This window comes from Osmerus mordax, chromosome 5 (genome assembly GCF_038355195.1).
Source record: "Osmerus mordax isolate fOsmMor3 chromosome 5, fOsmMor3.pri, whole genome shotgun sequence".
Lineage (NCBI taxonomy): Eukaryota > Metazoa > Chordata > Actinopteri > Osmeriformes > Osmeridae > Osmerus > Osmerus mordax.
The window spans coordinates 15,036,527-15,106,232 of NC_090054.1; the positions used below are offsets into that span (position 1 = coordinate 15,036,527).

Sequence of the window (69,706 nt, forward strand, 5' to 3'; positions counted from 1 at the left end):
TGCTAAAGACTCCCCTGGCTCCTTTTCTGCGATACAGCAGTTAAGTATTCAGCCAATCTGTCTTCATATTACTGCCTGCATGCGGCCTGTATTGATCTGGCTGCCTGCCACTCCACCCAGACACAAATCATTGGCTGCCCAGGAAACCCTGCCCTCTTGCTTTGATTGACAGGGCTGGATTGCATTTGTCCGCCCTCGGTTGTCTCTCTCTTTCTCTCCCTCTTTCCTTCTCTCCCTCTCTCTTTTTCTCTCTCGCTGAGTATCTCTCTTTCTCTCTGTGTGTATCTCTCTGCGTATCTCTGTGTATCTCCTCTCGTCGTGGAGTTTTGGTGGCTCATAACAGACATTTCATGATGAGGACAGTGAATTCATTCTGCCAGTCATGGGATTCCCTTATGTGAAGTGTCCTAGTTTTCCAACTGGTGCAGTAAGTGCTGTTCAGAGGAGTGGGGGAACAGACAGACCTGGTCTGGAGCTGTGGACCACATGTTGTGACTAACTCTGTTCATGGGTGTCAGATGGTCCATGCCATGTTGATGTCTGCTATCTGATATGTTAGGTTGCAGTGTCTATTTTAGATATGTAAATATTGTAGGTATGTAGTCCGAATGGCATCGTGGGGAAATAAATACAGGGAGCTTGCTGTTAGCAGTGGCATGATTCCTGTTCCTCATGTGCACAGCCATGGTGGTGTTGATGTCCTCAAAGCTCAGGTCTTTCCTATTCTAGCTAATCCTGCTTCGCTTGACTAAACAACCTTCCTCTGGGACGGAGAACTCCAGCAATCCTGTCACGTTGTGGCGCTCTCGCCAGACTGACGTCTTCTCTGATGGAACATGACAATGGAGGAATTTACTCATTTGTTATCCTCCAGGATGGGATGCAAAACACCGGGGAACGTAATGAAAATCAGTGCCCTATCTACCCACCCTCGGTGCTCTAAATGGACCGGCTTTAGACTTGACCACAAAGAGACAGCAGCCTGATCGCTCTGTTATCCTTGGCTTTAGCTCTGTAGATAAAGGCTGGTGTTTTCTCAGATAATCTAACGCTAGTAGTGGTATGTCCAAACTAACTGGTGAGGTGAGACGAACACCAGGGATGGTGGCAGCTGATTTCTTCCATAACCACCCTTTTATTTATGTATCGTTCGCCTCCGAATGAAAATGTATCCGCAATTATTGTTTGGAAAACGGTCCTCGGGAGGGAATGTCACCAAAAAGGAACAAGCAATCACTTCACGAGTCTATTGAGCTCCACCACGCCAAGCCTTGCTCCACTTGTGTCATTTAGCAGCAATCAGAGCTTTTATTTCCTTCACAGTGTTTAAGTCAACACTTATCAGCTGAGGTCATTTCCTGTAGTGTCAGTGCCAAAATATGCCCATATTTTTTTCTTCTTCTATATTATAAGAATGTGTGTGTGTGTGAATAATTAATGCAGGGGGCCATTGCCGTTTATTTACTCGGCTGAATTGACATGTTTATTGTTGCTGAAACAATGTGCTAGCTAATTCCCCCTCAATCAGCGCTTGTGTATATCCTTAACATGCCTAGGTAGTCCACACGCATTTCCCCATAATTTCCAATTTGATTGCCGACGTTTCCTCGATCAGCCATTTTACAGTCCTGAATTTATCTCCTTGCCTCTGGGGCCTTTGAAAAGGTTGACTCATTTCAATTAGAATAATAAGCAGAAACGATAACAGCAAAAATACTTCCTCCAAATCTCGCTCATCTTAATGAATGGGTTTGGGGATTTTCAGAGTGGCTAAGCTGGCTGAATTTTAAAGCCGGTCTCATTGTCTCCACCTGCCTATCACCTATTATCCCCACACCCTTTCCTCCTCCCACCCCAAACACGCACGTCCCAAGTCATGTGTTCTCTCGTTCACTCTCTCTGTCGTTGTCTTGCCTTTTGTTTCTTTTTTCCTTCCCTCTGTTCCTGTGTCGGTCTTTTTTTGTCTGTCCTTCAAGTCTCCTCTATTTACGTCTGCTTCAAACACTACCCTGCTACTGGACTCACTCACCTGGATCTGCCCTCATCAAGGGGATATGGGGGGTGGAGGAAACACACACACACACACACCCTCTCCCTCTCAACTGTATTATTGACTTGACTCTGTTCTCTCTCCAATGTGTGTGTGTGCTCGGCGTGTCAGTGTACGTTAGATTTAACTCCAGTCATGGCTTCCCACTGGAGCTGGAGGAAGGGACCAGCATCGCCAAGCTGAAGGAAACCGTGGGCCGTCTGCAGGGCGTCCAGGGGGAGCACCTCAGGGTCATCTTCGCCGGCCGAGAGCTACGCAGCGACTCCACCCTCCAGGTTAGGGCCGCCTCTTCCGATCATGCTTAACATTCAAAGGAAGCCAGTGTACGGGCTGAAGATCTACTGTGTAACCCTCTACTCCACCCTGTTGAACCCCAATCTGGCCTGCCCCCTCCTGCCCCTGACAGGGTAAACAGAGCCAGGGGATCCTGTGAACTTTCGCCCGCGGCGCTTCATTAAACCTGACCTTCTTAATCATGCATCCAAACAAGTCAGGCTCACGAGGACCGACCAGGGAGCCCAGACTCACACGGCCTCTCGGTTCGGCGCTTCACCTCTTTATTTCTGCCCGCACCCTGGGCTTTACCCTCCTGCCGTAGTGCAAAAGCTGGGGCGAGAGCTAGGATGGGCTATTTAGCGGCGATGCTAACGTGCGCTAGCGCTGGTAGTCTGATTCAACTCTGCCCTCTACAGTGTGGATATGCCACTACGTGTTTGTGGAAATGAGGGACTGCATGATATTGGCTTTGCCTGCCCCCAGGGGCTTGTTGGATGGGAAATATGGTGGCCCTGAAGTGGCTTATGGGGGAGGAGGGAGGATAAAAGGTTACCGGGTGGTTGACATGGAGACATGAATTTTCTGAGATTCATGTGAAGACATGAAGGTGACCGTCATGCGCGTGTTTGCTTGTTTGTGTGTGAATGTGTGTGTTTGCTTGTTTGTGTGTGAATGTGTGTGTTTGCACATGGACATTGAGGCAATTCTCATTTCTGCTCAATGTGCACTATGCTATCAGGTTATTTTGTCTCATTTGCATGACACTCAGTGTGTGTGTGTGAAAACGATTCACGGAGCTGCCCTGAACGCTTGGCTCTGATCTCGCAAGAAGAGTAATAAAGTGTTCACAGTCTGGCGCTGCAATCAACAATGTGTAATCTACCTGCAGAATGGCTCCACTCTGGGTAATGATGCCAGATCATTTAACTGCTGCTGATTAACTCCCGCTTTTAAAACACTAACGATGACTAATGCGCGACACAAGGCACGCTCCATGCCCTCCCGCAGAGGTCAACGGAACACGCACTCCATGGCGGTCTCCTCTTGTCTTCTCTGTCCTTCAAACCTCCTCTTTTATGTCAGCCATGTTTTCTATTTGTGTCTATGTTATACACTGCCCTCCTGTGCCCTGAACTCTCTCGCTCCCCAGTCTCTGCTCCCCTCCCTCCCCCTCTCACACACACACACACACACACACACACAGACACACCGTTTTCCTGTGTGTGTGTTTTGAGAAACTCTCCAGCTCGATGGGGTTCGTTAGCACACCCTGCCAAAGGGTCACTACCCCAGGTTGGACAGTGAGAGGAGGAGGTGGTGGTGGTGTGGGCGCGTGTGCGCGTGCTCGGTGCTGTTAGCTGCCTGCAGGTCCCTGAAAGTAGCGGGTGTTTATCTGCCTCTGCCTCAGGAGTGAGCTGCTGACATTTGTAGTGAGCAGACGAGCGGCTGCTGTAATGCACGCTATTAGTTTTCTTTTTCCCCCGGGAGTGCTGCTTCTCCCTCTCTCCCTTCCTTCTACGCCTCCCCAAACTACCCCTCGCTCTTTTCTTTCTATTGAGTGTACCCCATCCCCCCCCCCCCTCCACCCCTTCAACTCAGTTTTAGTTTCCCTCTATTTTTATCCCCTCCTCTTCCCTTCTCTTTGTCACACTCCTGCTCCTTTCCATCTCCGTTGTTCTCCCTCTGCATATTCCTCTTTCTTGTTGATGCCGTTTCCTCTGTCGTGTCAGCGTCGCTGTTGTCAGAGAGACTAAAACACCACTGTTCTTCCCCTCAGTGCTGTGAGCTTCTGAACCGCTACCACATCTAACTCTCCTTGGTCCCCCGTTCATTACTGCTTCACAGCTTCCCTACGTGTGACTCACCTCACACGCTCAACACAGTCAAGATTCTGTCGCGCATTCCACTCGCCCTTGGTTTCGACTTGTAGCTAAACCCCGAGACAGGCTACGCTGATTCTATTTACTTGCCGTTCTCTTTGAGGATAATTGCGGTAAAACAATTGGCACTGACACGGTTTCTTTTAGCCGAGCGGCGCTCCGCTCCCTCGCTTTAGCAGAGTGAGCTGCGCGGGGAGTTGGGAGTCCCTGCCCGCATTATTCACACAATCTTCACAGGATTTCAGGCGCTTTGCACGGCTTTCGCCCGCCATATGTCTGGTGTGTGAGGGACTCAGCCACAGACGAGGCCTGTCTCTATCAGTTAGAGGGCCATGACTGGCTCAGTGTTATCTTGGTGGAATTGTACGATTTCTCAATTGACTGACTATTCTGGGCTTATATCCAGGGGAACAAGGTAAGGTAAGAAGAGGTGGTTATAATTCTGTTAGAAGCCTTTAAATAATCCACTGGTACATCTCTGCAACCTTCAAATGATCCACATTTACCTTCCACTATTAGAAGTAGTCAGTTGCTTTCAGGAAAGTCGCTCTCTGGACAGTGCACTTGGCGATCAAATAAACCATTCACTTGTTGATGATATTATTTCGGCATAGTTTGCCTACCCTGAAGGTAAACTGGGCTGCCTAGTTTGGTCCTTTCCCAGTCATTACAGTCCATGCACACATCTGGCCCATCTGAAGGTACAGGGTAATTGATTGCATCCCAGACACACCATTGAGATTCAGGCACAGGCGGTCTTTTAAAGATCCCAGACATTACTAATTCAAGGGGCCCCTGTCCAGAAAATACCAGCGCCTTGTTGATCAGAGCGCCTCCAAAGAGCAGATCAGAGGAGGGAAAGGTCACATGCTTGCAACATAAATACAGCCATGCACCTGGCACCTCTAATTGGGCCAAATCAGTCACTGGCCAGGAAGCAGCCAATAAGAGATCATCTCCCAGCACCTTTGGGTAGCAGTGATGAGATCCCATTGCTTCTCAGTGCTTCTGCTGTTGATTGTTGTCACTCGATTGTATCGTGTTCAGAGCCCAGTTGGTATCTTGTTGTTTGTAATTAATCTCATCAGACGAGGTGGACTTGGGCTGGAGGGGTGTTTGTGTGTGTGTGTGTGTGTGTGTGTGCGCACGTGTGTGTTGTGTACACAGGTGTCTGTGTAGCTTGAAGTCAATTGATAAGAGTTCCGTCAACCTTTTGGTTCTGTTGCTTTGCAGTGATAAGAGCAGAATTGTGACTAGCAAGGAACATGAAAGTTCCGATGATGCTGTTATCTACACACAGTTTACTGCTTCGAATCAGCAGTCTGCATCACACACACACAGAAAGTGGAGGCAGTGTCTGGTGCGGTTGACAGCTGGTGGAATGGCTTAAAGGGGTCTCTTTATTACTGAACTATGGCGTCTGTCTACTGAGGCATCCTGGATCTCCTCTGCAGTTATCACTCACCTCTCTGCCTTCCTCTCGTCTTCATTCAGACTCAGTAATCAGCTGGTTATGGAGGTTTTTTCTAGCTACCTTTTCTCACTACCTTTTCTCACTCTCTCTCATTCTCACTCTCTTTCATACTCTCTTTGTCTGTGTTTTGGATGGATGGTAATTACTGTTTGCAGGAGTATTTTATGGTTGATGGTGTAGGCAACAAGTTACTGATATTATCTGCTATATTACGGCATTTAGTTGTAGCGGGGTTTACTCGTTTAAGATTAGCAATACTTAATTTATAATAAAGTATGTAGTTCTTGGGGGCACCACCTCTTATTGTTAAAGGGATAGAGGAAACCTTATTGAATAATATTGAAATAATAGCCTTTGTAATAATCAGTCTAATCTTAAGTAGTGAATTCTATGAAAGTAGAGCAGATCAGATAACGTGAGTGATACGCGAGTATTATACACAATGATTTATTTAGGAGAATGTAATTATAATGAACAAATACCAGATAAGTTATGGGTTAGTCAGAGTAGTACAGTGGCTGTATGCAAATGAGGGCGAGCAACACAATGGCTGTGTAGAGCGCGTGTGAAGGGGGGAGGGAGAGAGAGAGGGGTAGAGAGGGACAGGTAGGCCTTTGGGGTAACAATGGACGAGCAAGGGTAACTGACTTAGCAAGGGTTAAGTTAACTAATTTGTAAAATACAATCAAACCTCAACAATTTAATCACAACATGCCAATATGTCACAAGTAAGAAATATTGCAAATCGTAGTTACTTTTGTCGGTTTGAAGAAGGAGTCAAAGGTTCGTTATGTCCAACGAATAGAAAGCGGAATCTCTCGTCCAAAGTTCCGGGCGCTCAGTGAATGTGCCGATTGAGAGGAATAGGTTAGAGAGTGACCGGTTCACCTCAGTTTAATCCTACGAACAAGCGAGGGTGATTGTACGTTTGGGGGTTTTATACTCCAAAGAACAAGGGGGGGGTCCCCGTGAAGGTGACCTCTTTCATTGGTCAGTTTCCCCCCACCTGGGCGTCGTCCTGAGATCTGCCTAGGTGTGAAGTAGCTGTACCTTTTGAGTTCCGTTATTTCAACTGTCCATGGAATGCTTAAACTTCAGAATATAACAATACAACATTCATAAATGGTTTTGTTAGTATGGTACAATCATTTTGATATCAAGATTGGCTGACTTAACTATCCTTGAAGGGAAGTTATAATCAAACCTCAATTAAACAACGTTCTAAGTAAATGAGAAAAACACACATTATAACACATCAACTACTGTCATTGAAATAGTGTCCATGAGCCATGTAGTCCTTGAGAATATGTTTGTAAATCCACATAAGAAAGTTCTTCCTTATAAATCCTTTGTCTGATACTGTAGGCCGTGTGGCCTCTGTTTCTGACCCCATGCTGGGCCAGAAGCTTTGAAGCTTCTCCTCTGGGAGAAGGACAAAGGGGGAAGACCCTCTCCTTGTCGGGGGTAGGAGAAGGTGTGATGGTACCGTGTTTTGTCTGTGGACTGTGCTACATAGTGTTGCACATTTGAATTGCTTATGGATTCTTTATGATTTAAAGATTCTATTCATAGTCTTGGTCATTTCTTGGTAGTTGCTGTTTGAATTGGGTTTCTTTATCATGCCCTTTGATTGGACAGTGATGCTGTCACTCGAGAGTTTCCAAGGGGTAGGGGGTGGGAGCTGCCAGCCTATTGGATATGAGCTAAGTGATGGGAACTGCTCAAAGGGATGTTCAGTAGTTATGTGGACATGTCAATGTTGTTGTTTGTATTCATCGTAGTTCTTCTCATCTTGTTCATCTCCTCCCTGTCATGTGTGTCATTGATGTTCTTTATACATTCTTGTCTCACTGGCTCTGCTTAAGTGGAATGCTGTTGTTTTGAAGTCAACATTTATTTATTTTTTTGCCATCCATCCATCTGCTTCTTTTCTTTCCCCCTATGCAGACATTGACAGAAGGGATCTCGCAGTTCTTAAAAAATGTAATGACAAAGCCCCAGTGTTTAAACTGCAAACAAACTTCAGGGAGATAATTCTTCAAATATCCAAGTTAAAAAGCCTTTCAGGACTTTAAGCCAGGCTGATCATTAGGCCCCTGTTTGTGTACTTGGATTTTTAAGGATTAGATTTAGAATGTCTAGTGAATTTGCACATGGATTACTAAGTAGCGTCAAAATGTGGGAAACTTTCTTTGTCTGTGTTTTGGATGGATGGTAATTACTGTTTGGACATTGTTCACCAGCATCGGCATTATGACTAATGATGCTAATGATGTGCCAACCTGATAGCTAGCTAGCCATAAATATAGGCTTTAAAGATAAACAATCATTATAATAAAATATCCAAAGACTACAAGTCGCTAGGATAATAAATTTCTTTTCACGCCAACTTTCTCCTCTCTCTCTCTCTCTCTCTCTCTCTCTCTCTCTCTCTCTCTCTCTCTCTCTCTCTCTCTCTCTCTCTCTCTCTCTCTCTCTCTCTCTCTCTCTCTCTCTTTGTGTGTGTCTCTCTCTCTTTGTGTGTGTCTCTCCCTCCCCACCCCCAGGGATGCGACCTCCCTGAACAGAGCACGGTTCACGTGGTCCTCCCCCCCCCCGGGCTCGGCCCGGCGCTCTGAGCTTGTCCTGCAGCACCGCCTGGGCCGGGGGGTGGACAGCTTGACCCGTCTGGACCTCAGCGCCTCCCGCCTGCCAACCACCTCCACCGGCCTGGCTGTCATACTGGAGACAGATGAGCACAGGGCCAGAGAGCTGGCTGAAGAACATGCAGGTGTGTGTGTTTGGTACCTATATAAGAGAGTCTTCATGTGTGAGGCGGTATATGTCAGCAGCACACATAAAAGGCACTGTTATTTGACAATTTTATCGGCCGCATTTGAGCTCGGTATGGAGCTCGGACACAGCTCTTTGTGGGCCTGACATTTGTGCTGTGTATTTGAATAGTGTCACAACTCCCTGACTGCAGCTTTAAGGCGGGTAAATGGGATCCATCCAGCTTGGTTCCACACAACAGTGGAAGTATTGGATATGGCTGCTGTCACACAGTACAAAGGCAAAGCTTTTAAGAGACTGTCTCCGCCTGCCCTCCTCCACTCTCACCTTGTCTCTCTCCTCCTCCTGCTCTCTCACCTTGCCCGCCAGAAGGTCTCCTTGTCCTGCCCACTCCTTTCAGCCCACCTTTTGCTTCTCCTCTTTTAACCTCTCTCTCTCTCTCTCTCTCTCTCTCTCTCTCTCTCTCTCTCTCTCTCTCTCTCTCTCTCTCTCTCTCTCTCTCTCTCTCTCTCTCTCTCTCTCTCTCTCTCTCTCTCTCTCTCTCTCTCTCTCTCTCTCTCTCTCTCTCTCTCTCTCAGTCTCTCTCTCCCCCCTCAGCATCTGTAAAAGCATTAGCATAATGGAAGTCCTCTCATAGAAGTCATAAATTTGACATGGACAGGCTTATAAAACCCACTCTGCCCCATTTATTGGGAATCGTGTCAAGGTAGTGTGGCCCTCTCCGGCGCCCCATGCTTTTAGCACTAATGAGAATACTGCTCCACCGGTCCTTTGTGTGTCTGCAAAGAGGGGGTAGAGGGGTAGAGAAATATAAACAGCGAGTATGTGTATGAGGGTATGGGCAAGGGTTTGAGTTGGGTTTCTCTGTCTGTGTGGGCGCTTGTTGGGTTTGTTTACGTCCGCTTGCCTCTCTGTGCGTGACGGCTCGCAATGATGGGATGGTAACGGCCGAAGGGTGGGCGGCGTCCTTTCTCCTTTACTAAATCCTCTGACATGAAGATGTCGCCGGGCTCCTGTGCTCTAATTGGACGAGGTGTCTGTGTTCTGGACCCGTGCCAGATTAGAGGAGGCTGGAGACGGCCCTCGTCCTTGTCTTGTCCTCACACACACACGCCGTTGTTATTGGACCACGAGCTGCTTCTTTAGGCTCCGCTCAAGGACGGGACACAAAGGATGCACTCACCTACAGCAGGTATTATCCTTCAGGGTACCGTGCATCCCCAATTACTGTCTGGGCTTTGCAAGCCATTACGTCCCAAAGAAGTACATGACAGGCATACGGTATCTGTCGGTCCGTTCTTTTCTTCTGGTGCCTACAGAGCGCTCAAGCTGTACTCGGTATGTAAGTGCACCACATGCCTGCATGGAGCTCCAGCCAAGGGGATGGGTGGTAGCTCAGTTTGTCTGAGGACGCCCATGTGAGGACATTTACATTTAGTAGACGCTCTTATCCAGAGCGACTTACAGTAAGTACAGGGACATTCCCCCCGAGGCAAGTAGGGTGAAGTGCCTTGCCCAAGGACACAACGTCAGTTGGCATGACCGGGAATCGAACTGGCAACCTTCAGATTACTAGCCCGACTGCCTCACCGCTCAACCACCTGACTCCCGCTCAGTGGTAGAGATTTGAACAGGAGATTAAGAGGTTGCAGGTTGGAATCCACTAACCTTAAGCCCCCGCCCCCCGCACCACCCCCACTGTGCATCTCAAAGCAACTGCTAACTGAATACACTGTTCGTGACGTTGTTATTGTGAAATCCCTCCGACATGGCATGTGTGTGTTTTGTGGCCCTCAGGACCCCGGCCTCACAGCAGTTTCTACGTGTACTGTAAGAGCGTGTGCGGGGCTATCCAGCCTGCGAAGCTCCGTGTGCGCTGCAGCGTCTGCAAGCAGGGAACGCTCACCCTTAGTCGGGTAAGTCGCCCACCTCCCTGCCCTCCCTAACCTACCGGGCGCTGTGAGCGCTTGGCAAAAGTAGACGTGTACCTCCTCACGCAGGTCAAATTCTCCTTTTTCGAAGGACGTCTCAAAGGTTTAAGAATGTTGACATGGAGGTTTTGATAGTCTCAGCAGCATACATCGAGCCAAGATGAACGAAGCATTATGTTAGTAGTGTTAGCTAGTGTCTTTAAATTAAGGTACATGGCTCGTCTGTTTCCAAACAACACACGGCTTAATTTCCAGTGGCGGAATTAGCCTAAAAGCCTCTCATCGCCAAGCGTCCCGCAGTGAGTCAGCAGTCTGGACTCTCTCTCTCTCTCCTCTCTCTCCTGTTTCTCTCTCTCTCTCCTGTTTCTCTCTCTCTCTCATGTTTTTCTCCTCTCCTCTCTCTCCCGTCTCTCTCCCCTCTCTCTCCTCATCCTGTCTCTCTCTCTTCTGTCTCTAGACTTGGGCAGGAATCCCACAGCTCTTGAGTTTTGCAATTGTTTACCAAGCCTGACTGACTGACTTGAATGGTGCGTCACTGAGCCCACCTGCCAGCTGACCCCCCCCCCCCCCCCCCCCCCCCCCCCTCTCCCTCCTTCTCCTGCCCACAACTCCGCTCAGGGACTGTTTACTCAACTACCTTCATGCCAACATTGTCCCTTCTGTCGGTTTCATGCCAGGGATGGTGATTACCCACCTGCAGGCCTGGACGGGATTTGGGACCCGGTCCTCTACTCAAATCGGCTTACCTTCTACAGTACGTCCGTCTGCAGTGAAGGAGGCAGACGTGGGGACCATGTGCCCTCCTGAGGCAGCCAGTCCCAGGCCACTTTCCTCAGACCTCTGCTGTGTACCTGGTCGGTCTGAGCTGCCACTCAGGCTGCTATCTCCCTCAGCACAGGGGCTTTACTGACGCCCCCCAACCCCCATCACAGGCGCTGATAGAGCTGATGGGGGCGTGGGGCTGGAGAGGGAGGCTGTATTTCAACCCCCTCCTCAGACACGCTGTCAGCAGGGACAGGAAATGAGGCTCAGAGTGAGTTCCTGTCCCCCAGGCTAGCATTAGAGGAAGTGTTAATGATCATGCTGGTCTCTCTCTGTGTGTGTGTGTGTGTGTGTTTTGTGCGCGTGTGTGAAACTGTGTGTGTGAAACTGTGTGCCGTGAGAATGCGTTCTCCCTCTCATGACCCCTGGGTTTTTCTGCATTTTATGATTTGAAAAGCCCATCTAAGGTGCGCACATACCAACAAGCTCATTTCACTCGAGCACGATACTGCAAGTGCAGATACAAGCAAATTAGCATTAATGAATATCAACAAGGATTCCCTCTGAATTCAGCGAGTGCCTTGTAGCCTCTGGAGGCTCCATTTATCACCATGGATACACACACTTTCATCCGAAGTCCTCAGTGAGGGACTAATTGGACAAACTCTTTCACTCCCCACGTTCTGTTCCATATGGTGTTTGTGTGTGTGGTATGGACTAATACTTATTCATTCAGCATCAGTCAGAGGGATTTCAGTAGACTGGAGCACAGGTCCTGTCCTCAACTGACCAATCAAGGCAGCTTAGGGAGTGGGCATCACATGCCCACTCCCTAAGCTGCCTTGATTGGTCAGTTGAGGACAGGACCTGTGCTCCAGTCTACTGAAATCCCTCTGACTGATGCTGAGTAAGAATATTCACTGTTATTCACTGTAAGAATAGCACAGCTGGCATGGAGACAACCTGGTTTGTTAAACAATAATCTAATTAAAGCTTTGTGGGATGGAGGCGTTGACTCGGCGCCAGGAAACGAGGAGAGAGGGAGGAGGAGAGACAGAGGTGAACAATTGAAGGCGATGCGTTTTTGAATAATTCATAACTGCTTATTCTCATTAATCATTTATAGAGAGGTGTGCGTGTGCGTGTGCGTGTGTGTGTGTGTGCGAAGCTCAGACGTCAGGAGCCTGCGTGACCTTTCCTGGATGTTTCTGAGCAGGTGTGTGTGTGTGTGCGTGTGTGTGTGTGTCCATGCGTGTAATCTCCCAGCCTCCCCACGACGACATGCAGAACCCCCCACCCCCTTCCTCCTTTTCTGACCCCCCACCCCCCCACCCCCCACAGGGGAGTAATGATTTCCTTAACCTTTTCAGAGGCTTATTAAGGCCACTGTCAGAATGTTGAAATACTTATGCTAATGAAGAAAGGGGAAACAGAAGAGGTGTGTGTGTGCGGGGTGTGATGGGCTGGGGGAGAGATCTCCCAAAACATTTAGGAATAATCTTGCATCTTTATCTGCACGTTGTGGCTGTATTAGAACACAGTGTTGAATCTTCACTGTTTGGGGAGAACCGTTGTTTGAACGAGAGAGAGTGTAGTGTGTGTGTGTGAGAGCGTGGAAGGTGTGAGGTCATTGAGATATTTAAGGTCTCGCTCTCCCCCCTTCCCTCTCCCCCATCTCTCCCAGGGTCCTTCCTGTTGGGATGATGTCCTGTTGCCTGAACGTATCCATGGAGTCTGTCAGTCAGAGGGTTGCCATGGCAGAATAGCGGTAAGACCTCTCTACCTGGTCTAATCTCTCCCAGATGATCTGATGTAGTTGTTCTCTCCTCACTGTCACCTGATTAGCGAGTCATATTTGAACCGCATGTTGGAATGTCGTTTTTTAAAAGCAGCCAGGTCTTCCACAGCTCATAATATCGGGAGAAACGCTTCTAGCTTCGAGAAGAATAGCTCTCCCGACATCTCCCCCCCCCCCCCCCCCCCCACGCACACGCACACCCCAACACAACCCAACACAACCCAACACACTCCCCCTGTGCTGTTACTAGGAGTTCTATCTGAAGTGTGCCACCCACCCCACCTCAGACGACGACACGTCGGTGGCCCTGGACCTCATCATGCCAAACGTCCGGGCCGTTCCCTGCATTGCCTGCACGGACATCATGTGAGTTCAGCCCAGGCGCATTTACACACATGCGCGCACAAACACACACACACACAAACTCCCAAAGCGCTGCTCCATCAACTCAATTCACGGTTCAATTTGAAAGAAAACGTACGAATTCAAACAAAGAATTCAAGCGACACCCATCGCGCCCGCCCCAAACACACACACACAAACCCCCCCCCCCCACTTCACTGAGCATATTAGCAATCAGTCTCTCCAGAGGGAGGGAGTCGCAGTGTTCCTGAAGGTCAGCCACCGTACTGTACCCACCACTCACCCTCACAGGGCGAGGGGAGGGGCCCGGCGTCCCCTTCCAGCCAGACAATACCCCGCAATCAGCCTGGCCCTCCCAGTATCAAGGACACGGTGGCGAGTGTGATTGAAGTGGGCCGCGCAATTACCCTCCCGTGTGGAGCTGGTGTTTGTCTCGCTCACGTCTCTAGTTCCTCAGAGCACTCAGCGGGACTCCTTGGTTTGTTTAGAAGGGCAGTAGCGAGGACACGCACAGCCCAGGTTTACCTTGACAACTTGTGTGTGTGTGTGTGTGACAGGGTGAGAGGGAAGGTGGGACAAGTTTCTCGAACTACAGTATAAGGGCCAGTAGTGGCTCTCTTGACTAATGAGTTTTGACACCAAAGGATCATGAGACCTGAGAGTGGATATGTTACCAGGGAGAACTCTAAAAGATGATCAGAATTGGCTAGAGAGAAAATGTAGAGAGACCCCCTCCCCCACCCCCCCACCCAGAAAAAAAAGAAGAAACAAACAAAAGGTCTGCATGGATGTAGTCTACCATTACACACACACACACGTGTACACGGGCACACACACTCACACAAGTGCCCACCCACTAGTGGTGCTCAACCAAGATCAGACTTGTGACAGCGTAGTCCTGGGGGAGCCAGTCCCTCAATCGTCAAGATCGTTCTCCTGTCTCCAACTCGGTGTCTGTGTGTGTGTGTTCTCTCTGTAGGAGCCCAGTGCTGGTGTCTCAGTGTCCAGACCGTCATGTCATTTGTCTCGACTGCTTTCACATGTACTGTGTGACACGCCTCAACGAGAGACAGTTCATCCACCACCCACTCATTGGCTACTCTCTTCCATGTGCAGGTACGTGTGTGTGTGTGTGTGTGTGTGTGGCTTCTGTCAGTGATGGATTGTAGCTGCAGCTCGGGAAAGATGCTATCAGAGTTCTCTCCTTCCAGACACATCCGGCCGCCCCCTCTCTCTGCCGCCCCGTCCTGCTCCCTGGCCCAACACATCCTTTAGTGCCACGGGGTAATGGGGCTCTGGAGGGGGGGGGCGTTGACCCTCCACCACTGACAGCACCCTCTAATCTTTTCTTTCTCTTCCTCTTCTCTCTGTCTTTTTTTTTCTTTTTCTCGCACGCTTTCTTTTTCTCTCTTCCTCTCACTCGCACTCTTGGTCTCTCGCCCGTCCCCTTCTCTCCCTCTCGTGTCTGTTTCTCGTCGGCTGTCTTCCTCCTTCCTTCTCGCGAGGCTCTCCCTCCGTTTCTCGGCTCTGAGTCCGCTCTCTCCTCCTATTTGTTCTCCTTCCCCCTCCTCTCTGATAACGACCCCTCTTCTGCTCTCCACCCTTAATCGTCTCTTCTCTCTGCTCTCTCCGCCTCTCCACGAAAACAGTGTTCAGCTTCGCTACTTTTAAAAAGCCAAACCCACCTAATAACAGGTGGTATTTTAGTAGCTTCTGTGCCTAGCTGGTGTTTTAGGGCTCTGCATTTTATTGTGCATTTAACTGTCAGCTTTGTGTGTTTGTGTGTAAATAACTGGTGTGTGTGAAGATGTGGAGCGCACACATGATCTGTGTACCCTGTGCCAGCCTGGACTGAGGAGCTGTGTGTTGAGGCAATCCATCACTGTTTGTGTGTCTGCAGAGAGGAGATTGTGCAAAAAGGTCACACTTCAGCCTCAAATGCCATTTCCACTTTTAAATAACTTTTTCACCGCCGTGCCAGAGCTTGCTTGTTCAAACGTCAAACATGAAAGGAAAGAACACAAGTTGCAAGTGATGATTGCACTGCAACGTAAAAAAAGATAAAGATTGCCCCAAAACGATAAGCGTTCTTTTTCTCCCAGCATGCCATAACTTCCCTTTGAAATTCTGGCCTTTTACACACAGGTAGACTACAGGCGTGGCAGACAAGGAGGCTAATAAGGAACACCTGCAGGGTTTGATATTCACTGTACAGTGTAATACTTCTTCCTGATCCATACACTCTCCTCCATCCATGTTCTGCTGCCTTCCCCTCCATCTCTCCTTTCCTCTATCTCTTCTTTCAGCTGTCAACATGTTAGATGGTTCAGCAGCCAGTTGCAGACTAGCTATGCTCTGTTTATTTTCCCTCCCTCCTCCCTCCCTATTCTCTCCCTGCAGGCTTTGGTAACATTTCGGTCGCGTACATAGACCTAGACACAGTCATGCCTTAGAGAAAACAGCTCTGATAGGATACCTCTCCAGGAAGGCCAAAGGTCAAGACTCCATCTTGTCCTCCCTCTGAGGACATCGCACCAGGGTCATCCAGTCAAGCAAACACCATCACGCCGACAGAGAAGGGTAGAGCTAGCACGGCTCGCTAACACACCAACCAGCCATGTGTGTGCAGCCGAGCATAAGTTAGCGTTAGCACATGCAGCTACAGGGATAAACGTGAGACTTGTCATTAAGGTGGCTGGGATTCCATTTCCTCCTGTGACTCTTCGGGGTTCAGATGGGGATAAGGGCTGCATGCTAAACACGCTAAGCCGGCCCCTCGGCTTGGGGGGGGGGGGGGGGGGAGGGGGAGGGGGGGGGGGGGGTGAGGGGAGAGAGAGAGCATGTAAGATAAGGTGGAATTGCTGTTTTACCTGTTGGACTGAACTCTGACACTTTATCAGTGCTGAGAAATGTCCTTAAATGCCAACTACAGCCTGCAACTACCAACACATGCTAGGCTGGCTAAGAGCAGTAGTGATGCAGAACTTTACTTGTGTATATACCCAGAGATACATATTTCCATAACACACATTATAACAGGAGCGTAGATGTGGCGTCTGAGAACAAATCATATGCTGTCCTGATATATTGCCCTTTAGAGACCTATACCTGTTGTGAATCCTTATTTTCACCAACTGCAATTTTCTTCTAGATATATGCTTTGTAATGTAATAAAATGAAACCGTATCAGTAGTGTAATTAATATTCCTTAAGGGGGCTGGTATCTGCAGTAGATTTATACTCCTGGTTGAATTAATATCTGCGCTGGATAAATATTCCTGTGAGAACGTGCATCGGCTGTAGATTCCCCTTGGATGGAAAGACCTTTATCTACCAAAGATTAATATTCCGGTGAAGAGCAATATCTGGTACTAGATTTGTATTCCTGGAAGGACCTGTGAGGGCATATATTAATGACTCATTGGAAACTAATTCTCCATCAGAGAACATAGAATCTATTTCAAATGATGTCCTTTGAAACCAACTCTGAAATGCTGCGCCTGACAGAATTTATCCCCTTTTGTACTAAATGTGCTAACATGTTGCATTTGATATAAGAGTTTACAGTGGGCTAACCACAAGTTGTTAAACTACCCTTTTAAAGCCCTTTCAAAGATCAGGCCCAAAGTTTAATCACCAGTGTTTTTGGTGACGTGAAAGAAGTACTGTCTTGGGAAAAGTATGCTAGCGATTTAGCTAGGTGACGGCTTATACTAGAGACTGGAGTGAGTGTGGGTGGCACAGATTCAGCCTGTCAAAGAGATTTACATTTACATTTATTCATTTAGCAGACGCTTTTATCCAAAGCGACTTCCAAGAGAGAGCTTTACAAAGATCTACGGTCTTGTCCGAGTCCTTCCTGAGAAGAAAGGCTGTGGGTGAAAGGCTGCCTCTCCAGCCTCTCTGCACCGGAGAGGATGGATGGAGAACTGAGAGAGAGATGCCAGTCCTGGGGGAGGCGAGGAGAGGGCTGGACGTGTGGCCCGAGAAGTCCCACGATGGCCTCTCCGAGAGCATGTCATGCCATCATCTTATGAAGCTTCATTAGCCTAAAACCCTACAGTAGCCGCAAGGCAAGGGGATGGAGCGGGGTAAGCTTACAAGGTGTGTGTGCCTGTGTGTGCGAGAGAGACATGACAGAGTGAAGCGTAGGTCGGTAGACTCCCCAGAGAAAAAGGTGTGGTATTTCAGTGAGACTTTCCTTCAACACCCTCCACCCCCCCCCCCTCCCCCACAACCCCCCTCCCTTCCTCCCCTGCACTGCCTTCATTTCCTTTGAACTGCTGAACCTCAAAGCCTGGCGGTGAACCTCCACAGTTCTCGTTCTTTGTGTTTAATGTATTATGGGATGGAGGGGGAGGGGGCGACAGAAGCCAAATCTTAAATAATAGAACATAAAAAAGCACTTAGAGTATCCAGATCCATCCCTATAAATGATGAATAAAGGAGAAAACGTGTTGGTGAGATGACACTGATGTGCAACAGATCATTTCCACAAACTGATAGAGCTGCCTTGTTGTTGTGGCTCTGAATCTCAGGTCCTCTCTGAGACAGTGTTTGCTTGTCTGACGACCTGAGGGTGTGCGCAAGCGTGTGTGTGTGTGTGCGGGGGGGGGGGGGGGGGGGTTAGTTCATCCCTCTCCTGAATTACGGCCTCGCTGACTGACCTGTTGGCTTATCTAACGTGACAGATGGGCTGATGATGGGGGTGTGTGTAATAAGCCTGTATCACCTGGACATTGTGTGTGTGTGTGCGTGCTTGTGTGTGTGTGTGTGTGTGTGTGTGTGTAAGGGGACAGTTGTGTATGCCCTACTGGTGGCATTAGCATCTCATCAGAGTGGTGGACGGGGCAGGCCCCATTAATCCTCATCATGGTGGCTGTCAGCACAGAGAGCCTGTGCTGCACAACCAACTCCTTAATCAAAGAGATAATTAGCAGATAATTAGGAGGTTGGAAATTTGAAAAAACAAAACCGTTTTACTTCTAGCGTCTGAAGCCAGATTGATGTGCAATATGGCCTCGTGTTTGGTCTTGGCTGTCAAAACCACAAAGGGGAGGGGGAGGAGAACGGGGCGTGTGTGTGTGTGTGGGAGGGGGGGGTATTTGTCTGTGTGAGGAGTGAGCAGCGGTGAATAACATGCTCTTTATGTGTTGAGTCAGAATATTCCAATAGGACCTCGTTGTGTTTGTGTGCATGCATGTGTGTATGAAGGGGGTCATTGCGCGCTCTCATTTTTACATCAGCGCGCCACGGAGAGACCAAACATTACTGACATGTACACGGAGAGGGGGATGGAGAGAGCAGGAGGGAGGGAGGGAGAGATATTGAGAGAAAGGGAGAAGTAGAAAGAAATGAATGCGTGCAGATGGAGGCTGCTGGGGAAGAGAAGGAATGGAGACACAGGAACAAACCAGACGGTTCGGAGTGAGAAACGCTCATTTAAGACCACCAAGGACAGGTCAATCAGGAGATGCTGGGGCCAGCAAGGCAGCGTTGAGCAAACACGACAGACAGCAGAATAGTCACGCCACACACACACACACACACACACATTCATAAAAGCGCGCATTCAGAAACCCACACATGCTCTCACAAACACACACAGCTGCCGCCTCTTGCCGGAGGACCCGAGAACCAAGGGTGCGTTTCTGCCGTTTTCCTACCAGCCTGAGTGCCGTCCTCTCTCAGGTGTAAGTCAGTGTGGCCAGCTGCCCTTCATGGATGAGAAGGACAGCCAGAATGAGCTTCGCAGGCCCTCCATCCCCCTTTACCAGCCTGCGGACGCCTGAGGGGAGAGGAGGGGAAGAGAGGAGGAGGAGGAGGAGGAGAGAGGAGGAGGAGAGAGGAGGAGGAGAGAGGAGGAGGAGAGAGGAGGAGAGGCTGAAATATGACACGTACCTCTGTCTGCCATGGAGACGCTCACACCCACTTTTTATATGAGTATTGATTCAAGGCACACCCCTCTCTTTATGAAAAAAGGTCAATTTTTTTGTTATCTGTTTCAGCTGGTTATTAAAGTGGAAATTGAGTTATAATTCAGATGGATTTGGCTGGTGTTTCTCTGCGCCCGGCCGAAGGATCTCTCTTTCTTTCTCTCTCTCTCTCTCTCTCTCTCTCTCTCTCCGTGTGGATGTAACGCTGTCTATTCTCTCTGTCTGTCTCTTGTCTGCGCGCACACACTCACCCTCCTCTTTTCTCATGCGCACTTTTTCTCGCTCGGGCACTCTCTCTCTTTTTTTCCCCCCTGTCAGAGATGAGAGATGTGATAGAGGAGGAAAGGGCCAACTTGTCATAGGCACTGGGACTTTATGGTCTATTGAATGGTCACACTCATGGTTATATTTGTCTGGTAACAGTTAATGTTGGGATGTTTTTTAATTTTTTAATCAAGGAAACATTTTGTATTAGTGTCTGGAATAACAAAAAGTACTTCCAGAAGTAATATCTGGGATATTCAGAAGTAGTATCTAGAATACCGAAAAGTAGTTCCAAAAGAAGTGTCTGGGGCAATGTCTGACAATATCGAGAATGTGGGGTGGGGGGGGGGGGGGGAAATCTCTGCTTAAATATCTCCATCCTTACCTCCCTCTCTCTCCCATGTCTCAAATGATTTATTCTCTGGCAGAAGTGCTGACACCAACTTGAAAATCAGGAGCTTCATTCACTCCCTAAGAAGCTTTTGGACACAACAATGGGAGCTTGGCAGGAATGAGAGTTAAATAGAGCAGCTATTCAGATTTGACCTGGATTCAACCCTGCCTGCTGTACCTCCCTCCTCTGCCTGGGCTCTCTGCAGCTGGCCCGTCACTAATGGCTGCTGGGAATGCCCCAGCTCACTGGCAGGACCATACATGCTGTATGTGATTCACATAGAAACAATACTATGAGTACAAGAGTAAACAATGAGTTTGTGTGTGTGTGTGTGTGTGTGTGTGTGTGACTGAAGGTTACATTAACCCTGTTCAATATATTCCTTACCGGAGAGAAGGGGTGGCGCAGGGTGTTGTGCTCGGGAGAGAGGGAGAGGGGCTGCCTCCAAAGGGAACAGTTCTATTGACTGGACCCACAGACGGGTAATTGACAACACGGTGAGTGCAAGCGGCGTTCACATCACCATCACTCTGGAAGTTGGTGTACTGTTGATGGGCATCTGTTCCATCGTGCACATTTACAGATTGTTCCTGTGTTTGAAGGTGAGATGAGTTGTATTTCGTGTGTGTGTGTGTGTGTGTGTGTGTGTGTGTGTGTGTGTGCGCGCGCGTGGACAGTTCTGCAAAGTCTGCATCTCCCGCCTGCTGTCCTCTGGCGCTCCTGTCTAGTGGCGTTCTGCAAAGGAAGCAGTGTGTGTGAAAGTAACACCTCGTAAAAGGCTTTGCCGTCAGGAACTAAGATATGGTACTCTCCCTTTCCTTTTCCTCTCTCTCTCTCTCTCTCTCTCTCTCTCTCTCTCGCTCTGCCTTTTTCTGTCTCCTTCTCCCTCCTACTCTGTACTGCAATGCTTTTAAGTCCCTTAGCCTTTGAAGTAAAGGCAATTGGTTCTCACTTTGGGTATCGCCATGGAAACGCAGGGATCCGGTCCACAAAGGGGATCTGTAATGTGAGAGTGTGTGATTGGAGAGGTGTTACCAGGTGTGTGTGTGTCTCTACACACTGTGTGACCACAGAGTGTCACTGTCAGTTTCTGACAGTTAAGATCATCACTCATCTGACGCTGTGTGTGTGTGTGTATGTGTTTGTATACTGCAAGAAAGTTTTACCCTTATCGCTCTCCTGCATGTGTCAGTGTGACTTCTGAGTGAAAATGTGTCACGCAATTTAGTGTTGGTTTGTGTTATCTATGTGTTTGAGGTGTGTGTGTGTGTGTGTGAGAGAGAAAAGGAGGAAGGGCTTCTTCCAATTTTAATGTCAGTAATCAGTGGCTGATTCTGTTTGTTTGTGTGTGTACTTGTGTGTGTGTCCGTGCATGCGGGCACATGTCATGGACAGGAGAGCGTGTCATTTATCAGGCAGCACCATTAGAAATGTGTAAAGCACACTTGCCTGAGCTTTAGTACACAGCCACCCTGGTAACTTTGAGCACAGAGGGAAAGGTGAGTGGCGGTAATGGAAGCCATTTGTCAAAAGGCTGACCTTGTCCAGAATGGCTCCTGTCTTTAACAGGTTTCTCATCATGTGAAAGAGAAAAACAGAGCAGGCCGTCCATGCCTGGCCTTAAAGGCTGCCATTCCAGAACCCTTCTGAACTGTCCAGACCTTATTATTACTACTGCTTGAAATGTCTATTCTTCATATGTTTCCAACCCTGTTAATTCTGACTTGAACATGGGAAACCTCCCACTTCAAAGGCGACCTGGGACCTGCAAACCTTTTTCAGTAGTTAGACAGACAGTTTGTCTATTCAGTCCCTCTGCGGTCTTTGAAATATTTCTCCAGTAGTCATACCCTAGCTATGCCAGTTTTGACTCTCAATTTGCTGCCATTTAAACTATGACATTTTAACTGTCATACCTGTCAACTATATGCTTTACTCTAGAAATAATTATAAAATGACTATCAAACTCCCCAAGCCATCACGTTGTGGAGTTCTGTGCTTTCTATGTCCCTAATAGCCTAAAAAAATACTTGACAAATGAGTCCTAAATACAGCCCAGTGTGTAGCTGAATCATTAGACGACGGGGTATGAAATGGTTTGATCAGAGAGCGAGGGAGGGGAAGGCAGGCTGTCTTTCATCCTGAACCCTTCTCTTTCGCAAATGTCAACGGAACACTCCCAATATCCTCCAGGGATTAAGCAAGATCGGCGGCTGCTTGCCCATTGATTGGCTGAGTAATTAAGCATTCTTTAAGCACCTCCAGTTTGATTGGGCTTTCAAATGCTAACTAGCTCTCGCTGTTGCTCTCTGTCAAAAAAAAAAAAGAAAGAAAAATTGGTTCAATCAGAGCTTGATTTTTTTTGTGATAACTTGCACCTTGGAATTATGAAAGGCTTTTGTTTGATTTCATAGTGGAACTCTTCAATCAGAAAAACAAAGCATCAAATAAACACAAGTAAATATATTTTTGTATGTACGGAAAATAGCTTTTCTGAAAAGGTTTAGACTTTTTGATAGTATTGTGTCATGAGATAGAGAGGTATTCCTTGGCCTACGTTAGCCTTTGGACTAGGTAAACCCATCCGTCAACCCAGGTCGTATTATGAGTCGTGTCAGAGCTTGCCACAGGTAAGTTTGTCCAGGTCCAGACTGTGCTGAGAGTATCATAACCCTAGTAGGTTCTGCCTGTGTGTTTACCACTATCACATCAGTCTTCCTTAAGACCACACGTCTCTCTCCCATGTTATAATAGCCCTGTGGCCTGCTCCTATTAAGGCTAAAGAAGTGTGTGTGTGTGTGTGTGTTTGTCTCTCCTCTCTCATTTATCAATGACCCCTTGTCATTAGGCCTCTCCCACAGTCCCTGTTCATGACCATGCTTTAATGACAGATATCTGGCTCCTCTGCTTCAGTCCAAAACTCAAACACAACATTCTCTCCTTGTTTCTCTCTCTCTCGGGATTGGGTGACCTTAAAGGCAAGTTTGTGCCCTGCAGCGTAATAGATTGATTAATGGTGTCGCAGACAGAAACATTATCGACTGGAGATCAGGTCACCAACACTACAGATGACTCACTTTAATACGGAGCCATCTATTTGTGAGAGAATAGCAGTGATATCTTACAATATCGTCTGAAATACTCTACAGTTGATGTCATCCCTTTATGGCCCTGTTTATACATTGCAGCAATAGTGGCATTGTGCAGTACTCTTTTCCACAGCCCAGACATCACAAGTGTATTATCTAATGTTTCACAGTTGGAAGCATTTCCCCAAGGCCACCGACTGTAATATCCCTCACCACATTACACCTCCTGCTGGCCCCCTCTCACTCATTAGTTTTCTTTCAAAACTCCCAAATGTTAAAGATGTGTGCGGCTTTGTGAGCCAACAGGGGGCACCATACATCACACCCGCTCCCAAAGTACACGCCACGGGTCTGGTAATTACGAGGAAGGAAGAGCTAAATTAGCCTAGCACATGGCAGTGGTGGCATCATTATGCCGGGCACTGGGTCGTAGCCGAGGCAGACGGACTGCTGAGGAGCTGGTGGAGGCACACCACGCCGCGCGGCTCACCCTGAGTTGTTTTTGTCAAGTGTCAGAGTAGTGTTTGTTTCCAAGTAGCTGTAGGTTTTTCTTGTTGTAGAGGAAGACAGAGGTTGTCCTGTTGTTTGTTGGTTTTTCTTCTTGTTTTTCTTCATGCCATCTTTTCTGGTTTTGCTGTTGGAGCGTTTGTCTCGGATCATTATGGGTTTTAAAGATGAGTGACAAGTGAATCAAATGAGAGAATTAATTTAACTTTAAACTGCATTAGTCTTCTCAGTCATTCATGCTTATCAGTTTGCCAAAGAACGTGTGTATTTACAAAATCATCCGGTTGGTTCTGATAGAGTTCCAACATTAACAAGATGTAACAGGCCTTGTTTGACACAATCCAGATATTAGACTGAAGCAAACCCCTCTGGTTCTTAGCTCAATATTCCAGACTTGAGGCAATTCTCCACACGGTTATGAGCCAATCAATAAACAGTGTGAAGCCCCCCGGTTAAACAACAGCCAATAAGTAGCCGTAGAGTGAATTGATTCGAAGCTAAAAACTATGAGAGCTACGTTATTTTCCTTTTGACTTGAAATGAACACACAATAGATGTTAACGCTGGGTTAGTTCAGAGAATCCCTGCCAACCTCACTTTTGCTGTTCATCCGTCAGTTTTGCTTCCCGTTCATCTCTCAGTCTCTCATTCTGTCTCTTTCTCTCTCTGTCTCCCTCTCTGGCTGCTGCCACTTGTTCCGTTGTTCGCTTTGTTTTGTATTGTTATCTGTCTGACTGTCAATCTCTCTCACTCTCTATTCCTCCTCTGCTCTCTCGCTCTCTCGCTCTCCCTGTGTCTCTGTCTTGGAAAGTTCACCTCCCAAGGACTGTCTGCTGCTCTGTCAGCGCATCACCATGGCAACATCTTGTCGCCGTCTTTCTCCCACTGTCTGTATCTTTAATTACATTTAGACCAAAAAAGTCTCTCTTTTTCTTTCTCTCCCTTTCTGTCCTTTCCTCTTTATCCATCCCTTTTCACCCCCTCCCCGCCACCCCCGTTGCTTTGGATGCGAAGCCTCCCGTCTCTGCCTGCGTGATTCGTGTTTGTCAGAGGGATTTGCATAAGAACAGTGAGAGGGGTTGGTGACAGCAGAGACACGGGCAGAGGAGACCCCAAGAGAGATTATCAACATTAGCATGCTCCACACAGGAGTACCCAGGACCTGGCTAGCTTGCTGCCTCGCTCTGCTAGCCTTAGACAGGCTTCACTGCTCCGACTTAGCCCGTCTGACAAACCAAGGACCAAGTGCGGGTTATGGGCTGCTTATGAGCTCCTGTTTGCTTTTGAGCTCGAAAGTCGTCCGAGACGGATTCCGTTCAGTACTTCCGAACTAACGCAACGCCTGAGTCCTTGGAATAAGGGTAGTAGACCAAGACCTTTTCCATTCATATCCAACCTGTGATCTTAACCCTATCTCTTCCAAAGCACCGGTCTCATCCGTTTCTTATCTCTATGGTTACAGTTGTTACCTTCCCTCTCCATTTGACAAGACTGGTAAATCAATCCCCTCCACACACCCCTAACTACTCTCCACATCTGACCCCGCAGACTGCGATTGAGCTGATCACTCACTCCCCGGGATTCAAGTCTTTGGAAAATGGGAATAGTCCCTCCCAAGATCTGGAACCCAATCACTGTGTTGAAAGGAGTGGACGTCGAGGAAATTGAGTGGCAATCACGCTTCTGCTGTTTCAGGCACACACACCCACACACACAAAGATATCCTCTGTGTCTGGTAGCCTACATCAGTGGCATTTTTATATCATTTTTTTTTTTCTTTTTTTTTTTCTTCAGCTCACACACATACACAATGAATGCTTCAAAGGGCCCAAACACACTAGGGCACAGTGTGCACATGTCCGCAAGACACACACTGCCTCACTATGATTTTAGTTTCTATATCTGTTCATCTGCTCTTCCACACACACAAACACCACTGGCTGAGATGAAGTGCCTGGCCTGAGTTTGCCCCCACAGCTGGGATCAGCCTCTCCTTAAATACATAGGCAGCAGGATTCGCTGACAGTGCTCTGGCTGTGCACATATATCACAGACAGAGAAGCACACCTCTGGTCACCGGCATCCTAGGTGATTATAGGTTCATATCTGTCCATCTCCAACCCTTCCTGGCTCACACACCTGTGTGTGTGTGTACATCTGTGTGTGAGCTGTGTGTTTAGGGCTTGAGCGTTCACCCATAGTTGGCATCTGAACAGGGCCTTATTTGGCTCCCTCAGGTGTAACCTAACCTAACAATGCCTGCTGCACAAACCCATTAGTTTGGTTGGGAGCATGGGTAACCGTGCAGGCAGGTTCAGGGATGGCAAGATTGGGGGATGAAAGGACGAGTGTGTGCTATCAGATGTAGATGAGAGCAGTCATTAGCCTCCATGGGCATAATTGCTGCGTGGTTTCCAGGATACGCATTTGGTCCAGAGCACCCAGTTTGCCTGCAGTAGGGGCCACATTTGGTCCAGAGCACCCAGTTTGCCTGCAGTAGGGGCCACATTTGGTCCAGAGCACCCAGTTTGCCTGCAGTAGGGGCCACATTTGGTCCAGAGCACCCAGTTTGCCTGCAGTCGGGGCCACATTTCTATCCCCATGCTTGTTAAAAGAGAGCAGAAAATCTACACGCCTATGGAGTCACACACACACACACACAGCGTTGTTTACATGCACACACAAATATGCGTTGGCCCTTTTCTGTGTGATCATCTGATGTATATTAAACAGGGATACGGCTTTCTCTCTGTCCTGATTCAAGAGGTTCTGTTGAGGACCTTTTTGAGACAACTTGTTATTAATGCGCTAATTTGGTCCTCATTGAATCTCAGGGCTCACCTCGCTGTGTGACCGTGCAGGGTATGCTGGCTGGAAGGGCCTCTTCAGGACACCTGCATGGAACAGCCCTAATTACACTTGGTTGTTAGCAAATAGGAATCACATGTAGAAAAGTGTTTGTTTTTCTCTGTTATGATTATGTTGGAGGACACACTTGACCCAAATGATCCCTCTCTCTCTCTCTCTCTCTCTCTCTCTCTCTCTCTCTCTCTCTCTCTCTCTCTCTCTCTCTCTCTCTCTCTCTCTCTCTCTCTCTCTCTCTCTCTCTCTCTCTCTCTCTCTCTCTCTCTCTCTCTCTCTTTATTTATTTCTGTATCTCTGTGTGTGATCTCCCTTTCTTTCTGTCTTTCGTTCTTTTCTCTTTTTGTTCTCTCTCTCTTCCTCTCACTTTTACTCTCTCTGTCTCACTATCTACCTCTCTCTCTCTCGCCAGCTGGTTGTCCTGACTCGCTCATTCTGGAGGTTCATCATTTCCGGGTCCTGGGTGATGAGCAGGTGAGTCATTACGACACAACACAGCAGGGACCTTTGGGAAATCTGTCTCAGGTCTGCTTTTCACACATTGTCAGATCTGACAGGCCTTTAATTGGTGCATCTGGTGACAAGACACACTCCCCAATAACCTTGCTCCCTCCAGATGTGACACCTACAACTTCACCTCCCACTAGACGCACACACACACACCCACACACACAGGCAGACACAGACAGGAGGTATCTGACCCCTCTCTCCTAAGTGGCCCGGAGGCTTTCTTTGGTCTTTCCTACCTTCAGGACCCCTCAATCCATAATCCCAGTAGTAAGAGTGTCCTTTGAAGTTGTTCTTGCAGGCAACCGTTTCAAGACTTCTCCAGTCAAAATTAGTCACTCTCTTGAAGTGAAGAACTAGACCAATAGACAGCCAATCCCCAAAGCCATTAAGTTACTCTTACCTGCTGTCACCTCCAGTTATGGCAGCCTCAGCTCACTGTACAGCTTGCAGTTCCGCACTCTCAACTGTGCCATTTCATTCCCGTCTGCTGCTTTCCACCGCTTGTCCAAAGTTGGTAATTCACAGAGAACTAAAAGCATGCTATCTTTGCATGAGTCATTGGCAAAGTGATATATCGAATGCCAAACAATAGCGAATGTGTGTGTGTGCACCCATAGGGCTAGCGCTCAGTCTAGCGCTACACTCTGAAAGCTTAAGTGCTCTGAACTCCACGGTTCAAGCGGCCCCGGAGCTAGCTCTATGCACACGTGTGAATGAGCCGTGCATTAATGAAGTCAATTAGCCCCGTCGTTCACAGGGGCTGTGTGAGCAAGACCCTGGCTCCTGTCAGAAGACGCACTGTGCCCGTTTGGTCTGTGTGGGTGAACACAAGCGTATTTGTGTACGCAAGCGTACCGTTTCTGTCCCTCAGTCTTGGCCCTAGCCCATTGTCACCCTCCGTTCAGTGTCGTAAAGAGCAGACATGGAGATGTATTTTTCACACGGTTCCTAGAAATGAAGCATATCCAAACGGCCACTCGTTCAGCAGTTTGTGGCGGCGATTAAGGGAAATATGGGAAAACAATGAAAATGTACTCCAGAAGTGAGCAGTGCTCTTCTCTTCTGTGTCTATGACTCCACCCCCCCCCCCTCCCCCCCCCCCTCCACCACCTCCAGTATGACCGTTACCAACGCTACGCAGCTGAGGAATGTCTGCTCCAGATGGGCGGGGTCCTGTGCCCCGCCCCTGGCTGTGGGGCCGGCCTGCTGCCCGAGGAGGACAGGAGGATGATCCAGTGTCAGCTTAGCAATGGCCTGGGCTGTGGGGTGAGACACACACACTCACACACTCCTTACACTCTGCCTGCCTATTCTAAGTGGTGAATGTTCACATGTGTGGACCAGAAATGAACATAAAAGATGATGGCTCACGGCACTCCCATTTCAGATCCCTGACCCCTGACCCCTACCCGTCTCTCTGGAATTGTTTTTTTCTTCCATGGGCTATGCCTCCCCACTGCCCCGCCATCATCTGAATGTGAACCACACGCAGAGCACAATTAATATGTAATTATGACACAATTTACGCGATGTTGCTTAATTAGCCAGTCGATTAAAGATTAGGGTGCAGTTCATCAGCCATTAGTGCTGACTGATTGCATGTTTGCGAACATAAACATCATCATTACAGAGATGACAGAATGGGGGGCTTTTGCAAGAGTCGTCTCTCACCTCCACTGCCTGTGTCAACACGCATACAGCTAGCTGGGCAAGCAGTGGTGCTGGTAGACAAACACACACACACACTCACACACTCACAGGGAAAGTCTCAAAAATACATTGTGAAGAAGTTCTGAAGTGTTATTCCTTCCTGTGGTTCCCTGTGCCTATGGGTGTGTGCACTGCTGCCCAATCACAAAGTTGGTTTAGAAGAGTGTCCCTACCATGGAGGCCAGCAGGGCATTCCAACAGAACTGTGAACGGTGTATGTGTGTGTGTGTGTGTGTGTGTGTGTGTGTGTTTTCTAGTCCAACCAAAAGGCCTGGGGGAAGCAGATAAAGAGTTTATAGGTATCATGGTGCCTCTGTAGAGGAGGGAACGATCACACACACACCCCCCTGATGCTGCTGGCTAGGAGATGATGAGGGTTAGACGTGCTCGGGGCTTATGGACACCACTGAGACAGGTCCTCTAAGACACTCCTCCAGAACCCCAGTGTGTTTTATGTTCTCTCCGGGCGGCCTTTTGTGAGCAGGCTTTAGGACCCCCCCCAACCCCCCCCCCCCCCCCCCCCCACCGTTGCTGGCCTGTCACCTGCGCACAGCTGGGACGAGCCTCGCCAGGACGACTGGGACGTTTGTGTGCCCGAGTGTCCAACGTTTGTTTTTCATTCCCGTGTGATGTCAATCGTGTGAGACTAGAGGCCTCTTTATTCCAGAGAGAAAGAGAACGGTGTGGGGCGGGGCGGGGTGGGGGGTGCGTGGCGGGGTGGGGGGAGGTGGGCGGAGAGGGCAGGAGGGGACTTCTTTGGCACCTCCTCAGTAGAGGTTCTCGCAGAGCTCTTTATGTGTCACCAGAGAGCTGTCACAGAGAACTTTCCTCTGTCAGACCCTGTTGAAACCTTCGCACTTGCTACAGTACTGTGTGATTAGCTTTTGTCAGAATTACAGTATCAGTGCTTGTATCCAAGTGTGCGTGTGCGTGTGTGTGTGTTTGCCCTCTGAGTGGGCTGTCTGAGGTGCTGTAATATGTTGTGTTGCTCAGTGGAGGGAGGCGAGGGGAAATGGGTTTATCAGACAGCAGAGCCCTACTGCAACCTCTGGTCCACCTTCTCATGCGTCTTCCACGCTCCACTGGCCATTTCCCTCTCTCGTCCTGCCATGCCACCCACACACTGGTCCAGCTCTCTCTCTCACTCACACACACACACACTGTCCCTCATCCGCAGTTGGCCCAGATAGAACGCACGCACACACTCGCCATCAGCCTCAGTTTGCCCAGACACGCACACAGGCCGCCCTGGTGTGGTGCCGGGTGGCAGCGAGCAGACACCTCGTCAGGCCTGGCTGCATGTTTGCATAGATGTTGCTGTGATGGCGTAAGTCCACAACTAACACATCTGTGCCTTGCACTCGTCTGTGTTTCTATGACGACGTCTGGACAAAGAAGTTAAGGTGTTACATGAAGAGAAGTTTGCAGCCCCAAAATGTCGACGGAAGCACATCTGATGTGAGTGCGAGTGTGTGTTGGGGGCAAACAAAGGGAGGGAAGAAAGTGGCTGTCAGAAGTGCTCCTCTCATCAGTAGGTGCCACGCAGGAGTTGAAGAGAAAGGAGGAATGTGTCACCCAGACCCTGAGAGAGGGACGTGTGCTATCTGTCACACTTAAAACCAGGAGATAGAAGAGAGAGAGAGATACAACAAGCCCCTTTCCCACTCAACCCCTCTACTTCAAAATTCCCCTTTTCTTTGATGAAGTGAAAAATCACTGTTGCGCTTCAAACGATGCTGGCAAGCTTTCAAAAAACCTAAAGCACTTCCATGATCCCTCTGGTGGAAAGGTATGGTTCCCCGTCTCTCTGCTTGAGGTTGTAGACTACCTGCTATCTGTTATTGGAGTGTGGAGAGATAGCACCACCAAGCGGTTGGATTTGGAAAGCAATGTGCATCTTGAGGGAAATGGGAACAGACATCAATTGAACGAGTGGGCAGAGTGGCTTAATGTATCTTAAGACAACATCAGACTGTGTGTGTTGTGTGTTGTCTTGCAGTTTGTGTTTTGTCGCGACTGCAAGGAGGAGTTTCACGAGGGGGCGTGTCGAGTGAGGTCAGCTCCTGTCTCGGGTGGGGCCCTGCAGGTAACTTGACCAATGAGCTGTGTAGCGCGTCTCCACTGCCCCCTATAGGCTACTCACATGATGGCACAAATGAAATGATAAGATAACGTACTGTAAATGATAAGTATGTAAATAATGGTTGTGAAGGGAAAACCCCAAACAGAACAAGGCAACCACTGTTATATATGAATGTACTGACCTTAATGTTTGTGCTTTAAAAACCTTTTGCATATTGTATATATAATTTATAAACTACAGTCAAGACTCCTTTCAAACTTTTGTAAATTTATTTTTATTTGTTTAGTCGGAAGAAAATGCCAATAAAAATGTTTGACAGAGACAATTCACATCCTCCATCCCCCGTCTGTCTGTTTGTTTCACCCCCGTCTGTGTGCGTGCGTGTCTGTGTGTGTGTTTCTCCTCAGGGCTACGTGCTGGATGAGGAGGCGGCAGCGAGGGCCCGTTGGGAGCAGGCCTCCCAGGAGACCATCGAGGAGACCACCCGTCCGTGTCCTGCCTGCAGGGTCCCTGTGGAGAAGAGTGGTACACCCCTCTTCCTTTCATTCACTCTCTCCGCTTCTCTGTATCGCCCCTGATCTACTGTACCGCACTCTCACCACTTCCCACGCATCTCTTTTTTTCACTTCATCTCTTTCCTCTGTAGTCCAGTCCATAACTTTTTTTCACTTCATCTCTTTCCTCTGTAGTCCAGTCCATAACTTTTTTTCACTTCATCTCTTTCCTCTGTAGTCCAGTCCATAACTGCTGGTCTGTTACCAATGCTCTGTTTGTTTCCTGCAGGTGGCTGTATGCACATGGTGTGTCCCCGTGCCCAGTGTAAGTTTGAGTGGTGCTGGCTGTGTCATGTGGAGTGGAACAGGGAGTGCATGGGCAACCACTGGTTTGGCTGACTCAACAATGGATCTTTGGGAAGGTCGTTGTTTCTCGGGAAACTCAAATCGTTCGATGTAACACTACTCACTTGTGCGCGCACAATACTTTGTGTTGTAAAAATCACAATAAAGCTGTGTCTCCTGACCTATCAGAAACACTTGTAGCCGTGATGTCATTTGCATTCAGTCACTCAGCTGTCGGCCAACTGGAAGGGAACAATGACGTGGATGTTCTAATGTCACACACACAGTCATTTCATTTGCCAACTGAAAGGTCTCTCTGTCATTTGTGTATATCACACATCATGTAACATTTAACAGGGACTCGAGACTTATTGCTAACATTGGTTGAAGTCGGAGTCTGGTCTTTGTGGATCGACTGTGACCTCTTTCTGTCTGTTCTTCCATGCCTGTTCTGGAATGCATGAGTCTCCACCCTCATGATTATCACGGATGGTAAACAAGCTGCCTGTCAATGATAGGATATCCATGACCATGGCAACTTCGTTTTGACAATCAGTGACTACCTGGACTTGTCTCTTTGGCCAAAACTGGCTGATGTGATAAAGACACCTGATTATATAAGCCTATATGGAGGACAGTTTGATAAGTTATCTGTGATGGCAGATACAGACATGCAGAGGTTGTTTGTCAAGAGTGAATTCACATGTAAACTAGTGTGCATACTTGTTCCTTTGTGAGTTCTTGTACTCTGATTGGCCCCTGTCGGTACACCCTGAGCACATATCAGCAGATAAAGAGTATCATAAACATACTTATACACTCTGGTTAATGTGGTAACAGCTCCAGCAGTCTTCAACCTCAGGAGATAAAGCTTGTTGCTTTTTAGCTTTATGAGATCATTGTCATAAAAGCAGTTGCTTACCAGAGACGTGTGCTTTAAGTACAGAAGTTTACAGGCACTGGGCTGTTTGGGACAGGTTTTTACTTCTCACAAACAACAAGGAAAGCTACAGGGGTTTGGGGCCCGACTGAAGACCTTCATCACACCACATACCTGTATGACAGCACGCTCACTAACTGTGGATCACACACTCGTGGTGGAGTCTTTGTTTTTGAATGTTGTCTTTGGAGTGGAGAGCTGCTCTCTTATGCTAGCACTAGCACTAGCTAGCTAACCTTGAGCAGTGCTAAAACGGTACTGGGTTCTGACATACCAAGGCCTGGTGTGGACTACAGGATGATGAAACCGAACCGGGTCAATCCCACTGGCCAGGACAACCCAGGATTGGAGATGGAGATGACTGACACTGTAGCCAACATGGTGAGAGTTAAAAACGGGACCGAAAACCCTATCAATTCCTATACTTGTATAGTTTTCACACAACATTTGTAGTAATGTAATGCAGGTTATTTGCATGCCATCTACTTGTGTAGCATCTGTGGATTATCACTAACCAGCTGTAACGTGTGTGTGGATGTGAGTGCAGTCAGTTCGGTCACTGGCCCCTCAGACCTCAAGGACCTCCGTGTCTCAGGCTGTGAGGTCAGCAGCCCAGTGTGCATCGTACACCTGTAGCCGCTGGAAACGAGCTGCACGCCAGTGTATGAGAAAAAAATCTACAGGTACTGGAGCTACCCCCTGACACACACACACACTCACCACTGTCCCAATGAACAACCTGTAGTCATGTCGAAGAAGTCCCTTCAGATAACCCTACATAGGATCTGTAGATAACTTTCAAATACACATCCCCATACATGTCTTTCTCATCATTACTGAGTTAGTTTGTCATTATCAACCCCTGCATCTGCCACAGTTGATCTATTTTGTCAGGGCTTTACAATGTATAGTACTCTATTGATAGAGTACTATATTTCTGAATAAAGGGGAGTTCTTAGACAGAAAATACAAAGGCTTGGCTTGGGATAAAGATTGTGTGGATGGTGACAAAAGCCAGGACCCTAACAGAAGACTACTGGACCATTTCAGAGTATTGGCTGTCAATGACCAGGACACTGATGAGGTGAGACCTAAGTCACCAGTTAAAAGTTCCTACGTTTATAGGAATGTATGTGTTTAAGAGTACTGTGTGTGTCATACATGTATTGTTCCTCTTGCTTTGCGATAGCACCAAAAGCTACTGAAATATATAATTTACCAGGCTGCTAAATTAAGACCAACATGATTCAGATCTGTGTTTGTGCCCATGTGTGTTTGTGTTCCTAGGTAGACCTTCAGTATCTGGACAGTGTGATCTGTGACGGAGCTGATCCCAACACTGTGGACAGATATGGACAAACTGCCCTGCACGAGGTAGGAATGAAGCCAACCATCTCTAAAATTGCTGTTCATATTGTACATTGGCTTTTGTTGTGGTCCGTGAACATGATCACCAGCTGTGTGTGTGTGTATGTGTAGATTTCGAGGGCCTGGAATGTGGATGTGATGCGTTTCTTCCTCGAGAGAGGGGCTGATATCCAGCATCCTGACTCATACGGGGTCACTCCCCTGCATGTCGCCGCAGCCCTGGACTACGAGGACATGATCTACTTCCTGTTGGAGAGGAAAGGTACCGGCGTGTGTGTGAGAGCAAGACAGCAAAGTCGGAGAGAGACGGAGGGAGATTTGCTGACACCAAGTTCAATTTTAAGTGGAACTCCCCCCCCTTCCCCCTCTAAGCTGACATAGGGGCCCGAACCACCCAGGACCAACAGACACCGCTGCACTACGCTGCCAAGAACGATGCTGTGGGGGCAATCCGACTGCTGCTGCAGCATGGAGCAGACCTCTGTGCCCGTGACTATAAACAGAGGACAGCTCTACAACTGGCTGCTAACCTAGGTATCTCCATTAGTTGAGCTCGTAGTAAAGTATGAAAGGTATTGTTGTTATACCCTAACAGATGCACTCATGTACATGATATGGTGTGTATTGTTTACAGAGAACCCCCTTATCTTTATTGTAATCTGAAGGATGAAAATGCGAGAAGTGTATGATATGTATTATATACATATTTGTTTTTATTTATTTGATGTTACGCGTGTGTGCACGTGTGTGTTCAGACCGAAGTGAAGCAGCGAGGACTCTCGTGGAGCTGGGAGCAGATGCCGGTGTGATGGACTCCGACGGACAGCTCTGTATCAGTGCCATGATCGTCCGGATGACCCCAGTGGTGCGTGAGGATTACGATGTGTTCGGAGGACTCCTACCTTTATATCGCTTGATTCATTTGTATGGGTGTTCATTTCTAGAGTTCATTTAGTTTAATACTGTTGCCTGGCTGCCTTGGCTGTTTTTTTTTTTGTCCCCTTATTCTCATCAGGCTAATGTAGCAATGAACCAGTTCCATGTGACGGACCGCATGACCCGCCAGCAATTCTACCACCTCCACCTGCTGGAGCCTGAACCGCCCTGCAAACCGAATCCACCGGGCACAGGATCAACAGGTGCCTTACATTGTCCGCACCAGAGCTACAAGTGTGAACACGTCACACACTGACCGTTCTATCCTAACCTTTTTGCATCTTTGTTTTGCTTTCCTTTCAGAGATTGCCACCAGAGAGCCTTCCTCGCCAGTAAGATCGTAGTCATACACACTGAAAGTACCAATTCTTTATGCTAGTCCTCACACATTATGAATGCTGCTTTATGATGGTGACTACATGTCTTGGCCTGATGTGTCCTCTGTCTGTACGGTGGCAGCTGGAGTTTATAGTTCACCAGGGGAAGCTGGACCTGATTATGCACCCTGTGGTTCTAAAGCTCATCGATGTCAAGTGGAAACTTTACGGAAGGTCAGATCTCAGCTTCAGATCCCTGAATGTTCACAATCCCTTCACTCCAACCCTCCTCCAATGCTCTGGATAAGAGCGTCTGCTAAATTACTAAATGTAAATGTAAATTCAAATTCCCTGTGGGTGTAGGATGTGTACATTTACTTCAGATTAGGCAGGCAAGACCTGGCTGAGAGAGCAAAACAGAAAGCCCAAACAGCTGAGACATACATATCTTCAGACACAGACTGTATGGCTCAGTAGTGTTGCTGTTTCTGCAGGTTAGGAGCTTGGATCCTCCTCCTCCTGAATTTCTTCTTCATCGTTGCCTGGACAACCGTGGCCATTTCTGTGTCTGTTACCCATGGGGACCAGACTTACATCTTTCCTGAGGTAAGGAGAAGAAAACAACATTTACATCAAAAAGGAAGTCAGGTGACTGAGCGGTTAGGGTGTCGGGCTAGTAATCTGAAGGTTACCGGTTCGATTCCCGGCTGTGCCAATGACGTTGTGTCCTTGGGCAAGGCACTTCACCCTGCTTGCCTCGGGGGGAATGTCCCTGTACTTACTGTAAGTCGCTCTGGATAAGAGCGTCTGCTAAATGTAAATGTAAATCTAAGATGTAGTAATACCATCGGTCTTACTCTTTCTCGCCCACACACTTCCCTCTGTAGGACTGGTGGCGTGTGCTAGTGGTGGTGGTGGCGCTGGTGCTGACCATCGAGGAGGTGGGTAGGGAGGTAGTGGAGTTGCTACGCTCCCGAAGGAAGCTGCGGAGGTGGCAGAGGTGGGCTCGACGTCGCATTGAAGATGACATCTGCTGCATGCACCCAATGTGGCCAGAGGTACACGAGATGACGGCATGTTCACCCGACAACAAATGAAATGTGTGACACAACAACAGAACAGATTCTTCATCGTTTTCGTGTCCCTGTTCCAAAGGAGAAACTTTTCCTCGAAGAGCAGAAGAAATACATACTTAGTATGAAAGGCAACTACTCAAAAGACCTCTGGTACATATTTATATGGCCTGCTTTTTATGAGCCCATTGCATAACCTGAGAAGTGCAAATTACATTGAGTGAAGATTCACAAAGGTGTCTCAATCCTTTTACCAGGAACATATTTGATTGGTTGGTGTACACTCTACTAATCACGGTGTTTGGAATCCACGTGGCAGACATCTTCCTGGTGTCTGACACTCTGAGAGCCGTCAGCCTCCGTCTCTTCGCTGTGGTCATCATTTTCCTCTGGCTCCGACTAATGAAGCATGTGAGAGCGTTCAGGTAACTCCCCCACTTCAGAGGACCTCCATCTTAACACCTGGCGGCTGCTTTAGTTTGCCGCAGCAGGATGGGCTTTGAATAGGGCTTCTCAGGCATGATCGGAGCACCTGGCTGGTGTACTAGGTAGGCTGTGAGGGGACTAAACCCATTCTCAGGTTCCTCGATAACACCTAAATAATAGACTGCCCCAGGTGCCCCCCACCTGCTCGGTAACTTACATTTCCATGCCAACAGCAGGCATATGTAAGGTAACCATGGCAACAAGGGAAGTGGAGCTGCTAGACCCCCAATATGGTCATTCAGACCCTCAAGTAAAAGAAAAAAAAGGATTACAGTTTCACAATTGCATGACATATACCAACGTCATTATACCGCACAACCTAGTCTTAATGTCGAGTAGTAGATTTCACAGTTCTGAAATCACCGGATAATGATCGCTTGTACCTTGTGTCTGTGCTCATGCAGGGTGATGGGGCCTTTCATCGTCATGCTGGGAAAGATTGTGGGGGATGTGCTCCGTTTTCTCTTCCTCTACGCGGAGATCTTCATCCCTTACGCCTGCGCCTTCTGGATCATCTTTGGAGGTACGAGGGACAACATCAGCAAGATGTGCCATGTACAAAACCCACTTCACATATACCATAGAGCTATTACACACCTTACTTGGTTGATAAACCTGTTCACCCAACTGCTCACTTAGAATGACTTCAGCATAGTGGAGCATTATGTGTGAGATTGTGTGGTCTCCTCTCTCTGCCCAGGCCTTGCATCGGTGCCCAGTATGAAAACAGTGCCCCAGCTCCTGTACAGCCTCTATCGCATCACCCTTGTGGACGAGTATGAGTTTGATGCCATGGTGCAGGTAGACTCCATCATGGCCCACCTCCTCTGTGGCACCTTCCTGGCCTTGTCCTCCATCTTATGTGTCAACTTGATGATTGCCCTGCTGTCAGACACCTTTCAAAGGTTTGAGGGTGTTTCCACCATGGATGCTTCACCATTCTGAGCAGTCTTGAACCAGTCTGAGTGTAGTAGATGAATCTGCTACTCCTCATCTATGACTGTGTTTCTCAATGTGTTTGTGTGTGTGTGTACACGTGGGTTTGTATCAGGGTGTATGACAATGCACTGGCCAATGCTGTGATGCAGCAAGCAGCTATCATCTTGCAAGTAGAGGAGTCTATGCCCCACCTCCGTCGTTTCTATGACAACCAGCACATCCACCGGCACTGTGCTCCTCTGGGGGAGTTCTACGATGATGACATCAGCACCGACCCAGGACAACATGAGGAGATGAAGACTCTCACTGCTAAAATCAAGGTCACACAGTTTACATTTACATTTAGTCATTTAGCAGACGCTCTTATCCAGAGCGACTTACAGTAAGTACAGGGACATTCCCCCGAGGCAAGTAGGGTGAAGTGCGTTGCCCAAGGACACAACGTCAGTTAGCATGACCGGGAATCGAACTGGCAACCTTCGGATTACTAGTCCGACTCCCTCACCGCTCAGCCACCTGACTCCCAGCAGTTGGGTCAATTGTCTTGCATTGAATCTCAGCCTGTGTGGTTTAGAGGTATGGGTGGTGTATTTGTAACCGTATTCCTGGAATATTCCTCCCTGCTACAGGAAACCCTGGATGAGTATATTAACATCCAAAAGAATGCCAATACCGTAGATCAAGGAAAGCCTAATGAAGATGGCAGAGACTCAAGGTAAGATCAACTTCCACATGCAACCACACAGTATCGTGGGGGCTTAAGTCTTTTTCATCACTGCCAACCACACACCACACAGACTAGTCATCCTCTGTGTCCTCCAGAAGGAGGCGCTCTCCATCCCCTATTGATGCACAAGGGGAACAGCTCCACACACTGCAGAGGCTCCAGACCCAGCAGAACCAGGACCTCAGTGCCCTCAGGGCTGACATGAAGGAGCTGCAGACCCTAATCCAGCTTCTGGTCCAGTCCAAGTCCAGCTCATGTCAGTATTTTAGGTTACTGGGACTATTGACAATGTGGTTTACTCAGTCCGACACACAGTTAAACAACTAATCCAAGCAACAACAAGAAATGCTACAAACCAACATCAAATCAAAGAAAAACATTTTTGTAAACAAGTGGCACAGCTCTCATTCCGAGAGGAATATTCATTGAATGTAGTGGGTGGTGAAATGTTCGCATGTGATGACTGTGTCAACTGCTCTTGTCTGCAGGTGAGAGTTGTGGTTCAAAGGAACATTGCAGAGATTGTGTTGGATCCGAAACAGCAAAGGAAGTTAAGGACTAATCACATAGGTATTGACCTACAATAAATACAAATGTATGATTGGCTGTCAATTTCCAAATTTAGACCAAATTAAAACAACTGGGGAGAAAGATTTGTAATTTATTTTTGCCCCACCTTCTTGTTCTCTGTATGCCTCCAGTCCTTCATAAGATCAACAGTTTGAAGACTCCTCAGTGCAAAATACCACAGGACCAATGCATAAGGATAAGACCATTTAACATCTTTCAGTTTACCCCATTTATAGTGTTTTATCGTGGGATTATACCATTTACTACACAACTCTATGATGTGTAGAATACCTGTCAGAACTAAATACATGATTTGTCCTTTTACTGTTATCCTATATTATAGCAAAACAATCAAATAGTATGTCTTTGATGAATTCAAAGTATCCAATATCTCATAATCTCATGACTGTGTCATGCTTGTGTTGTGTAAATAAAAAATGTGAAGCACGTTTTTCGTAAATTACGTCATTTGAATACCATATGTAGCCTACTTGAAACGTCAGTGTAGTAAGTAGAGGCCTATAATATCAGCATTTTGTGAAAAATATACAGACGTATCAATTGGATTTCATTCTGATTACTTAAATGCTAAAATTATTTAAAAAAAAAATTGCCATTCACTGGAGATCAAGAAAACTTCTAGTTCTGTAATGGAATTTTTTTTGGTCCAAGTTCGCACAACCACCTGCCTGTTTTCCATGAGTCAGCTGAAAAGTTTCCTCTCCTCACTCTCTTCGCACAAACGGCCGATTTCCGTTTCCTCAACTGAGCAAGTACAGCAGTAGATGGATTGAAGATGGCGGCGGCCGAATCTGATCGTGAAGTACCGTCTGCTCTCTGTCCAAAATTCGTCAATTTTTCTGCCAAGGATACAGCTTCGGTAGGCGACAGTTCGTTTAATTTGATGTTCTTTATGCATTTTAACTTGTCTGAAAGAAAGGGTTGCTTAGAGTCTACCAGTGACATACATTTTTATGCTGTCATGTTTTTCTCCGTCTCGACTTGTTTTTCAGCGATGCGATGCCCCCCAGCTAGCTAGCACAGCTCACAGAAAAGGCTAACTGCAAACCCGTCAACATCTGACAATGTTTGCCTTTTGAATTTAGACATTTATGGAACAAATTATGGGGGGTGATACACTTTTATATTTGGTATGTTGTTAGACTAGCAAGGCTAGATTACCGTGTCAACGTTTTCAATATTGAAAGCTAGCTAACTGCTAGATACATTTTCTGTTCTGACTAAAATAGCATACGGTTGCTACAGTACAGTAGCTAGCTCTAGTGTAAAACAACCCAACTGCCCTGGCTGTACACTACCATCAACCTCCTTTTTTGCCCACCACCTCAGAAAGAGCCATTAACGATGCTATATTAACAGCGTCTCGACCATTTATAAAGTGTTATTAGTGATTTTATGTATGAAAAAACACCTGTCAACTGCTGAAGTGAGTTGAGTGTCATAGCTAACATTTGCAACAAAAAAAAAATGCAGGCATGGCCAGCCAGTTTGTGATAGATACGTTATCCCAAATGAAAAATAAAATATATTTGTGGTATTAAACATATTTTACAAAAACAATTACTAATGTTAAGTCCATGGAGGCAACTTGTTCGGCAAGTAACCTGTTGGAAACGGCACTGTTTTTGTAAAAGTACCTGCAAAAGAGTAATAATGTTGTTATTCCTTTAACAGCATTTGTTGTCTTAGTTCACCACAGGAATAGAAGTAGCCTAAATGTACACGTCAATTGTCAGTGGTGAGAATGTTTTAGTGGGTCACTAAACTTCGACTACTCCAGTATTAGCCTATTTCTTCTGCAACCTGTGGCAGGCTTTAAAGTTACCTTACGAAATGTTGATTGCCTTACTGCTTTTTAGTTCACTGTCTGACCCGTTTGTAGAATATGACCAAGTAGGCTGATTATGTAAATATGTTCCTTTTAAATGAAAGCTGTGACATAAGTCAATTAATGTGTAGCCTACAATTCTGTCTCAACAAGTGGTCTCCGTAAACTCCATATTCCATTTCATGTGCCCATGGACATTGAATAACACGGACAAACAATACTTAAACAATGATCTGGGATTATTTTTACCCTGACAATGAGATGTCATAGAGCTATCATTAATTCAAAGGAAACTAGTTGATTCACAGACATATGAAGACAGGCATCACATCATTCCTAGCAGAAGCTTAGTGCTTTTTTTTGTACTAACTTATATTGTAAAAACTACTGACTAATGACCTGCCACAAACTCCAAAATGTCACTTTCCTAACTAAGTAAAATGGCTGGCCAAGTTCTTCTCTTATAGCATCTGTGTTCTGCTACATTTCTAATTTCGATATGACTCTGAAATATGCTATTGTTTTAGCCCAAAGGCGCACTGTCACAGCACAGTGCTAGAGGGGTTTGGTTTAAACTGAACTGCCTTTTAATAATAGTAATAGGGTTCATCATTGTTTTGTAGCACCTTGGGTCATAGCCTGAGGCTATATACATGGCACTGGTTGAGGTAAATCATTATGGTGCAGAGTGCTGGCTGGCTGGTGGCACCGCACCATGTCTGGCTCTGAAGCGCAGTAGTAATTTGACACCAGTGCAGTGCCGTGCACTCACTGAGAGCTGCATCGAAGGTGTGTGTTTTCGTGTTTGAGAGTGTGAGCACAGGAGCATGCTGTTAATGAGGCCTTCTCACCAGTGTGACAGGATCCTCCTCAGCCACGAGAGATCCCCCCCCACAGAATTTCTCATCCAGCAGTTTGTTTATGCAGCATGTTACCGCTGTTCCTTAGGTTGTGAGGCTGATCCTAGCCCCTGCCTCCTCTGGGTTTACAGGCCTCTGTAGCCAGGCCTGTGACAGTGACAGACATGCAGCAAGTCCCCAGGCTCTCTTCACATTGTCAGCCTATGTTAATCAGCTAGAGCTCAATGAGCTTCATAAGAGAATGACAGCTTATACACCATTTAGGTTATCCCTAACCTATCAACTATTGATATGTTAAGGGTTTGATTATAAATAAAAGCTGTGTAGGATATGGATCTAACATACATTGGTTTTTATGTTGTTATGATTATTATTATAGGTGTACTTGATAAATTAATCAAATAAAACATGAAGTGGAAAATTGGTTTTGTATTAAGTTATCTTCGGGTCATTCTGACCCATCAGTCATTGTGACCCACCATCGTATTGCGACAAATTTACCGCATACAAAACAAAGTGAAGCATTTTCTTTTAACCGTTGGGCTGTCTCAGACCCCCCACATTGCAAAGGTTAAAAGAAAATTATTTTCATTAGTTTTTGTATTGGGTAAACACAACGATGGTTCGTTATGAACCTTTGGGTCATGTGACCCGAAGGCTGCACAAGGGTTAAGCCGCAAGCCTAATTCATTTTCTCATTGAATAACAAAGGGTAGCCCCTGGCAACCCACCTTGCTCATGCCTGTTTTCCCTCTACCTCCAGAAATGGCTCCAAGTGTCAGACCTGCCCAAGGAGGTATACCAGCACATGGCCCTCTATGTGCCCCAAATCTACTGCCTGGGCCCAAATCTGAACCCCCAGAGAGAGGACCTGCGGGCCCAGCTGCTCCTGCAGGCTCCCTTGGAGTGGTACCTGTGTGGGGAGGACCCCTCCACAGGCCTGGCCAAGCTGCAGCAGAGCAACCAGCCCTCACAGCTCTGCGGACACGTCTTCAAAGTGGGCGAGCCCACCTACTCATGCAGGTAAGCAGGCAGTATGCTGACACATGACTCCCAGTGTAGGGATGGTCTTATAATCGACTACCAAGCTATGTCCAGTGAATATCAGAATCCCTAGCATGAATCCCTAGCATATACACTAGAGCTAGACACTAGAGCTAAAATTGTCAAGATAGTCACTTCCTAACCCAGATGTTTAGGTTTATTACAAACAGCAGAACTTTTAAGAATGCACACAGGTACAATTTCTAACTTAGTAGCCCGGTGAACTGGGTCACGTTGTTAAGTCCTAGAGGCAACATTAAGCCCTGACGGGTAAAAGTGTCTGGAGCTTGAGCACTAGTTAGGGTCACTTCCTGCTCTCACTTGATCAGCTTGACATCACTGACCTGGAAACCCCACTAGTTGGTCCTTGCACACACCTTGATGTAATACGATTCAGTTGCTATCAGTGCAATATATTTAGGATATTAACTGCACATGTTATGATTTTTTGTTGTTTTAGTTTTTTTTACACAGGGCAGGATAACCTTGTGTGTATTTCCTGAAACATGATCAAACTGTTTCCACGGGAGTCCGTTTTCTGTGGCCGTGCTCTCACTGAGCTCTTTGTCTCTGCAGGGAGTGTGCCGCTGACCCCACATGTGTGCTGTGTATGCAGTGCTTCCTGGGCAGTGTGCACAAAGAACACCGCTACAGGGTAAGCACAGTAGCCCCACACTTTGGGAGAATTTCCCAGCATTTGTCTTCCATAAACTGGTGTGTCTTCGGAGGCAGAGCGACTCGGTCCAGTTGTACTGAGCAGTGATGAGCGGTGCTATTGTGTGAGAGGGGGTCACCCAGTGTCTGGACTCCCAGAGGCTTCTGCTCTGAATCCAGGCTGGGGATCAGGGCTAATCCCATTTGGGGCTGGCTGACTTGGCTGCTCTGCTGACATGCAGAAGCCAGTGAGCAGTCCTGTCTGTCCAGGATTCAGTCCCCCTCTGGGCTAAGGCTCTCCAGGGGCTCATGGACACACACACACAAACACACACATGAGCCCTACGTGTGTGTGTGTGTGAACATTCTCAACAATTAGAATCGTCTGGTTCAGAGCACTCAATTTTGTGTCGTCTGGTCTCGAGAGGCCGTCATCGAGGATTGGGTTGGTAGTGGCAGTCCCATTTGTGTTGGGGTTTGATGTGTGTGTGTGTGTGTGTGTGTGTCAAAGTAGCTTCTAATTTCAGATATTTCAAAATCAACACACTGTTCATTCCAGAGGACTAGATTTGAGTGCGTACATCTGTAACGGAAGCGGGTGCTCTTGGAGTGTGTGTGTGTGTGTGTGTGTGTGTCCGTGCTACCTCATCCCTCACCACTTGTCCTCCTTCTCCCTTCAGATGACCACCTCTGGGGGAGGGGGCTTCTGCGACTGTGGAGACACGGAGGCCTGGAAGAAGGGCCCTTACTGTCACAAACACGAGCCCAACATCAGCGACGCCTCTCAGGAGGTCCGAGCCCCACACACACACACCGTGTCACACACACACCGTGTCACACACACACCGTGTCACACACACACCGTGTCACACACACACCGTGTCACACACACACACCTGTCACACACACACCTGTCACACACACACACCGTGTCACACACACACCGTGTCACACACACACCGTGTCACACACACACCTGTCACACACACACCGTGTCACACACACATCGTGTCACACACACTAGTCCTTCACTGCTCCTTCCACGCCAGTCGCCGTCACACAACCTGCACTTCACCCAGAGAGCTGTGCAACAGTACGAGGGACATTATTATTATTATTATATGTAACGGGGACATTATTAAGACAACATGGGATGCAGTATTGTATCTGACACGGCCTCACTCTTGACTTGACATCCTGTACATATGGTTACCACACAATAAGCACGACACGCAGCAGCCAGTCATGTTAAATAGCGTTCCTACCTGGAGCAGCTGACCCGTGTCCAAGGCCCCTGACCCTGTGGCTGTGTGTGATTCAGGACCCGCTGGCCCACATGTCCGCCGACATGATCGCCCGCTGCTACAACGTCTTCTCCATCATCCTGAAGTACGCCGTGGACATGCTCACCTGGGACAAGGAGGACGAGCTGCCCGAGGGCCTGGAGCCTCCGTACGTACACACACACACACACAAGCCAATTCACTTACACGCACGCGCGTGGATTCCCACTTTGGATCCTTGGCTCCCTAAGCAAGCCCCCCAGGCCCATTCGATGCGTGTCTTTCCCCCCCCCAGAGATCGAGGTGACACCTACTACTGCATGCTCTTCAACGATGAGGTGCACACGTACGAGCAGGTCATCTACACCCTGCAGAAGGCGGTCAACTGCACCCAGAAAGAGGCCGTCAGTTTCGCCACCACGGTGGACAGGGACGTGAGTGACCTTCGATTCGTTTTTTCCCCCTATAGGCTTTGGTTCTCAGTACCGGAACACACCGATATACTGTGCCAAGGCGATAAACCTGACTCCTGTATCACCTGATCTACAGGGACGTAAATCAGTGCGCTATGGGGACTTCCAATACTGCGAGCAGGCCAAGTCAGTCATAGTGGTAAGAGCTCCTCTTCTGACAAACCTTATTTGACTCTAATGAGCTCTGGGAGGGGTAATATGCGGTCGTCTTGATGAACGGTCTGTGTCTGTGTGCGTGTGGGCGCAGAGGAACACCAGTCGTCAGTCCAAGCCTCTGCGGGTGCAGGTCATGCACTCCTCAGTGGTGGCTCACCAGTGCTTCGCTCTCAAGGCCCTGGCCTGGCTGGGACACGTCATAGGATACTCAGGTCAGACTCCCATCCAGCCAGGAAGTCCATCTGACATCTGGATCAGCCACTGCTCTCTGCAAGACACCTGCTGGCTTGTGTATAGTAAATGTGTGTGTGTGTGTGTGTGTGTGTGCAGATGCCCTGCGGAGGATCTTGTGCCAGGTGGGTCTGCAGAGAGGGCTGGAGGGGGAGAACTCGTCGCTCGTGGACACCCTCATGCTCTGTGACTCCAAGATGTGGAAAGGTGAGGAGAAGGAGGGCCGGGGAATCCCAGAAGTCAACACTTAACACATTTGCATGCCAAATTAGTTTCATTTCAAAGTGAATACGGTTCCCAATAGGATTGCATCTATGTATTTAACAGTATTCAAATGGAACGAGCCCGAATGTTTTCCTGAGCCCATACAGCTGTAAAAACGTCCGATATGAACCCCCCTCCCCTCCCCGTTCTGAATTCCACTCATGCCTCCCTTCCAGGAGCCAGGAATGTCTACCACCAGCTCTTCATGAGCAGCCTTCTCATGGACCTCAAATACAAGAAGCTGTTTGCCATCCAGTTTGCAAAAGTAAGACCTCCCTTCCTCCTCTGCTCTCTGTCCCGGGAGCCTGGGTTCCCTGTGAAGGGCTAGCCGGCCCTCTCACAGCGGTGCGAACAGCCACACATTCTCCCACCAGAGCAGGACTGGAGGTGCTAATGTCAACCCTCTTATCCAGCCGGGCCCCCTAATGAGGAACCAAACTTGTTGACGTTACTTGCGCTGGGGGGCAGCAGGACGCCACAGCTGCCCACTCCTGGATGGCAGCTCTACTCTGTGTACTGGTTTCTGTGTGTGTGGTGCATATTCGGTATTGTTGGTTTAAGTCTGTGTTGAACTGCTGACTGATCTGACCGGTTTGATTAAACCAGCTGATGTGGTTTAAGTGCACACTACGCACACAGGCACATAGCCGTGAACACACCCACACTTAAGTATTTGGGCTGGCGAGGGCAGCACAGTCTCCCAGGCTTAGCTGAGAGACAGACATCTGGTCTGCTCTCAACCTGACCGCTGCCTGGCCACACCCATAGACTCTGCCACGCACACAAACACACATTTGACTAAAACACTTACCTGAGCCAAACAACCATAGAGAAAATATATATAGACTGTCCTGATCACTGGACAATGATGCATTATAGCTGGGCTCCATTCCAGAAGATCAGCTCTATGTTCAAATTTTGACAAATGTTTATTGAAACTCATGATGATAAATTAATATGTGTGTATGTATGTGTGTGTGTGTTCAGTAGTCCACAGGGGTTTTCTGTGGTCCTGTGTCTATGCTCTTAAGAGCGGGGGGGTCTGAGGTCAAAGGGCTTCCACAAGGGGAAGTAGGATGAAGTTGGCCCTAGGCACTGATCCAAAATCAGGGTGGGGGGAGGGGGTTGTGTAAAGGGCGGCCCACGGCCTTTGACCTGGAGGTGAATCTCCCTCCTCCCCCTTGTTGTCGTTTAGAATTACCGGCGCCTCCAGACAGATTTTATGGAGGATGACCACGAGCGTGTAGTGTCAGTGACCTCTCTGTCAGTTCAGCTCTTCACCGTCCCCACCATGGTGAGTAACCCCCCCCCCCCTCCGCCCGTATACACCTCCCACACACACACCTCTCTTCTTCTTTTGTCTCCTCCTTCCCCCCCCTCCCCCCCCACCCGCCACCGGTAGAATTATGAGCGCTTGCAGAGCGACTATGTGAAAGATGACCACGACAGGGAGTTCTCGGTCACTGACCTCTCCGTGCAAATGTTCACTGTGCCCTCCCTGGTGAGTATGGGCTGGCGGGGGGGAGGGGGGGGGGGGGGGGCACTGGGAAATGCATGCTGAGAAAACACCTGGATTTGAGTGCAGAGAGTAAGTCATGTCTCTCCTCCGAGAGAAAGCGGTCATGACGAGGGGACCATGTCCTGAGAGTAATGCCATCATGACCGGTTCAGAGGGGTCTTCCTGTTGTGAGAACTGCTTGATCTTCACCGCTGATGAAAAAAATACATGTAAAAAAACACAAAAGCTGCATGAGGGCCGTTCTCTCAACCATCCATCCATTTCCTTTTACGTTGTAAACGTATTGTAGATAATGAATACATTTGTGTGGTAGATTGCAGTCAAACGTCTGTGAAGTGTCTGTAGTTTTACCTGTCGTGTCATGTCATCAGATGGTGTGCTGTGAGTGTATTTAGATAATACAAACACAAACAAACATCTACACAAGTAGGAATTTACCTATATCAGATTAAGGCAGGTAGATTTGACTACATGGGTGATCGGATATCTGCCAGCTGAGCATCAATACATTCCTTATGGGGAGGACTCTGCACCAGAGCGCGCATCAGAGCGTGCACCAGAGTGCCCACCATCTCCCCCTGACGTCCAGTCTCTTACCCTGCAGGCGCGCATGCTGATCACCGAGGAGGACCTGATGACCACCATCATCAGGACGTTCGTGGACCACCTGCGCCACCGAGACCTGCAGGGCCGCTTCCAGTTCGAGCGCTACACGGCCCAGCAGGCATTCAAATTCAGGCGCGTCCAGAGCCTCATCGGAGACCTCAAGTAAGATCCCAGGGCAGAGAGTCCTGAGGACCAGGGCAGGGAGTCCTGAGGACCAGGGCAGACAGTCCTGAGGACCAGGGCAGACAGTCCTGAGGGCCAGGGCAGAGAGTCCTGAGGGCCAGGGCAGAGAGTCCTGAGGGCCAGGGCAGAGTCCTGAGGGCCAGGGCAGAGAGTCCTGAGGACCAGGGCAGGCAGTCCTGAGGGCCAGGGCAGAGAGTCCTGAGGACCAGGGCAGGCAGTCCTGAGCAGGGTAGAGAGGCTGGCCTAGTGCACACACTGTGTGACAGACCTCGCGCCTCAGTACCAGAGTTAATGAAGGCGTTCTGGAATGTGAGGAGGGAGTGTGAATGTGTGACAGCTCATGTGAGCTTGTTATTGTCAAGGTTGTTGTTTTTGTCATTAGCACTGTGTTGACAGATGAGCGTGTTTAGTCAGAGAGTGTGAAGTAGAGTCAAAACGTGTGTGTGTGTCCAGATACGTCCTGATCAGTCGGCCTAATGAGTGGAGCGACCAGCTCAGGGAGAAGTTCCTGGAGGGCCTGGACACCTTCCTGGAGCTGCTCAAGTGCATGCAGGTACACCACCCCCTCCCCACCCCTCCACCTCCCATCTCTGGCATGGGGTCATGCTGCTTCTGCTGTGCCGGGGGGCTGATGGTGTGTGTGTGTGTGTGTGTGTCAGGGCATGGACCCTGTGGTGAGGCAGGTGGGCCAGCACATAGAGATGGAGCCAGAGTGGGAGGCGGCTTTCACCCTGCAGATGAAGCTCACCCACATCATCTCCATGATGCAGGAGTGGTGCGCCACAGACGTGAGTCCCACTCAGACACCCCCTCAGACACGCTTAGTACTCCCTTTCTCACACACACACACACAAATCCAGTCTCCTCATCTTCCTCCTTCTCCAGACACACACACATCCTTTTGTCTGCCTCCGTCACGCACACATCCATCTCACCTGTGTCGTTCCTGCCGCTTGTGTGTGTTCGTCTGCCGGTTCCCCCCCCCCCCCCAGGAGCGTGTGCTGATTGACGCCTATAAAATGTGCCTGGCAGCCCTCACCCACTGCCACAGCGGCTTTACAGACGGGGAGCAGCCCATCACACTGAGCATGTCGGGCCACTCGGTCGACACCATCCGCTACTGCGTCTCCCAGGAGAAAGTCAGCATCCACCTCCCAGTGTCCCGCATCCTGGCCGGTAGGACCCCCCCCCCTCTTACACAGTACCTTCCACCGACGACCACAACGTGGACGACTCCCACTTTGAATGCACGTTGTATCTAATGGGTCACAGAAGCTTGAGGTCTCTCCTGGTTTGTTGTTTTTCAGGTCTCCATGTTCTCCTCAGTAAATCGGAGGTGGCCTACAGATTCCCCGAGCTGTTGCCCCTGGTGAGCGCCACTCCGTATCCCGACAACGTTCTCTCCTCGGCCCGTGTGTTCCCTCTGTTCTAATGTGTTCTCCCCCCCCCCCCCTCCTCAGAGTGAACTGAGCCCCCCCATGCTGATAGAACACCCCCTCCGCTGCCTGGTCCTCTGTGCCCAAGTGCACGCTGGGATGTGGAGGAGAAACGGCTTCTCGTTGGTCAACCAGGTGAGACCCAGTGCCGCCATTCCCAACTGCCTCCCAGCCAACATCCTCACACTCCATGTGCTAGCATGGTGTTAGCTAGCTGATTTTGTACGTGTAGAATACCCCCCTCTCTAACAGTCGTGTCTCTCTCTGTGGGCAGATCTACTACTACCACAACGTGAAGTGCAGAGTGGAGATGTTCGACAAGGACCTCACCATGCTGCAGGTACGACCCAGACAGCGAGCCTAGCGTCCCCCTCTGTGCCGGCTGTGTTGTGGAGAGCCCTAGAGCCTAGCGTCCCCCTCTGTGCCGGCTGTGTTGTGGAGAGCCCTAGAGCCTAGCGTCCCCCTCTGTGCCGGCTGTGTTGTGGAGAGCCCTAGAGCCTAGCGTCCCCCTCTGTGCCGGCTGTGTTGTGGAGAGCCCTAGAGCCTAGCGTCCCCCTCTGTGCCGGCTGTGTTGTGGAGAGCCCTAGAGCCTAGCGTCCCCCTCTGTGCCGGCTGTGTTGTGGAGAGCCCTAGAGCCTAGCGTCCCCCTCTGTGCCGGCTGTGTTGTGGAGAGCCCTAGAGCCTAGCGTCCCCCTCTGTGCCGGCTGTGTTGTGGAGAGCCCTAGAGCCTAGCGTCCCCCTCTGTGCCGGCTGTGTTGTGGAGAGCCCCTCCTCACTATGTTTGTACCCTGCCGTCTCCTCCCCAGGCTGGGGCCTCCATGATGGACCCCAACCACTTCCTGATGATCGTGCTGAGCCGCTTCGAGCTCTACCACATCTTCAGCTCGGCCGAGTGCAGGAAGAGATACAACCGAGAGAACGCCAACAAGGTCCGCTCTCACTGCTACGTGTGTGTGTGTGTGTGTGTGTGTGTGTGTGTGTGTGTGTGTGTGTGCGTGCTCGGTACTGTCCGACATGTATGCCTCTGGTCCAGCTGAACTGAGTGTGTGTGTGTGTCCTAGGATGTGATCCAGCAGAACAACACACTCATAGAGGAGATGCTGCACCTCATCATGATGGTTGTGGGTGAGTGAGGCCCGGTTCTGTACCAGCCTATGGTCCAAGATGGCGGCCGTGGTGGTGGCGCTGGTGGTGAGGGCGTGGGCTGACCCAGAGCCGTGTTCCCTCTGTGACAGGGGAGCGCTTCGTGGCCGGCATCGGCCAGGTGGAGTCATGTGACGAGATCAAGAGGGAGATCATCCACCAGTTGTGCATCAGACCCATGGCCCACAGTGAACTGGTCAAAGCCCTCCCGGAGAACGTGAGTCTCTCTCTTTCTGTCCTCTCCTTCTGTCCCGTTGTCTTTCTCCTCCCTCTCTCTCTCTCTTCCCTCCCTCCTCTCTGTGTTACCACACCCGGTCAGGCTGTCCAACTGAATATTTCACATCCCATATCTGGGAAAACAGATTGTTGCCAAACAATGTTTAACCAGTGACATAAGCTGTTGTGGCATCTGGCTTCACCTCCCTTGTTTCCCATAATGCACAAACCATCTGGACCTCTGGGTGGAGGACACTTCCTGCTCCCATTGGATGGATGCTCTCCATCTGTGGCACCAGACTGACACCTAGTGGGCGGCTGTGGCACCACAGGCCCACACTCCCATTTAGAAACTAACTCGTTCCTTCTCTCTGTCGTCCCCCTCTCCTAGGAGAACAAGGAAACCGGCATGGAGAGAGTGATTGACTCGGTGGCTTCGTTCAAGTAAGTGCCCCCTCTCGCTGTCCGTAGCCCCTTGACCCTTCATGACCAGCGGGGCGTGTCATGTGTTCACCATGGCGACGTGTGCTGTGCCCGCCCACAGGAAGCCCGGCGTGACGGGCAGGGGACTCTACGAGCTCCGGCCGGAGTGCGCCAAGCAGTTCAACCTGTACTTCTACCACTACTCCCGCGCCGACCAGTCTAAGGTACGCTGAGGGTGGGGATGTGAGGACAGGGTGGGGGATGTGAGGACAGGGTGGGGATGTGAGGACAGGGTGGGGATGTGAGGACAGGGTGGGGATGTGAGGACAGGGTGGGGATGTGAGGACAGGGTGGGGGGTGTGAGGACAGGGTGGGGATGTGAGGACAGGGTGGGGGGTGTGAGGACAGGGTGGGGATGTGAGGACAGGGTGGGGATGTGAGGACAGGGTGGGGGGTGTGAGGACAGGGTGGGGATGTGAGGACAGGGTGGGGGGGTGAGGACAGGGTGGGGATGTGAGGACAGGGTGGGGGGTGTGAGGACAGGGTGGGGGGTGTGAGGACAGGGTGGGGGGTGTGAGGACAGGGTGGGGATGTGAGGACAGGGTGGGGGGTGTGAGGACAGGGTGGGGATGTGAGGACAGGGTGGGGATGTGAGGACAGGGTGGGGGGTGTGAGGACAGGGTGGGGATGTGAGGACAGGGTGGGGATGTGAGGACAGGGTGGGGGGTGTGAGGACAGGGTGGGGATGTGAGGACAGGGTGGGGGTGTGAGGACAGGGTGGGGATGTGAGGCCAGGGTGGGGGTGTGAGGACAGGGTGGGGATGTGAGGACAGGGTGGGGATGTGAGGACAGGGTGGGGGGTGTGAGGACAGGGTGGGGATGTGAGGACAGGGTGGGGGGTGTGAGGACAGGGTGGGGGGTGTGAGGACAGGGTGGGGGGGTGTGAGGACAGGGTGGGGATTTGAGGACAGGGTGGGGGTGTGAGGCCAGGGTGGGGGTGTGCTAAACACGCTGTGTTCTCTGTCACAGGCAGAGGAAGCTCAGAGGAAGCTGAAGAGACAGAATGGAGAGGATACGGGTAAGAGCCACGCCTCACCACTGGTCCCTTTCCATCTGGATCGGTTGTTTGTTTCACCTGCCATCCCTGTATCATCATCACTGTCTGGACTTGTGTGTGTGTGTTGCAGCCCTGCCTCCTCCGGTGCTGCCTCCCTTCTGCCCGCTGCTGGCCAGCCTGGTGAACGTGCTGCAGTGTGACGTGCTGCTGAGCATGCTGGGAGCCGTGCTGCAGTGGGCCGTGGAGCCCAGCGGGGGGCACTGGTCCGAGTCCATGCTGCAGAGGGTGAGGGGCCCGCTGGACGCTCTGTGTGTGTGTGTGTGTGTGTGTGTGTGTGTGTGACAGTAGGCACAGCTAACTGTGTCCCCTGCCCACCAGGTGCTCCACCTGATCGGCATGGCCCTGCTGGAGGAGCAGCAGCAGCTGGAGAACAGCAGCGAAGACCACGACGTCACCTTCCACTTCACCCTGAAGATCTCCCGTGAGTCCTCTCGTCTTCACACTCGCCTTCCTCTCCCTTCAAACTCTTCTCCACGTGTCGTTCTCTTACTGGCAGCCCCGTTGTCTGTGTGTGTGTGTGTATAACTGGTGCTCCGCCCCTCCTCCTCTGCCCCAGGCCCAGGGGAAGCCCCCAGTAACACGGCCAGTATCCTGGCCCTGCTAGAGACCCTCCAGAACGCCCCCCACTTGGAGGTCCACAAAGACATGATCCGCTGGATCCTGAAGGTGAGCACCCCCCTCCATCTACCCATAACGGGCTCACACTGGGCTTTCTGTACATGTAGTGACCACTGGGTGGCAGCACAGGACCTTTTTATCACGCTCTGCTCGTGACCAAAATACTAGGCGCCGAAGATGCTGTTTTGAGGTGTTTTCTAGTCCTAACGCATCTAGAATATTCCGTCCCCCTGAACAGACGGTGGCCGTTATCAAGACGATGAGGGAGAGGACCGTGGCTGCGCCGGTCACAACCAGCGGGGAACGTTCACAGGAGGAGGTGATACACACACACACTCACACACACACACGCATCACAACCGTGATTTGAACGCGTGTCCAAGGCGTCATTGTGTTACCGCTCCCCTCCCAGCTGGTCCCGGACAAAGACAAGGCGGAGCGCAAGAGGAAGGCAGAGCTGGCCCGCCTGCGCCGGGAGAAGATCATGGCCCAGATGTCTGAGATGCAGAGACACTTCATCGACGAGAACAAGGAGCTGTTCCAGCAGAGCCTGGAGGAGCTGGAGGCCTCCAGCTCCACATCCATGGAGCACAGGTACTCTGGAGTACACACACACACACTACCAGACAAGCCAGCTCTCACACACACATTATCCTACTCACCACACCGCTAGAAGCAGGCCGTCACAGAGCAGCGTTGAACAGCAAGGTACCCCCCAGTGTCTGACCCGTGCCCTGCCCCCCCCCCCCCCCCCCCCCCTCCAGCCCCACCACGCCGGACGCGGCGCTGCTGTGCGTGGGCCCGCGGCGCTCCCGGCCCCTGGAGAAGCGGCAGGTGGTCACCTGCATCCTGTGCCAGGAGGAGCAGGAGATCCGAGCGGACGGCAAGGCCATGGTGCTGGCCGCCTTCGTCCAGCGCTCCACCGTCATGTCCAAGAACCGCAAGAGGCCGCCGCACGACCCCGGTGAGACGCGGGGGGTGGGTTCGGTCTGGCCTGGCGTTGGCCCGCCCTTCTTTTGACACGCTGAGCGTAAATGTTGTAGCCAGGTGTGTGCGTGCGGAGCTTTCAGTGTGCCGAGCGGGTCAGGTGGTCCCCGTAGCTTCTCTGCCTGCTGGGATGGTACCATCCAGGGTAGGTCTGTTCCGTCTGACCCCCGGGCCTCTTGTGTTCCCCCCCCTCCCCAGACCGCTACGACCCCCTCTTCATGCACCCGGACCTGTCGTTTGGCACCCACACGGGCAGCTGTGGCCACATCATGCACTCTCACTGCTGGCAGAGGTGAGTCAGACCCCCCACCAACCACACCACTGACCCCCCCCCCCTACATGGTTCCCTGTGCAGCGACTCAGCGTGGAGCTGTAACCCGTGTGTGTGTGTGTGTGTGTGCGCAGGTACTTTGAGGCGGTGCAGGCCAAGGAGCAGCGCCGGCAGCAGCGGCTGCGAGTGCACACCAGCTACGATGTGGAGAACGGCGAGTTCCTGTGTCCGCTGTGCGAGTGCCTCAGCAACACGGTCATCCCCCTGCTGCCCCGCCGCGCCAAGACCTCCAGCAGGTGCTGCTCGGGGCGCGGGCGTGGAGCTCGCGCGCACACACACACACACACACACAATGTAGCTCACACTATATAGCTCGCACACGTTGCACTGCAAACGCTATGCTACAAAGACCCACACGCCCACGCACCTGGGTACTGTGCGTCCTCCATCCACGCTAGACACGAAAACACTCAAGCCCGCCGCCGCCGCCACCGCACGCCCCAGCCTGAGGGGTGTCCAGTGTGTTGACCTGTGGACCCCCTCCTCTCTCCTCCCTCAGCTTTGAGCAGCCTGGTCTGGAGCTGTGGATGAAGAGCACCGGTCAGCAGGTCAGAGCCCTGCACTCGGCCCACAGGAAACTCAACCCAACCAGTGAGTACGCAGCCACACCTGGGGACCAATGACCTGACCGACCCTGCAATTAGATTTCAGTTTCTTTTATATGGTATATCAAAACGAGTGAGTGCGTGCAGTAAATATCAAATAAATCAAATGAATCAGGACGATGTAACGTAGATAGGATGTGTGCAGCACCATTACAAGTACACAGCCCTTTAGCCAGTAGTACAAAAGGCTATTTGGATTTAATGTAGGATATCATCCAACATTTGTGTGTGTGTGTAGGCACTGAGGAGATGGAGGAGACCAAACCAGAGGACGAGAGCCCTCCGCCCGACGGATTCGCCGTGGACCACACTCCCACGTAAGTGACCCACCACGCCCCCCTCCGGCGACACGCCCGCCCTCCGACCTCACCACCAGCCTGTGGGTCCTCACCACCACCTCTCCCCCCAGGAACCCCTACTCCAGCACCATCAAGGAGATGCTGACCACGTTCGGCACGGCGACCTACAAAGTTGGCCTGAAGGTGCACCCCAACGAGCAGGACGCCCGCGTGCCCATCGTGTGCTGGGGCAGCTGTGCCTACACCATCCAGTCTATAGGTCAGTGCCCTCACCCTCTCCGCCGCCGCGGTCACGCCCGCCCTTCTCCCACGCCGCCGTGGGGCTCTGTGCCGTGAGCAGGCTTCTCACGGCTCCTTGTTCCCCTTACAGAGAGGCTGTTGGTGGACGAGGACAAGCCTCTGTTTGGAAGTTTACCTTGCAGACAGGTGGGGTCTCTTTACATGTTATGCACTTCACGCGGCGCTAATGCGAATGAAGCCAGTTGAGGTTTTCGGTGAGAGGCTTATGTGTGTGTGTGTGTGTGTGTGTGTGGGTGTGCAGGATGACTGTCTGAGTTCTCTGGCCAGGTTTGGCTCGGCGTGTTGGATAGCGACGAGTCTACCGACCGTACAGGCCCACTTTATCAGACTGCTAGCAGGTAACACTCCACTGGAGACTAGCTACTAGGCTACTGCTAACCACCCCATGATCTGTGTTCTCACTCTACCTAGTTGTTAGAATCCCCTGCTACACTGACTGTGTGTGTGTGTGTGTGCAGCGCTGGTTCCAGACCCTCAGGAGAAGGCTCCATGTATCCTGGACATAGACATGTTCCACCTGCTGGTGAGGGAGAACACCTTCAGCGGCAGCCAAAGCAAACACATATGATGCCATAACCAATCAGAATACAATCTGGTCTCCTGTTGGCTCCTTCTCTCACCTCTCTCCTCCTCCCTCCTCTCCGGTCCAGGTGAGCCTGGTGCTGTCCTACCAGGCGGTGCACTGCCAGGACTCGTCAGGGCTGAGCATGGACGCAGCCCAGCTCCACTTCCTCCACCTGGTCACGGTGGGCCACCTGGTCCAGATCCTCCTCACCTCAGGCCCAGGTTTGACCCTCCACCCTGGCTGCTAGAGCAGAGTAGTGGCCCTCCACCCTGGCTGCTAGAGCAGAGTAGTGGCCCTCCACCCTGGCTGCTAGAGCAGAGTAGTGGCCCTCCACCCTGGCTGCTAGAGCAGAGTAGTGGCCCTCCACCCTGGCTGCTAGAGCAGAGTAGTGGCCCTCCACCCTGGCTGCTAGAGCAGAGTTGTGGCCCTCCACTCTGGCTGCTAGAGCAGAGTAGTGGCCCTCCACCTTAGCTTGTCCTCTTCTGGAGCTCATGACTTCATGCTTGGAGGAGATGACCCTCCAGGATCCCCCGAGCGGGATGGGGGAACGTCAGGTGGGATGTTGGGTGTCTGAACTCTTGTGTGACTCCCCAGTGGAGGCGGCCATGGACCAGGAGAGTGGAGGAGCGGAGAGGGAGGAAGAGGAGGCCATCTGCCGGCTCTACAACACAATCAGAACACACCTGGGGAGGTCAGTCTACACACACACACACACACACACACACGGGTCCCAATCCTGTGTGCCATGCTGCCCTACGATGTGTCATTGTAACAGTCATCTGTGTGTGTGTGTGTGTGTGGGGGGGACAGTTCTCTACCTGAGCTGACCTCAGGGTGGCACCTGTGGCGCTGTGTAAAGGCTGGCATCCTGCCCTACCTGAGAGCAGCTGCCCTCTTCTTCCACCACCTCAACGGAGCCCCCACCCCGCCTGAGCTGCACGGTAGGACTCACACACACTCACGCACACCCACGCTCCCAGTCGGTTATGGACAGAAGTGGATCCTTCCAGATGCTGACGTAGCTGTGCTGTTTCAGGGTTAGGGTCCGGGCAGTGGGAGGTGCTGTGTGGGTACCTCAACCTGCCAACCAACCTGTTGCAGCTCTACTGCAGTTACCAGGAGCTGCTGGAGCCTCTGCTCAAGGGGTGAGACACACACACACACACACATCATCCTCCCCCCCACACACACACACACATTTATTCTTGCCTCTTCCCAACGGTTGACCTCCTGCTGGTGTTCCTCCTGTCCTCCAGGTGGTGCTCTCACCCAGACATGAGGCAGACTCTCCAGGGAGGCGGCTCTCTCGTCAGGTCAGTGCTGCACGAGTATAAGCACTATAGATATATACAAACACTAGATGTCTCGTCCACGTTGCCGGACAACGGAGTCGAACGTCCGCACGTGGCGGCCATCTTGCTACAGTCAACTCGCTCACCCATAACATTGTGTTGATGCTACATGTACTTTTTAAATGACCATAACTTTCTCAATTTTCAACCGATTTTGAAACGGTTTGGTTTGTTATCAACGGCAGAGATGTCGGTATGCCACTGCATACTTATGAATGTTATGGGTGAGCGAGTTGACTGTAGCAAGATGGCCGCCACGTTCGGACGTTCTAGACTCCTCCGTAAGACATCTAGTGTTTATATACATCTATGATAAGCACTGCCTGCTGGAGTGGAGTGATTAGGTCCAGATTATTGAAGACTGAACAGACTGTTAGTTGTTAAAGTCCTTTGTGTGTGCGTGTGCAGTTTTCCCAGAGAATCGAATCGCCTCATAGACCTTCCAGATGACTACAGCGCCCTCATAAACCAAGCCTCCAGCTTTACGTGAGCGTCCTAAAGTCCACCTCCTCACCGTCACAGAAGACGGGCCGAACACGCCCATCAGAGCCCAGCTTCTCCACAGACGACCTCCTGACACGCTGTCCCCCCTCTCTCTCTCTCTCTCTCTCTCTCTGACGCCCAGGTGCCCCAAGTCCGGGGGGGACAAGTCTCGTGCGCCCACCCTCTGCCTGGTGTGTGGCACCATGCTGTGTTCCCAGAGCTACTGCTGCCAGACGGAGCTGGAGGGGGACGACGTGGGAGCCTGCACCGCGCACACCTTCGTCTGCGGGGCCGGCCTGGGCCTCTTCCTCAGGTACTGAGTGGAGGAGAGCGTGGGCGGGGTGGGTGGGCTTTCTTTGGTTTGTTGATTGACCCGGGTGCAGTGCATGTTGGGGGGCGAACACGAGCACAGTCAGGGCCCCCCGAACCTCTAATCCCGACCTCTCGAGATGATGCCTTTCGATCGGCCGACATGCTTTCCTGCTCCTGTTGTGTAGGGTGAGGGAGAGCCAGGTTCTCTTCCTGGCTGGGAAAACAAAGGGCTGCTTCTACGCTCCGCCATACCTGGACGACTATGGGGAGACGGACCAGGGCCTCCGGTGAGACGCACGCTTTATTTGGGTTCTATCCATCCTCCAGCGCTAACCTGTGTGTAGGTTATGAATCTGCTGTCGTCATCTCATCATGATGGGCCTAGCTGGAAAAGGGTCACTCATGCATTGTTTAAGCCCTTAATGTGTGTGTGTGTGTGTGTGTGTGTGTGTGTTCAGGCGGGGGAACCCCCTGCATCTGTGCCGGGAGCGCTACCGCAAGATCCAGAAGCTGTGGCGGCAGCACAGCGTCACAGAGGAGATCGGCCACGCCCAGGAGGCCAACCAGACCCTGGTGGGCATCGACTGGCAGCACCTGTGATGTCAGCCTCCGCACCAGAGGTCACGCGCGTCTCCAGAGCTCAGGCACGCCGGCGGGGGGGGGGTGGGGGGGGGGGGGGTGGTGGTGTCTGCACATGGGGGAGAGCAGTTGTCGTGGCAACATTGCTTCACCTCTCTCCTGCCTCCTCTCCCTTCCTCTGTCCTTCAAGTCAGAGTGGAAGAATGCATGTAGGTTTTTCTTTTTCATTTTGCCTATATCTTTGGGAAAGAATGTGCTCTTTTCTTTGTAATTTAAGAATTTAAAGGAGAATATATATGTATATGTGTGTTTTATATAAATATATATATATACACACATATACATAAAGCATATAGCAACATTGCAGCATCGGGTCACCACGGATCGCTGGGTGGGACACAGTCACTTAACAATGACTTCTAGTAATGCTTTTTTCATTCTGCCCATCAAAAATGTGATTAAATTATTTCTGAGGTAGATGGCTGAAGAATTGGATTATTTACGTTGGGATTTGCTTTGCTACTAAACGCTTTGTGTTTGTTCTGAGCGAGCACAAATGTAACCCCTCGCATGGCAGGCAGTGAGTCATCAGGATCGCAGGCCGTTCCATTTCAAGTGGAAGTCCAAATCCTGTTCCACCAGTCGAAAGGAGAAATCCCCCTTGTAAATGAATGTAGGTTTCGGTGATTAACCTGATATTTGGATTTTCTGCTTTTATTGAAATGGGAATTTTTTTCTGTGTCGGTGGCCCTGCTGAGATGTAAACAGACTTCTGTCTGATAGTACACCACAGTACTCACAGAGCCTCCTCCTCAAAATGGACTTCCAAAAACACAGCACTCAAACAATCCAAGCCAGCGCTGGGAGAGCACAGACACGTGTGGCTGTGTTTGCGTGTTCAACTCCTGCGTGCCTGTGCGTCTAAGTGTGGGAATCGTAACGGGTGTGTGTCGGAACGTGGTAGTGTTGCTTTAAGTTTTGTACGTTTGCGTGTCTTGAATGTATTCAGACTAATCTTGTCCGTTTTTCCTTTTTGTAACACTATTTAAGTGATCCCTTAACTTACAGACGAGCCTTTTATTTGCAAGGCTATCCTCCCATGTTTGGTAAATGTGTGTGTGGTTGGTTGGAGAGCCATGTGATGTAGTTTACTTTATATCTGACGTTGATGTTGTGTTTTGATGGGGTGCGTTTGTTTTTGGCAATTCTTTTTGTATTGACACTTTTTTTGGAAGTTGTGCAGAAGCCTTTTTTTTCTGTACCAGAACTGAGAGATTTCTCCCTTTACCCCTACTCTCTTTTTATATGAACTGTGAAGTTTATATCAGACGCGGGGCCAAGTTCCTTTCCTGACCCTCCCCCTCAAGTTGTCTCGGGCTGTAGCCAGACGACAGACAAGCAGAAAGCTGTGCATTACAGGTGGACTGATCCAGGTCCAGGTATCGTCCACCAAGCTTGGTAACTGAACAAGATGATTTTTCGCAGGCACTTTAGAGACTCACACACACACACACACACCTCAGAAGTCGGGTGTTACTCTCCGCTGGCGTATTGACAAGGGGTCCCAAGCCTTCCATCAGTCCTTTGGCATGCACTGATGCTCACATCCATCAACAAGCTCCCAATATCAAGGCTGCATTGCTATTATCACGTCAGACACAGACTTGTTAATATGTGAATTCTTGTATAAATAAGTACATTGTACTATATTGTAAAACCAATAATAAAATAAAACGGAAAAGTAAAGTGTTTTTGTAACTTTTTCGGTAAACGTTTCCCCCTTTTGTATGTTTTAAAGCCTAATTGTGCTTCCTTTGTTCTGCATGACCTTGAGAGGGCTTTGTGTGTGCTGCTTAATATCAATATCTAAGTGTTGTCCCAGATCTGTCAGCATCTACCTGTTATACTGCAGTCCCAGGGGAGTCAGGAGGATTAAGACTCCCAAGGCCCATCTGGAGCTGATGAGATAATGAGACCAGTTATCCACTTAACCAGTGGTTGAAAGGATTAAGTTGAGGTTGCATCGTTTAAGGGAAGTGAATGTTCACCTAAAGGCATCACTTGATAATTGTTTTCTTAACGGCCCAATAAGTTATATTTCAGGGACACGTTCATGTCCAAAATTCATATATTTTTATGAGTGGTTTGAGTTTCTCAACACTGGATATTGAGGCCAACTAAGGATTTGAAGAATTGGGTCATCTCCTTCCTCTGTGGGTAAGGGGGCGGGGGTACTTCTCTGCCTGACTTGAGCTCCACCCCAATATCCCAAGATGCTTTGGCCTCCTTGCGTCAGAGGCCCCTGTCCTTGGCAGGTACCTGACATGGCTAAGCTGCATATACAAGCTTAGCCCTCTTATCTCCTCAGGTACTATACATGTTCTTTAGATCTAGAGAATATTCCACATCAGGTGGGCATTAAATATTACTAGTTGAGGGCTCTTTCTATACCAAACTATATAGACAAAATTCTATATTTATAGTCTCTTGTAGTGCTCACTTATCCACAGATGTCCTCTAGTCCAGTGGTCTGATGTGTGTCCTGGGCCAGGGTCAGGACCCCCCACTGAGTGAGTCCACAGCTCCCTCCTGATCCCACCAGGTAAAGCTGCAGACCTCCTACTGGGCTCCTAACATGTCCTTTATCTCCTGTGAACCTCCGGCTGCCCTCCTGGCTGCATACTCGGTGTTCAGCTCAAACCCCTACTCACTCTACTTCCCTACGCCCCTTCCCTTTCTCTTTAACCCTTGTGCTGCCTTTGGGTCACATGACCCAAAGGTTCATAACGAACCATCGTTGTGTTTACCCAATTTTACCCAATACGAAAACAAATAAAAATAATTTTCTTTTAACCTTCGCAATGTGGAAGCTGAGACAGCCCAACGGTTAAAAGAAAATGCTTCACTTTGTTTTTGTATGCGGTAAAGTTGTCGCAATACGACGGTGGGTCACAATGACTGATGGGTCAGAATGACCCGAAGATAACACAAGGGTTAAGCATGGAGCAAGTCTCAAATATGGTTCATCTACAAATGATGCATGCACAGAACACACATTCAGACTCACAATCTCTTTATATATTTTATCTTACATAATGGAGTGACTACATTCTCCAACCAACCCACAATGACTGACAGTACTGCTGATCAAAATCCAAATTTTACAGAAAAGATTAAACTCGATATTACAAAGAAAAAATATATATATTGAGATCACAGAAAAAAAAAGTACAACTGGTAAAACCTTTTCATAATCACTGAGAAGTGACCCATTTCTACATGCTCACACTGGTTACTCTGCCAAACTCTTAATTAATTAATTAAACTGCCAAACTGATTGTCTTTCTCTCTCTTTCTCTCTGTCTTCAGTACAGTACAGAACCAGCACCTCATGAACGCATCCAGCAGCTCATCTGGGTCTTCGATCCACGCTAGCAGCTCATAGGAGAACAGAACCAGTGTCCGGTCTCCCTCAGTCTCACAGGAAGCAGACATGTAACCCCAGAGTCACACTTGACACTGTGCAGAACAGCGTGGCTCATGACAGTAATTAAATGGTAATTGTCATGTACATTCTTAATGTGGGTTCAAAGAGTCATATATGTCTGGGCCAGGTACAGGTCAGTCCCCAGGCGCTGTCTCTCGGGGCGGGGGGGTGAGAGGGGACTGGGAGATTCAGCTCGAATACCCCGTTCTGCAGCTGCCTGATAAAAGCTGCCATGAGAAAACACTCACGTCTGTCCCCTTCTGTCCCTTTCTTGACACACATGACATTTTGATTGATGGGGAAAAAAATGACGGCGTTTTGAGTAGACTAGTAAAATGTTTAACCAAAGACACGTGTCACTGTGTTGCTATAGGGTTACATGTCCTCTCAACAAAGGTTGTGTTATGTTTCTAGAATATAGGAGATAAACTATAACACATGAGGATAGATAAGACTGAATTAGGCTTGATGGTTTCAGGGTCTGACCCATCATGATAATTTCTTTGGGTAGGGGAGGGAATTATTTGTTTCTTTGTATTCCAAAACCCAAATCAATATGTACAGACATTTTGATATGAACAGACATCATCAATCTTTTTTAAAAATAGACTCTGATCAACATATTTACATAATAATATGGACATAATATGATTTTTTTCACATTTTGTTTGATCACTTTCCGTGATGAGTTGGTGAACTTCACTTTTTCAAAGTGGGCATATGTGGACATCTGTGTGTGCGTTTGCTTTGTACAGTATGTAGAGAGTTATGTGTCCGTGTGTTTATTGTGTGTTTGATAGTGTGTGCACAGGTGTTTCTTCAAGATCTTTCTCCATCCTCTCTCACTCTTTCTCCTGGAGCTCCCGGCAAAGGGGGAGAGACCTCTGTCCCTCGAGGTGGGACCATCTCAGCTCGCGGTGGCCGCGGCCTCCTCCTCTCCCCCCTCCACCTGGTTGGCCTTGCCCAGAGACGTGATCTTCGCCATCACCCCGGCCAGGGTCTCCTTCACTCCCTTCTCCAGGAGATACCCCTCGCTCTCGCTCTCTGGGTTCTCTGGGTCGGCCAGGGTCTCCAGGGCGGTGGTCAGGTACTGCAGCCCCACCATCACGGCAGACTAAAGGACCACAATGAGGGGAGACATCACATCGCTGTTACCCACTCACCTGCTTGTAAACGGCTAGACAATGTCAGCCACGGCACTTCAGAGGTTGTCTATAAATTGCTGTTGGTCTATTTGCAGTGTTGATCTGAATCACGGTGGATCCTTAAGGGTTGTTTATCTGACCCAGATAGAAACCTTTTTTTCCTGCTTAGACTCCACTGTCTCACTGACGGGGCGGTCCTCAAGGTTCCAGGAAGCACGAGTAGCTACCTGTTGCTCTCTGGCCAGATTAACCCCTCTAAGAAACCCTGATCCTGCCTTGCCCTGGCCAACCCAACACACCACACCATGGTTACGCAACCACACTCAATTTCACACTGGAGGCTCTTCAGGATATTGTCATGCTTGATGATCACAGATTGGACTGTAGGGGAGGATATCTGAATAACTCTTACTTAATAGGGGTAAATAATGGCGCGTCACACAAAAGACACGATTCAAATATATGAATTGGAGTTGTATGTGATATATTAGTTTGGATGTGACATGAGCTTCTGTACCCCTGCTGTATCTGTGTGATACAACAGCAGAGGTGTGTATCCAGATGGGTATACTTTCACTCCAAGTCTGTTTGAGAGGGTTAAGAGGAGCCAATGCCGTGCCATGATTTAGTGCCTGTTTGCCAGGAAGCCACAGGAGATGGGGACAGCTGGCTTTGCTTGTCTTGTGTCCCCTAGATTACTGAGGAAGGTGAGATGTACCATGTGTGTGACTGCTGTGCTCGTCAGCTGTGGCCATATCGGTCCAGCCGAACGCCCTAATGCTCCCCATCACACGCACCTCTAAGACCATGATGGGATCCCTATCAACAAGCTAATGAATGACGCTTCCAGTGGGCCTTCTAAATGTAGATAAACTTGGACGAAAGAAGCAGGTTTTATTCACGGCGCGTCAAACCCCTGTACGTGTGTCTCTTACCTCCAGGCCAATAAACAGCATCACCAGAGCCCCAATGCTGTTCATCATGCCTCCGTAGTAGGCGACCAGGGCCTGGCGGCAGCCGCGGGTCCAGATGTTGAGCTCCTCGATGCGGTGGTCGTAGTCGTAGTGGGCTGAGTTGTTGGTCAGGTGGTGCTGGATGCACGGCCGGGGGGAACCAGGGTTGCAGCAGCTGAAGGGGACGCTGTCCATCAGAAACTTGCCCTCCACGTTGCTGAGGACGCGGCTGTGGAGCGGGGGAAAGGAGGCGCACGTCACTATTGGGGACTGACTCATGTACGTTGTGCTGCGCGTACCCAAATGACAGCCCAGAAACAGTGACAACTTGAGGGATTGTACCACAGCGAGTTCCGTCTCTGTGGGTCACATGGCAAAGTATGTGGTGCTTCGAAATCCGAGTCTTAAATGGCAATAAGACTGAAGCCATCAGTCCAGCCTGTTAGTGACTGTTTGGCAGTATGGTTTGTGTAATGAGCTCAGGCTGTAGCTTTGTTGACAGAGGAAGAGATGACAGGATGGGAGGGGCTTCTGAATGAGATTGACAAGGCAACGTTTTACCAGGTTCATTAGAAGTATCCTCTTGATGGGATCATTAGTGAGGGACAGGGACAGCAATGTCCCTGTTGAACTTCCTAGTCAATGAAAACCCTTCTAGAAACGATGCTGTTAAATTGTAGTCATTTCTTACTCGTATCTTGTGATATAGCATGTGTGATAACAGCTATTAGCAGTTGGCAATAGCATTTAGTGTCAAAGTATATTACTGTCTTTGATGTGGCGTGTTATCATGCTTCAGGAGGACAGTAAGCTGCGAGAGACTTAGAAATTAGATCCAGGTAGATTATGGACTTATAAGATGCTAGCACATGAACCCAACTACACTTGCACTGCTCACCTCATAAGCCTCACATTAAACCCACACACATCCCACACATCTGAATGTGAATAAGAGTCCAAAACCTTGTATTGAATATGCTTGCAGCCCTCCATTTCAACTGAAAACTGTTGACTAACAGCCTAGAACTACTATCTGCTCTGGCTGAGGAGCAGTCTAGCTACAACAACAAAAAACACAGTATAATTCTATACCGTTTTCAATACTCACTCTTTGATCTCATCATTGCTGAAGTCCAGATAGCGGTTACTGATCCACTGCACCTCGAACCAGTCCCTGTAGTTGTTGTTACCACAGCAACGGAACTCGATCTGGGTCATGTCCAGAGTCCTCTTCATGAAGCAGCGTCCAGGTGTGTCGGTGTCCTTGTAGAAACGTATGCCGTTCTTCAGCCCCTCGGCCAGGGCAAAGTAGATGGAGAACTGCATCAGGAAGCACAGCAGCGCTGTGATGAAGAGGACGACGTTGAAGAAAATGCAGAAGCACAAGTAGGGTTTCACCATCGGCTTCCACTTAGGGAACTTGGTGGGATCCAGAGAGTCGTGGCATACCTTGCCTCCAAAGGCGTTAAGCCCACAGGCCGCCAGGCCAACTAGAATCAGCAGGTTGGGAACAAAATGGCTCTCATCGTTGTCCATCATTTCACTCCTCTTCCGCAGTTCAATCTTGAAGAAGAGCCCAAGGCTGAAGATCAGGATCCCAGCCATGACAGACAGCCAGTACATGAGCCACAGGCCCTGGGCTAGCTTCACCCGCTTGGGCAAGTCAAACTTCACCTTCATCAGCACCATTCTTACCTCTTAATGCTTTCTATTCCACAAACAAAACTTTTTATGGAATATATTATCAGGACTTGGTAACTTCCTGTTTAAGTTTTGAAATATTGTTTCCCTTGTTTTGTACAGTTGGCTAACTGTTCAAATTCAGTTGATCTTAGACAACGATGTTCCAGTGGAGAGTCTCAGTTGGAAAATTGTAATCCGTTCCAGAAGGGAGCCACAGAATGTGATTCAGCAAAGATTTCTCTCTTCGTACCCATTTTGACAAACCTGGAATTAGGACTGTCCATAATGCTAGGTGGGCCTGCCACCGTAAACGTTTAAAAAAAATCACATAAAATCCACAAAAATGGACAGGATGGTGGGCTACACAGCTATTCCAGATAGTTTTTTCCTGCAAAAGGAGGTGGTCAGGCGAGTAGCAGAGTGATCGAGCCACCAATCTACAGTACGTCATCCGAAATCCCACTAATCAGCTCTGATCTCATTTGCAGCAGATGAGCCTTGGGCTCTAATCTGTTGTCTTACCATGTAAATGGTTTGTTGCTTAAGTATCCGCTTCCTCCATTACCTGCCTGTGCTGAGCTTGCCTGGGATAGGGAGGGGCCTTCGGGATAGATAGCCTTCGGGTGGAAGGGGTTTGCACTTTTCAGGTGTGAAGCATTCAGTGAATTTAGGGGGAAGGTTTACTAGATGAAAGTGTGCTGCTTAGTTTGCCAAGCTACCTGCAATCAGTTATCCAATCAATACCTACACTACTGTCATACATTTACAAAGCACTCCATACACATTACTCCTCAAATACTTTGAGTATTTGAGATGTGAACAAAGACTCATTATCCTCTGTTGTTAGGGTATGGATTAAGGTTAAGGTCAGGTAATCTTGTTTTTAAGTTCATTGGAATAGTAGAACGAGCTCATTGTCCTGTACTGTCAGAGCGGGAAAATGTTTGCCTTTTATATGAGTATTGTGAGTGCCAACTGTCATGTTTTTGTCATCAAGAGTGAAACTAATCATTTAATCTTGAGAAGTGTGCTATTTTGAAACATTTCTATTAATAGAAAAATCATAAATATTGTCCTAGTTATAGCCTAATCTAGGCTCCTTGTGAAACCAATTTCAGGTTTCAGGGCAGGAAGAACCATAAAGTCTTCTATTGTTACAGATGTTTGTTTTGTGTCTTATTCTAACATCTTGTTTCACTGAGCAGAAGATTAAACCAATTGACAAAGGGCAGATAATGTGACGACAGCCTATTATTCCTAATTTAATATGGTTTTAATCTGTTCTAATAGGCAAAACCCTTTTGCTAGTTTAATTATATGTGACGCAGGCTGATAAACTAAGTAACATTGGCCTAAAGTCAATGACCGTAGATTCATTCGACAAATAACAAGCAAGCCCAGTCCAGATTGGATTGCACTAATGGTGGAACTACAGTAACTGGCATCATTTGTTGAGTGGTATTACTAGATGTTTTTGGAACATGTTTTAAATGGTTGACAATAACATGATAAAAGAGTTACCAACACTTCATTTTGTGCAATTAGTAGCTTGGCCATCATTAGGGGTAAGCTCGCTAGGCTGGACTCATACGACCGTCATCCAGCAATGCTTTGTCTGTTTTCAAAACATTTTCTACTCAACACGCATTTTACTACAGCCTCTGATTTGAGCCCTCCAGTTAGTATCCCAGCTACCTGTCCTCATGCACACATTGGGTCTGACCCGCCCATGAACTCTGGGCTGTAGCTAAACTGTATACTAAGCTGTCCACTCACCTGCTCACGTGTACTTCACACTCTTACCTGGATACATTCTCACACTTTCCCCATCTGTATATAGGTTCCACCAGCAAGTGTAGCCAGGCAAGTGTAGCCAGTGCCAAACGCCTAACCCAGACCTTTCAACTTTGACCTCCTTGAAGGATGCTGCCCACCACCTTACCATGAGACCAAGGCCGCCACGACCCTACCAGGGAGGTTGTGGAAAGGTAGCATAACGTGGAACCCACACAATGTATACTACAGTTAATAGTGACCATAGGAGTTTAATGCTGTAGTCTATCTCATTGTGGGATATGTTATTATAACCTCTATAATGTAACATACATAAAGACATAGCTTACGTGTGATTTATGTATTTAGTGGTTGCACTTAATGAAACCCAGAAGATCATTAGAAAATACTGTAAATGTCCACACTACGTCGACTACAAGTCTAGCAGAGCTATGCTGTGAGGTGAATTGAGATGGCTCAGCTGGATTAGCCAATCGCTGATACCTGTATTTAGATATGATAATATGCTTATAGATAATATGCTTAGCTGTTCATTTTCAATTCCCAAAAAGGGGCATTGTCAGATTTCTCTGATTGTCTTCCACTGTACCACTGTGATTTGCCCCATCATCTATTCTATTCTATGAGACAAGAGGTCATGAGGCCAGGTCCACTGTGAGATGATTGACAGCTCTCAGAGGTGAGTGTGAAGTCTAAGTGAAATGGGCGAAAGTGATTTTGTGAATATGTGAATCAGCAAGAGGTACCCCTTCTATTATTAGAGTGCTGTGGACACACGTGACAAGATTAGCAAGAGCCTTAGGTGATTTACAGTACGATCCGTTTACAGGGGCAGAGAGTCACACACAGTGTGGCACGCAATGATTCTACCCCAGCAACACACTTGCCAATCAATGACAAGGTGGGTATTATAACCTATTACACTCTGAGCAATCAATGAGAACACCCTGGCCTCACGGCTTGAAGGAACATTTACATTTAGTGGTTTAGCAGACGCTCTTATCCAGAGCGACTTACAGTAAGTACAGGGACATTCCCCCCGAGGCAAGTAGGGTGAAGTGCCTTGCCCAAGGACACAACGTCATTTGGCACGGCTGGGAATCGAACTGGCAACCTTCAGATTACTACCCCGATTCCCTAACCGCTCAGCCACCTGACTCCCTAGGAACCTGAATAAACCCACACTGAGGTTGAACCCTTTGCCTCAGTTGTAGAATAGATCTATTCAATGTTAGATTTGATGGTGATTGAATGATTAGTTTTGTGGTGAATATTTAGGTTGGTTATCATGTATACGCAAAACGTGTATTATCAATCCCCCAAAACATAACTGAATTGATAAATGAGTACTTGGTTCCACTTTATGAACACAATACTGCCACCATACCCAGACAGGCAGAGCCATGTAGTAATAATGTGTTTGTTATAAGACATATTTGTTTGAATACATTATGAATAATAAACACATGAAATACAAAATGTAATTATTTGTGTCTATGTGTGCTAATGAGGCAAACAATCAGTCCTCTCACCTCTCACCAAGTAAGGTCAGAATCAGAGCTCTACAGTCTTGCTACATCAAAGAGATCAATGTTTGCTGTTTCCAGCAGTGTCCTCTGCACCTGGTCCTGATTCAGCACCAGAATGAAGTCAGAGGGTTTCACTGGGATTTGCACGGACAGGAAACCTTTCTTGAGTTTCCTGCATAAAAGAGAGATAGGAAACAGACAAAACATTTAACCAACAGGTCTGACTGACTGCAAGGTCAAAAGTTTTGTATTGAATTAGACCTGTGGGTGGCACTGTGGGACAGTAGATATTAAACACATTGCAGTGAAGTAAATGCAAGATAAAGCACACTGAAATGCATAATTTAACAAGCATAGACATGGGCTTGGTA

The 69,706-nt window shown here is 49.1% G+C and overlaps 4 protein-coding genes across 6 annotated transcripts; 3 read left to right on the forward strand and 1 right to left on the reverse strand.

Annotated features, from left to right (window-relative positions):
* Positions 1-865: 865 nt before the first annotated feature.
* On the forward strand, positions 866-31,692 carry prkn (parkin RBR E3 ubiquitin protein ligase). The gene is given in 13 exon segments (XM_067235673.1): positions 866-899; positions 2,162-2,325; positions 8,227-8,268; positions 8,270-8,450; positions 10,250-10,368; positions 12,830-12,913; positions 13,194-13,309; positions 14,286-14,422; positions 26,771-26,832; positions 27,985-28,134; positions 30,578-30,664; positions 31,069-31,186; positions 31,445-31,692. Coding segments are annotated over 13 exon segments (1,389 nt in total). The 5' UTR covers positions 866-880; the 3' UTR covers positions 31,555-31,692.
* Positions 31,693-33,567: 1,875 nt separating this feature from the next.
* si:ch73-193i2.2 (transient receptor potential channel pyrexia) lies at positions 33,568-39,296 on the forward strand. The gene is made up of 19 exons (XM_067235704.1): positions 33,568-33,588; positions 33,728-33,814; positions 33,920-34,070; positions 34,181-34,342; positions 34,564-34,673; positions 34,824-34,947; positions 35,048-35,076; positions 35,204-35,295; positions 35,556-35,667; positions 35,949-36,119; positions 36,217-36,287; positions 36,392-36,559; positions 37,025-37,143; positions 37,321-37,525; positions 37,672-37,879; positions 38,189-38,274; positions 38,382-38,542; positions 38,775-38,856; positions 38,988-39,296. Exons 1-18 carry the CDS (start codon positions 33,568-33,570, stop codon positions 38,846-38,848), a joined length of 2,151 nt encoding a protein of 716 aa, XP_067091805.1. The 3' UTR covers positions 38,849-38,856; positions 38,988-39,296.
* Positions 39,297-39,646: 350 nt separating this feature from the next.
* On the forward strand, positions 39,647-58,823 carry ubr2 (ubiquitin protein ligase E3 component n-recognin 2). 3 transcript variants are annotated; one of them, XM_067235669.1, is made up of 47 exons: positions 39,647-39,736; positions 42,329-42,588; positions 43,186-43,264; positions 43,944-44,054; positions 44,585-44,715; positions 44,842-44,980; positions 45,096-45,158; positions 45,267-45,387; positions 45,506-45,613; positions 45,847-45,935; positions 46,866-46,964; positions 47,794-47,957; positions 48,432-48,531; positions 48,638-48,766; positions 48,971-49,154; positions 49,286-49,347; positions 49,439-49,549; positions 49,689-49,754; positions 50,221-50,343; positions 50,476-50,539; positions 50,650-50,774; positions 51,165-51,217; positions 51,318-51,420; positions 52,226-52,274; positions 52,384-52,538; positions 52,632-52,734; positions 52,870-52,979; positions 53,170-53,250; positions 53,344-53,525; positions 53,696-53,895; positions 54,117-54,210; positions 54,324-54,485; positions 54,749-54,840; positions 55,093-55,171; positions 55,264-55,412; positions 55,524-55,579; positions 55,695-55,791; positions 55,912-55,976; positions 56,104-56,239; positions 56,613-56,709; positions 56,829-56,959; positions 57,055-57,163; positions 57,275-57,331; positions 57,779-57,856; positions 57,996-58,166; positions 58,351-58,452; positions 58,624-58,823. In XM_067235669.1, the coding sequence occupies exons 1-47, from the start codon at positions 39,653-39,655 to the stop codon at positions 58,763-58,765; spliced, it is 5,265 nt and encodes a 1,754-aa protein (XP_067091770.1). In that variant the 5' UTR covers positions 39,647-39,652; the 3' UTR covers positions 58,766-58,823. The 3 variants fall into 3 exon arrangements, with proteins under 3 accessions (XP_067091770.1, XP_067091771.1, XP_067091772.1); XM_067235670.1 differs by lacking the exon at positions 46,866-46,964 and adding an exon at positions 47,073-47,171; XM_067235671.1 differs by lacking the exon at positions 46,866-46,964.
* Positions 58,824-63,138: 4,315 nt separating this feature from the next.
* Positions 63,139-66,018, reverse strand: prph2b (peripherin 2b (retinal degeneration, slow)). The gene is made up of 3 exons (XM_067236862.1): positions 65,438-66,018; positions 64,312-64,558; positions 63,139-63,345 (listed from the first exon to the last, which is right to left on the reverse strand). Exons 1-3 carry the CDS (start codon positions 66,016-66,018, stop codon positions 63,139-63,141), a joined length of 1,035 nt encoding a protein of 344 aa, XP_067092963.1.
* Positions 66,019-69,706: the final 3,688 nt, after the last annotated feature.

What these genes read in the sequence shown, in the direction of transcription:
- si:ch73-193i2.2 (XM_067235704.1), top strand. Translation starts at nt 33,568, where the DNA reads ATGTATGTGTTTAAGAGTACT. An exon ending in GACAAACTGCCCTGCACGAG is followed by an intron (nt 33,815 to 33,919) that starts GTAGGAATGAAG and finishes GTGTATGTGTAG; the next exon opens with ATTTCGAGGGCCTGGAATGT. An exon ending in CTGTCAGACACCTTTCAAAG is followed by an intron (nt 37,526 to 37,671) that starts GTTTGAGGGTGT and finishes GGTTTGTATCAG; the next exon opens with GGTGTATGACAATGCACTGG.
- ubr2 (XM_067235669.1), top strand. Translation starts at nt 39,653, where the DNA reads ATGGCGGCGGCCGAATCTGATCGTGAAGTACCGTCTGCTCTCTGTCCA. An exon ending in CTTTATCAGACTGCTAGCAG is followed by an intron (nt 55,792 to 55,911) that starts GTAACACTCCAC and finishes GTGTGTGTGCAG; the next exon opens with CGCTGGTTCCAGACCCTCAG. An exon ending in CTGGAGCCTCTGCTCAAGGG is followed by an intron (nt 57,164 to 57,274) that starts GTGAGACACACA and finishes CCTGTCCTCCAG; the next exon opens with GTGGTGCTCTCACCCAGACA.
- prph2b (XM_067236862.1), bottom strand. Translation starts at nt 66,018, where the DNA reads ATGGTGCTGATGAAGGTGAAGTTTGACTTGCCCAAGCGGGTGAAGCTA. An exon ending in AGCAATGATGAGATCAAAGA is followed by an intron (nt 64,559 to 65,437) that starts GTGAGTATTGAA and finishes CCCGCTCCACAG; the next exon opens with CCGCGTCCTCAGCAACGTGG. An exon ending in TGCTGTTTATTGGCCTGGAG is followed by an intron (nt 63,346 to 64,311) that starts GTAAGAGACACA and finishes GTGGTCCTTTAG; the next exon opens with TCTGCCGTGATGGTGGGGCT.